The 72,089-nt window shown below is 48.1% G+C and overlaps 2 protein-coding genes, 1 long non-coding RNA gene and 3 other non-coding genes across 6 annotated transcripts in view; 5 read left to right on the plus strand and 1 right to left on the minus strand.

Moving 5' to 3' along the window:
- Positions 1 to 8,295: 8,295 nt before the first annotated feature.
- On the minus strand, positions 8,296 to 12,462 carry LOC135372834 (uncharacterized). Its single transcript, XM_064606292.1, has one exon. It carries the CDS (start codon positions 12,460 to 12,462, stop codon positions 8,296 to 8,298), a length of 4,167 nt encoding a protein of 1,388 aa, XP_064462362.1.
- A 5,354-nt stretch (positions 12,463 to 17,816) lies between these two features.
- Positions 17,817 to 17,999, plus strand: LOC135372944 (U2 spliceosomal RNA). Its single transcript, XR_010416183.1, has one exon. It is a non-coding gene; the product is annotated as a U2 spliceosomal RNA (small nuclear RNA).
- A 3,908-nt stretch (positions 18,000 to 21,907) lies between these two features.
- Positions 21,908 to 23,814, plus strand: LOC135372835 (uncharacterized). Its single transcript, XM_064606293.1, has 2 exons — positions 21,908 to 22,687; positions 23,491 to 23,814. The coding sequence occupies exons 1-2, from the start codon at positions 21,908 to 21,910 to the stop codon at positions 23,812 to 23,814; spliced, it is 1,104 nt and encodes a 367-aa protein (XP_064462363.1).
- A 500-nt stretch (positions 23,815 to 24,314) lies between these two features.
- LOC135372900 (U2 spliceosomal RNA) lies at positions 24,315 to 24,504 on the plus strand. The gene has a single exon (XR_010416162.1). It is a non-coding gene; the product is annotated as a U2 spliceosomal RNA (small nuclear RNA).
- Positions 24,505 to 33,014: 8,510 nt separating this feature from the next.
- LOC135372922 (U2 spliceosomal RNA) lies at positions 33,015 to 33,197 on the plus strand. Its single transcript, XR_010416175.1, has one exon. It is a non-coding gene; the product is annotated as a U2 spliceosomal RNA (small nuclear RNA).
- A 30,436-nt stretch (positions 33,198 to 63,633) lies between these two features.
- LOC135372747 (uncharacterized) overlaps positions 63,634 to 72,089 on the plus strand; it is a 10,159-nt gene continuing 1,703 nt past the window's right edge. Inside the window, exons 1-2 of the long non-coding RNA XR_010416104.1 lie at positions 63,634 to 63,651; positions 66,193 to 66,295. This is a non-coding gene — a long non-coding RNA (uncharacterized LOC135372747). The remainder of the gene's footprint in view (positions 63,652 to 66,192; positions 66,296 to 72,089) is intronic.

Raw genomic sequence — 72,089 nt, forward strand, 5'->3', positions numbered from 1 at the left:
AGGCATTACAAGCACGCATCGACACTGTAGAGTGCATCGCAGGAAGCATTGGACAAAAACTGAATCCATCAAAATGCAGGACCCTGCACATGTCAGAAAAACATCCCGTCGGCCTAAGGCACTCACTCTTCACAGTGCGAGGGACCCCCATCCCTCCCATACAGGATGGGGAAACCTTCAACTACCTGGGACGCCCTGTGGGTTTCAACGTGATGCCGGATGGATCGACAATAACCGAAGCGATTGAACTCGGCCGAAAGCTCCTCGAATCGCTCCTGGCACCATGGCAACGCTTGGACGCCGTGAAGACGTTCCTCTACTCCGGCCTTAATTTCGCAATGCGGATGGGATGTATCAACAAAACGGAATGGAAACGCCTTGACGATGCCATGCGCCCACTGATAAACAGGACACTCCATGTTCCCAAGTCCGCCTCTACCGACTACATCCACGGAAGCTCCCAAGGAGGCGCCTGTGGTATCCCTGACGCGGCCGAGCTGAGCAACTTATGTCGCATCGACACGGCATGCAAACTTGTGACATCCCCGGATCCTGCAGTCGCGAACCTGGCAGCTTCCGCTCTCTCCACTGCGGCATTAAGACACGCTCAGACTGGCGCCACAGCACCTGACCTCGCCGCCTACCTCTCCGGGGCCGGAGGCGTCTTCGACGGGCCTTCACGCGGTGTAAGAAACACCTGGACGGAAGCAAGGAAAGCGTCGAAGAGGACATCGGTCATGTTGGAGTTCAGAAACGAAGGGCCCCACTTGACAAAAGGCGAAGTAACCATCGGCCCAGCGCAGCGGAACAAGGTAATATCTACCCTGCGTCGCCAGGTAACAGCCACACGAGACAACCAGCTCCGGTCCCTTCCAAGCCAAGGCAAAGTGCTTGAATGTGTCGCCCTCGACCGATCAAGCTCTCACTCCATCAGGACAGGCATGTTCACGCGCTTTGCTGACTGGCGCTTCATCCACCGGGCCCGCCTCAACCTGCTCCCACTGAATGGCGCACGACCCTGCGACAACGGAGATTAGCGATGCAGGAGGTGCGGCGGCGAACAAGAAACACTGTTACACGTCGCCAACCACTGCATGCGCTACTCCCCAGCCTACACCGCTCGCCACAACGAGATCGTGCGTCGGGTGGAAGAGGCAGCCAAGGCGAAGTACACCGTGATCTCGGAAAACCAGGCGGTTGGCAACACCGGACTGCGACCAGACCTCGTGGCCTTTTGGACCAGACCTGGACCAGTGGACCAGACCTTTTGGCTAAGATCAAAGTGTAGTATCGTTCGATCACAGCACGCACCAGGATACCGGAGGACAGTCTACGAGTCTGGAAACGACAAGGACCTGAAGATGGCCGCTCGGCGTCCCATCAACAGGGACTTCAGCTTCGACTTGGAAGTAGAGAGACGTTAAAATGTCTCAGGTTCTACATGGGGTGCTCAAGGCAGTAGGTAAAGACGCCAGGGGATCAACCCCTTCGGGCAAGGACGGTTTACCGTTACAACGACTACGAAGAGCGCTGCGGGAGTGCTGTTCAAGTCTGGAGTGCTGGAGGTAGCTGGCAGAGAATACCCGCTTGTGCCTCTTGCAGCATTACGACGCTAGTTACCGTGCGTTTCCTCCCTGTGGAAGTGCCGAACGAGGACCTTACCGAGGTGATGAAGACGTACGGGAAGGTAATATCGGTGAAGAGGGAGTGCTTTCGAGAAGCTCCTACGGTCGAGAAAGGTAGCAGGAGAGTCGTCATCGAAATGAAGACTGACATCCAGTGGCGTATCTAGAGCTACCTGCGCCCATGGCAACATGGTTAACATGATGTCCCTGGGGATGCGTTTTCGTGTGGTCCGCACTAGGTTTCACCCTACAACCTCTCTAATGGCGGGTGCTTTAGATCATTTATGAATGTGCCAGGTTGAGTGCCCGACCTGGAACATTCACACCCGACCACATAATGGCGCCCCTGTTCACCTGGCGCCCATGGCACCTGTCCACACCTGCCACACCCTAGATACGCCACTGCTGACATCCCAAACTACGTCGAGGTGGATGGATTCAAGATTATGTGTATTTATGCCGGGATGAAAAAGGCATGCAGGCGGTGTGGCATGGAGGGCCATTTTTCATTCCATTGCAAGACGCCACTGTGCAAGAGATGCGGAGACTTTGGCCACCTTGCCAAAAGCTGCTCCGTGCCCTGTAAGAAGTGCGGGGAGGACCACGATACCACCACGTGTACGGTCTTCACGTACGCCAGCGTCGCGACGCCAACAGTGGACAACGCATGTACCGGGGATGTCCAACTCGACGAGCTTGAGGAGGATGCAGGGAAGGATCCTGAAATCGCGTCTGCGTCTGCGACTCAGGGAACGGAGGAACCCCCCCCCCCCTGCAGGGATCCGAAGAAGGATCGGTGACGGAGACGGTCGTCCAGGAGGAAGAAAAGGCCTCAAGCAACGACGTGGAGAGGCAACCACAAGATGCTCCTGACGCAGAACAGCAAATACAAGGTGTTTCGGAACTTGTCGAAGAACCAGACAGTGAAATGGATTTTACATCAGCTTCCGGTGGGATAAAAAAAGGACCTCCGTCAGCCAAGAGTTGTGAGGGAGACCTGCCGTCGGCTTACGAACCCCAACCGGCGCATCATCTACGGCGTCAGCTCAGCGACCTCCCTCAACGAGGCAGAGGTATTGTGAAGAAAAAGCTAAAAGGACTTGATTAATGGATATAGGATCTTTTGGAATTAACACACGGACAGTACTTGGTGTCTTTCTTTTGTTCACATTCACTGTCGCTACTCTAAACTGTAAGGGCTTGGGATCTGAGCGAAAACAGCTTTGCTTGAAAGAGTTAGCACAAAAGTTGAGCCTAGACAATGTTTGTTTGCAGGAGACACATTTTACAAATATGGCGGATGTTCGAAAGTTCAAAAGATGCACGCGTTGGGTAGCGGTGCACAGCTTTGGCTCGTACGGAGCACGCGGTGTTACCATTTGTTCGTCGTAGGCTTTCTGTGAAGCGATTAAGAAATATTCCAGGTATGATGAGGGTAGAGTAGTTATTGCTGATATTGAAGTTTGGGGAAAGTGTGTAGAATAGTGTGTGTGTACGCACCAGTTGATAACGGGCCAAGAAATGAATTTTTCCGCACCTTGGACGTGTTTGTTTTAGGGGCAAGTAATGTTTTAATTGCTGGAGACTTCAATTGCGTTTTAAATGAACAATTTGATGTACTTGGAGGTAGCATCCCTTCTCAGGCATGGAAAGGGAAACAACTTAGGCGTTTTGTTAGTGCTTGTGACTTATCTGATGTTTGGAACACGGTTCGTGGGAATGGTGATGGATTTTCATTCCATGCTCAAGGGCGAAGTGTAAGACTTGGTCGTTTTTACGTGTCGAACGCTTTGTGTGATAGAGTGCAGGACTGTGAGGTTTTTCAAGTGGGAACTAAATATTTGTTTGTATCTGATCATTGCATGGTTGTAACCACATTTAAAAACGAAACTGTGTTCGGCAGACTACCGAGTAGGTGACGTCTTAACGTAAACTTACTAAATGACAAAGAAGTCGTGGAGGAAGTGCGTCAGTACTTAACCAGTAAATGTGAAGAAACTTCCATTTCTTTTAGTTGGTGGGAGGGTATGAAAGAGGAAGTGAAAGAAATATTCCAAAAATGGGGTCGCAAAAGAGCGGCTGAGTGACGACACGCCATCTACTCTATCAGGTGGGGTTTAAGGTATCTGCGAGGCACCTGGCTAGTTTCGGTGGCACATCAGGAGGCTTATAAGGAATTCCAGGCAGACTTAAGTGCGTTGCTAGTTGGAGCAACTTGGGGACCGTCAGACAAAGGCATAAATGGTCAGACTGTTATAACCCCACGCCAATTGAACATGGCGCGCTTGCGCGCAAAGCAGCAAGGAATCGGAGCGTTAACGGATGTGGATGGGGTTGAAAAGGTATCCCAAAACGAAATAGAAAACATCTGTGTTCGCCTTTATGAGGATCTTTTCGCCCACAGAGATGTGGATGAGGAAGCGTGGGACAGTTTAGCGGTCGGGATTCCGAAGTTAGATAAAGGTAACAAACTTTTAGATAAGAACGTAGCCACCGCGGAATTGAAAGAAGCTCTCTCCTGCTTGCAGCCAGGGAAAAGTACGGGGGCCGACGGTCTGCCAGTTTAATTTTATCGATGTTTTTGGTCTTTTCTTGCAAAACCACTGGCTGAGGTGGTTAAGCTCAGATTACAAGATGGGATGCTTCCTCCATCAATGCGTTTTGGGGTTTTAATGTTGTTGTGTAAAGATGAGACAAAGAGTACAGACTTGAAGGCCTGGCGACCAATTACTTTAATGAATACAGACTATTAATAATAGCAAAAGTACTACAGTTGAGATTGGCAAAGGTAATGCCCGTTCTGGTTTCGCCTGTTCAGGCTTGTTCAGTTGCAGAGAGGGGGATCCAAGCTCATGTCAGTGCTCTGACGGACTTGTGGGCTGTTGCTAAGCTTAAAGAGATGGCGATGTTACTGGTCGCCTTTGATCAAGAGAAGGCTTTTGATTTGGTTAGTCACCGGTACCTGTTCAAGCTTTTGAAAGCGTTTCAGTTTCCTGATTTGTTTGTGAGCTACGTGGCCCTGTTGTACAGTGGGGCCAAGAGCGTCATTGAAGTGAATGGCAGACTGTCCCGTCCGTTTGAGATGCTGTCCGGAGTGCGGCAGGGATGCCCTCTTTCTCCGCTACTTTACGTGCTGGCAATAGAGCCCTTGCTACGTTCGTTGGCGTCAAATCCGAGTATAGCTCGGATGCCTCTCCCAAGGATTGGCATGAAACCTACGCTTTTTGCGTATGCAGACAACGTGACGCTATGCACGACCAAAGAGCGTGCAGTTAAAGAAGCACTCCAGGTGATGGACGTGTACAACAGGGCTTCTGGGGCAAGGCTTAATAGAGCCAGGTCCTGTATTCTGCCTGTAGGGGGCAGACTTGCGGTGGCGGAGCTGGAGGAGATCCCTGTTGTGTCGAGAGCAAAAGTACTCGGCGTACACTTCACAGTTGACGGCCCATCAGGAGAATCCTGGAAAAAGATCGGGCAGGTGCTGGAGCAAATTCGGGAGGAATATAAAGGAGTGCAATTGAGTTATTCTGAAAAGCAACAGCTGATCTCGAGACGTATGTTGTCTCAGATCTGGTACTTGGGAACGTGTTTTCCGCCGGCCAAGAAAACTGAAAAGGTTTTAACAAGAACAGTGATGTCCTTGTTTTGGGAGGGCAAGCCTGAACGGGTAAAGAGAGTGGTAGTTCAGGGGCCTCCAGAGTACGTGGGGTTTAACATATTCAATATTGGTCTTAAGTGCAGGGCTTTAGCCATTGCACAGGATGGAAAAATGGATGGATGCACATATTGCCAGGGCTTTATTGCTTTACTGTTTGGGCACACTTGGGCGTATTTTTATTGGGAACCTTGATCACACTGTGCCTAGGGCTGAAACGCCAACAAAGTTTTACTCGGATGTCGCTAGACATGCTCGCGTGATACAGGAATGTGTTCCAGAAGGAAGTTTGTTATATATGCGTACAAGAGAGCTGTACCAGGTACTTTTCAAAAGGTGTTTGATTCAGGATATGCTGGTGTGTGAACGAGAACATCGCAGACTTGTGGTGTCGATGGGGATAGGTAAGACGTTGCGTGGGAGTTGTCCCACAATGGTGTTACCTGTCAACACTCGAATGTACAGATATCATTTTGTGTCATCTAGACAATGCAGTGTGTGTGTGGGGGGGGGGGGGTTAGAGAATCACAGACATCTGTTCTATGAGTGTGTGTTGGCGGCAGCCTTGTGGCGCAAGGTAGCGGCACTGTTTCGGGTACCCAGAATAGAATACGACACCGTTTTGTATTCGGATCCACTTCCAGTTGTGCCTGGCAAAGTACCGGCATTTGTGCTTCTAATGGGAGAGGTCAAATTTGATTTGGGCATCACGAAACCGGCGAGTGTATGGGGGAACCCTCGAGTCACTCCGTAGGTCAGTCTTCTACATCAGGTTGAATCTCCAGAAAAAGTTGCAGGCGGAGCTGGATGCTTTGGAAGTGCACCACTTCAAGAGGCGTTGGAAGAACCACTGGCCTCTGTTTTTAAGGGTACAAGGGAAAATTAAGGTTAACTTTTAAAGAAAGCCCTCCTGTTGGTGGCACAAATGCATTGTTTGTTTGTTTGCAACTTGTTTGTCTGGTTAGTTGAGCATGCAGAGAGGGCATGGGGGCGGCATCTGATGTAACTGCATTACAGTGTGAATTGCATCAGCATAGACACAGGGCATTAGTGTCTGTAAATAAATTGAGGAGTGCAACTGGGTGAGGATGAAATGTGTGAGTAATGTAATTATGTCATTATGTTGTATGTATGGTGTATGGTATCGTATTGTAATGTAATTATGTTGTATCTATGGTGCATGGTATCATATGCCAGGTGTTGTATTACTGTATGTAATTATGTTGTACGTATGGTGTATTCTATTGTATGCCAGAGCTTTTTATCACTGTATGTATTGTATGTATGTATGGTGCCAATTACTGGCATATATTTTTTCCCAATAAATCGCCTATCTCTCTCTCTCTCTCTCTCTCTACCTTGCAATTTCCAATCAATCATTTTTATGTCACGGGCCGTGATGCATTAGTACTAACACCCTAGTGTTCCGTACCCATATACGACGATGCCCAAACTGGCAAACTGGCGACGTGCGATGCGCGGACGTAGAAGGCGAGACTGCGATAGAAGCGCAAAGGGGAGACGTGCAGTCTATATCTCCTCTCGGTCTTTTGGCGGATGCAAGAGAGAAAGAAACACGAGTTCCGTCCACTAACATGCGCATTTCATGCAGTCCGACTATCATTCTAGTGACTCTTACACGCACCACATCATGTTGAATTTGGCGACGTGACACCCGCGGAGGCAGGTGCAGCGACAGTGTTATGGTCAGATGGATATCTACTAACCGGATTTCGTTTCGATCAGAGTGACATTCGATGAGCAAGAGAAAAGGACTCGAACCAGACGTTCTTCTTCTTCTTCTTCGTCTTTCTCGAGTTACAACACTAAAAAACAAAGCAACGCTCTTGAAAGGTCCAAACAACCTCGTCGTCTTTCAGTACATGAAAATCTAAATCAAGCACGGTTCGCGCTGCAGGTCTCATTCCGCAACATCCTCCCCCCCGGAATGAGCGTCACTAGCACATTGGAGATGATCCTCGAATGGGTACAGCTGCTGTGCAGGTCGTCTTGTGATGTTGCCTGATGGCAGCTTGACGGAACATGGCCTGTTCTCTCCATCTCTTCCTCTATGAAACTTCACAATCCGTGCTGTTTTCCAAACTTGCCTCGGTGTTCGTTCTTCATGAACGAGTACAAGATCGCCTTCCTTCATGGAATGAGAAGGCGTGGTACGTGATACATGGGCCGATCGCAACTCCCAGAGATAGTCCTTGTGCCAACGTTTCCAAAAGTGGTCAGCTATCTTTTGCTGGTGCACCCAAAATCGCGAAAGCGCTTCTGTAGTTGATCTGGTTGGGTCTGGTCGTTTCGAAGATGGCAAGGCAATCAAGCGTTTTCCAACTAGGAGGTGCGCTGGCGTCAGAGCAGTAGGCTCGTTGGGTGAGGAATGCAAGTACGTGATGGGCCGTGAGTTTACTGCTGCTTCGGCTTCGGCTAGCACCGTTTCCATTTCTTCGATCGTCAACGACTGCTTTCCGATGACTCTTCGTAGAGCATGTTTAAGGGTCCGAACGAGTCTCTCCCAAAACCCGCCCCACCACGGTGCTCTTTCCGGCATGAACCTCCAGCTGATCATATAGTTGTGGCCATATAATTCTGCACGCCGTTTTGCCGTATTAGACTCCCTAACTTCTGGATATCTTTCGCGGCCCTCTTAAATGTCAAGGCGTTATCTGAGTACATCACCGAGGGTATTCCACGACGGGACACAAATTTCCTGAATGCAAGAAGAAATGCGTTGGCTCCGAGGTTGCTGATTAGTTCGAAATGTACCGCCCTGGTAACGGCACAAGTAAACAATGAGATATAAGATCTCTTTGATCCGTCATCGGTTTTTACAAAAATTGGGCCGACAAAATCTACTCCTGCCACTTCAAACGGAAGAATGGGGGTTACTCGCTCTGCAGGTAACGGAGCAGCAGGTGCTCTGGCTGGATGAAGTCGGAAGCGTTTGCACGTTGGGCAGCGGAAGATCACAGTCTTTACAAATTGTCTAGCATGGGGAATCCACCATTACTCCCTAAGGTCGTTCATGGTGTCCTGGAGTCCTCCGTGTAGTGTGCGGTGGTGTGAAGCAGACGCTATAAGGTGTGCCATGCGGTGCTCCTTCGAAATGATGATGGGATGTTTGACTTGTTCTACTTCATCCGCATAGTGAAGCCGACCCTTAAGCCGGAGAACACCAGTTGCATCCAGAAACGGCTGCAAATTTGCGATCTTCGAGTTCTTGGGAAATTCCAGCTTCTCCCTCAGTGCATAAACCTCATCTGGATACGTTGCGGCCTGCGAAGTACGTACCCAGTACGTTTCCGCATGAAGTAGTTCGTCTGCAGACAAGGGACCCGTGAGCCGTTCTTCATGATGCCGGCAATTTGTAATGAATCGAAGAATCCAGGCAGTCGTTCGCAAAACACGGGAATACTTGCCGAACGCATCCAAATCAAGAAGTGGCGACCATTGTTGCAACGCCACTTGCAGTAATGCCTGACATTGTAGGCGTTCCTCATCCGTTCGTGGATCCTGTTCGACGAAATCGTTCGGCCAGCACCCGCAGTCTCCGGCTAGCCACTTAGGCCCATGCCACCAGCTTTGACTGCTAATCAGTTTTAACGCAGTAATGCCTCTTGTCAAGTGGTCGGCTGGGTTTTCGATCCCAGGGCAGTGTGCCCAATGCGATATTTCGGTGAGACGTTGGATTTCTTTTACTCGATTGCTGACGAACACTTTCCATTCGGTTGGCCGGCGTCGTATCCACCACAATGCGATCATGGAGTCAGTCCACATAAAATAGTCGAACTGTAATTTATACAGTATCCTTTGCAGGTAAGTGAGCATTCTCGCTCCGATAAGCATTCCCATAAGCTCTAATCTTGGAAGAGAGAGCTGCTTGATAGGTGCTAGACGAGTTTTTGAGAGTATTAAATGCGTTGAAATCTCGCCCTTTGTGTTTGCGGTTCTCAGGTAAGCCACTGCCCCGTAACCAAGAGGACTGGCATCACAAAATATATGCATTTGAAACGCAGATGCATTCGCTGGAACGACGCAACGGGGAATCTCTAGTGCCGATAATGTAGATAGTTCATTACACCATTCGATCCATTTCTGCTGAGCATCACATGGGATATCTTCGTCCCATCCAACCTTTTTCTTCCATAGGTCTTGAAACATGGATCGGGCCCTGAACGTAAATGGATTGAGGAATCCCAAAGGGTCAAACAGTCTTGCGGTGCCTTGGAGTATGTTCCTTTTGGTTACTGGTGAAGTTGCCACAAACGTTTTCACGGCTTCTAAATTAGGCATCAAGCTGTCAGTTTCAGTATTCCAAGGAATTCCAAGTACCTTCTGATGTATCGACTCGTCAGTCTCACCCTTTTTGAACACAGACTTTAACCGGGGTTCATTCGATGCCCATTTCCTGAGGCGCATTCCATCCTGTTCAATGACTGCCAAAGCCTGACGATGCATCCTCGTGGCTTCTTCAACGTTGTCAGCTCCTGTTACCAAGTCGTCCACGTAAAATGAGGATAACAAGTCGCTTGCGGTGTCCCTTAGATCGTCAGTGATGTGACGAAAGTGGTGATGCAGCGTTGCAGCCAGGAGGAAAGGACTCGCGGTCGTTCCGAAGGGAACCCGACTCATCCTGAGAACGCAGAGCTCGTTAGACGTCATCTCACGAAAGGGCACGTCGCGGTACCAAAGATATCGTAGCGCATCACGATCTCTCTCGTGGACCATGATCTGGAGGAAAGCTGGATCAATATCCGCTATCATAGCGATCTGATGCATCCTAAACCTGATTAGAATATCCTGCATGTCCGCTTGAAGCTTTGGTCCAGTTTCCAGGTGGTCATTTAAAGATGTACTTCCAGGACCATGCGACGACGCGTCGAACATTACACGCAACTTGGTTGTTGTAGATGCTTCGCGGAAAACTTCTCTGTGTGGCATGTAGAAAACCCGAGTGTTCTGTTCTTGGTTGGATACGGGAACTTCTTCTGCGTATCCACTGAGAAGATATCCTTTGTCGTACTCTTCGATCAAATGTCCGTCTTTGTTCAGTCGGAACACAAGTTTCTTCAGCCTAGTTTTAGCTATCTCGAAGTTGTCGTTCAACGGCGAATCTGTCTGTTTCCACGGGAGCTGAACCTCGTACCTGCCATCCCTCATCTTCAGTGTTTTCTCGAACTCTTCGAGAACGGCATGACCTTCGGCCGACGGATATTCATCTTCGTGGACGATTCCAACTCCTTCCAGGCTGCAAAATCGTTCTAAAAGCTGGTCACAGCGCAGGTCCTCAGAAAGTGTACTCACACGAAGCACAGATACATAGTTGCAGGCCTGCCTTGCGATCAGCGAACGTTCGGTAGTCGGACCCTGAAACGTCCATCCTAGTTTGGAGTTGATGGCAACGATTTCATCGTTTGGCCCGTAACGTTGAATCTCTCCTTTCAGCAATTTCCACATTTGATCCGACCCAATAAGGACCGAAATTCCCTTCACTTGCGGTATGCCTGGGAACGATACGACATCAGCAACATGTTCTCCAGCTTCCTGAAGTAGAATCAAGTGACGGTCATCTGCTGAAGCTGATGGAAGATCATGACACAGAACTCGCATTTCGATTGCTTCCATAGTTATTACCTCCTCGGCATACTGGCTTCGTATCTGGAGCTCCACTATTCGTCGCCTCTCTGGTTTCCTCCCCATATCACTGGAAAATGTGCTTATTGAGAGTTCCTCCTCTCTCAGGACGGGCAAGTTCAAGCTGCGAACAAGATCCTCTCGCACAAAGGTACTTTGACTACCGCTGTCAAATAATCCTCGAATGTATGCGCACTTCTTGTCGACGACCACCCAAGCCCGGAAAGTCTGTAGCAAAACCGTTGAACGTGAAGTGGCTGAGGACGTGGCGATCACTGCGCTGCGGGTTTGCGTTTTAGGGCTAGTTGACTGGGCTGGGTTGTACTCCGGGTCACACATGGAGGTTACGTGTCTACCTTTGCATTTATCGCATTTGACACGTCTCACACACTGGTTCGTCATATGTCCCACCCAGGTGCATCGGAAACATCTTCGCTGAGATTTGAGCTTCTCTTTTCGGGCACTCAGATCCATATCAGAAGAGCATCGTTCAGTCGTGTGCGCCGAAGAGCCGCAAAAGATGCACTTGGCCGGCTCAGAACCCGTTTGGAGTACTAGCCCACTGGGACGGCTCATCTGACTCCCTCTTCGTTTCACAACTCCTCCATCCTGGCTAAATATTACCGCCTTTTCTCTGCTTTCAACTTCGTTCTGGAGAAAATCGAGGAGATCCTCTAACTGCTTTTCGGAGTTTTCGAGCTGTGCTGGTTGTTGCTGTTTCCTACGATGGTAGTCCAAAACCATGTCCTGTGGCAACGCGTTCAGGAGAATGTCGTTCATCATCGCTGCGTAACTTCCAGCAGTTATTCCGAGAGATTTTAATCCCCGCATACTAGACTGGGTCTGATCATACATCTTCCTCAGTCCACCAGTATCGTGCGAAGAGCGAATATGGGAAAGTTGACGCAGACGGGAGAAATACTCGTGTTCTATCTTCTGTCTATCACCAAAACGTTTTTTCAGCAACTCCAATGCATCATCATAGCAAGCTTCCGTGGCCTGGAGTCCCTCAATCGCAGCAGACGCCCGTCCAACGAGAAGAGATCTCAGGTACTGGAATTTCTCGATCTTGGAAAGGGTAGCGTTTTCATGTATGCTGCTTAAGTATTGCTCCCAGAAGCTTGGCCACAGCGTGGGCTCGCCATTGAACTTTTGGAGCTGGAGCTTTGGTAACTTAATTCCAGATCTCGTTGACTCCCTCAAGGACTGAGTGTTCCTCTCAGTTTGCGATGTCATGGTCTGCAAAGCCGGAGCTTCAACTTGTCGAAGTTTGTAGTTCAATTTTGAGACTACTGTGCTTACTTCCTCTTGGTATCCAAAGCAGCTGTCATACTCCTGTTGAAGATCTTCGATTGGAATGAGCGTCTCCAACTGGGTGTCGACGTCTTTCAAGTCGGTACTGCAAATGGTGAGGCGATCTAGTAGAACGGTGAGCTCCTCAGCGCTGGCGGTCTCAGATGAAAGAAGAGCTTTGCTTTCGTTGATGATTCGTGTGGTCCTCCCTCGCAGTACAGTCCTTTTCGCTTTCAAGCGATCCATCCTCCTCGATCGTCCGGAATTACCTTCCCGGGTTTCGGCACCAATATGTTATGGTCAGATGGATAGCTACTAACCGGATTTCGTTTCGATCAGAGTGACATTCGATGAGCAAGAGAAAAGGACTCGAACCAGACGTTCTTCTTCTTCTTCTTCGTCTTTCTCGAGTTACAACACTAAAAAACAAAGCAACACTCTTGAAAGGTCCAAACAACCTCGTCGTCTTTCAGTACATGAAAATCTAAATCAAGCACGGTTCGCGCTGCAGGTCTCATTCCGCAACAACCGTGACCAGAGCGAAAGATGGACGTGCAATATTTATCGCTTCTCGGCCTTTTGGCTAAGATCAAAGTGTAGCTGTCGCAAGCCGTGTCTCGGAATGCGCGGCCCGTAAAACGGTCGTCGGGGCAGCATCGCTTGCGGTGTTGTTTCCGGGAAGATTTTTTTCTAAAGAGCTGTCGCAGTTGTCAAAGTCAGCTAAGTCCTACAGTTGGCGATACAAGTCAGCTAAGAGATACCCCGGTCCGTGCTGTTGCAGGTGTCCGTACAACATGTGGTAGGGACTTTGTTCCAGATCACAGTTCCCTGTTCAGACGCCAGGGAAACGCTTCTTTCAAGTGGTGTCATCGTCATTGCTGTAGTACCCTGCACTCTGGAACCGTTAGGATCGCAAGTTACAAAGGTGACATGTATGTATTTGCCGACTTTTGTGCCGGATGAGTATTTGATGAGAGCGCTTGGCCCGCATGGTAAAGTTAAGAAAATCGAATGGGGTTTTTCCAAAGACCGCCCCACAGTATGCAACGGAAACCGCATTGTGGAAATCGAGATGGACGTGAGACATCCGGTACCCAACTTCCTTCGGGTGCTTGGCTACAGGGTCACATGTGACTACTATGGTATTAGGAGAGTGTGTAGCCGCTGCAAACGGGAAGGCCACATGCGTGCGGCATGCACGGTCCCCCTCTGTTCTCGCTGCTCGACACATGGACATGAGATTTCTGAGTACACGTCCCTTTGCAGACGATGAGGGGGAAAACATGCTACAGCTGATTGCTTTCGGAAGAAACGGCTTATGTCCGACGTACTTCGGCAGACGACCACGAAGACAGCTGCTTCGAGAGACGAAACCGACACTCCACCACCGAACCCAGAGACCGTCATGGAGGTGACTGATGAATCCTTTCCCAGGCTGCCGTCTGAAGACCATCAGGTGGTTTCCGTCAGCGCAGAAGTTGCGAGTTCTGCAGACTGGTCAGCCCCAGATCAGTTTTCGTCCCACCCGGCTTTAGAAGTATCAGAGCCAGAGAAAACAGTGGAAGAACGAAGAGAACACGACATATCTGACTCGGATGAAACGTCGCCTTCGGAGTCATTCACTACCGAAGAAACCGTCAGCTCAAACAAACACGGTGGAAAAAGCATGCCTGATTCTTCAAGTTCTGAGGGTGAGCTCCTGCTTGCTGCAACACAACGAAGACACCTTCCAATATTACCTGTGCCTATTGCATCGGATAACTTGGCGTCAGCGGTGGTAAAGAAGACCCAACCTCCTGTGCAGCATAAAAAACGCCAGTACACGTCGTCATCGGATTCCCACCAAGATCCTGCAGTGATTCATACGACAAAAAAGGTAGCTGTAGCTGCGGATGGGAGGGTTGGTGACGACTCCTGTAGTGGTGCGACGGTCGAACCTGAGGACATGCTGAACGATTAGGTATGTGTTTGTGCTCAATGGGGGGTATTTCTCTATTCCCCTATTCATGCACCTTCGAATAGGAACTTTGAATGTTCAAGGGCTTGGAAACGTAGATAAGCAAATGGAAGTAATGCATTTCGCGCAAGCGGCCCCATTGGATGTTTTATTACTACAAGAGACTAATTTCGCAACGGTTCGGCAAGTAGACGATTTTAAACGACGTTTTCGAGTGAACTGTTTTTTCAGCCTTGCATAGAGTCGGTGCACAGGTATTGCGACAGTAATTTTAACCAGAGGTCTTCAATCACACGCCTTTGCGGTACCTGACAACGAGGGCCGCGTTGTCGCCTTGGACATCAAGTGTCAGGGAAGGAAGCTCCGAATAGTAAATGTTTATGCTCCCGCCCGTTCATCAGCTACCAATGCCTTTTTTGAAGATTTAGATGTTTACATGTTAGATCATGAAGACTTTATTTTGGCTGGGGATTTTAACTGTGTTTTGGACAGTGCGTTGGATGTAGCAGGTCCGGGTCAGAACCGACCAGTATGGAATAGTCGAGAATTGGCTCGTCTTGTGGGCCATTTTAACTTGCATGATATTTGGCGCAGAATTAAAGGTAGCGGAAACGTAAGCACGTGGCCACGCGGCGCTCGTGGCTCTCGTCTGGACAGAATGTACGCGACAACAGACATCGTAAACGGTGCTCGAGACTGCGAAGTTTTTGCAACTTCGATTACTGGATTATATGTTTCGGACCATCGAGCCGTGGTGGCTTCCTTTAACATTTTCGGTGCACACTCTATTGGAGTTAGACCTTGGAGGCTTTCACATGGACTTTTATGTGAACAAGATATAGTCGCAGTAGTTAACAATTGTCTGGACAATCGTCTAAGAGGAACTATGACATCCCTTCAGAGCTGGTTAGGAATTAAGGATGATCTGCGTAACCTTTTCACTGATCTTGGGAAAAACAAAGCGAAGCAACGTACTAAAGAACTCCAAGACATTGCAAAGAAAATTCGCATCGTTCGGAGAGGGAACAAGAACTGCGAAATGACACAGACGGCGTTGAAACAGCTGAAGTTTCAATACATGGAGTTATTACGGACATCGACGATGACGGCGAAGCTGGAACATGCAGAATCGCAGTGCGTAGGCGGTGCGGAAGTGATGCGCTTCCTGAGACGGTCACGGGTGCGAACCAGTCAAAACGAAGCTAGCGACCTCGAAGATATATCCGAAGAAAATCAACAAAACTTCTATCGGTATGCTACTGAACACTTCGCATCAGTGTCTGCTGCTGTAATCCCCGATGATGTGGAGGCTTTGCTGCCGAAGCTTTCACAGGAGGACAAGGAAATGCTTGAGAACCCCATTACGGCAGATGAACTGGACATTGTCGTCAAAAATTTGCGTTCTCGGTCAGCACCGGATGGCCGGATGGTCTGCCAGGCTCTTTCTATAAGGTGTTCTGGCCGAAGCTGCGAACTTTCCTGCTTGAGTTTTATCGCAACATAGCAAAGTACCGTGACTGGAACGAACATTTTACGGAGAGCTACGTCATACACATTCCAAAAAGTCACTCGTCTGTAACAGACCCATCGTCCTGGAGACCAATATATCTGCTAAACAGCGACTACAAGATCATGATGGCATTACTAACGAACAGGTTGCGTACTGTTCTCCCAACAATAATACATGCATGCATCCCAAGTGTGTGGTGTACAAGAAAGAAGTGTAGATGTCACCTTGTCAGGAATACGCGACTTGCTCGCATACAGTAAAGCTCGGACTGCAAAAGGAGCAGTCGTCTCCATGGACCAAAAACAGGCGTTTGACAGTGTCACGCACGATTATCTCTTTGAACTGCTCGACAAATACGACTTTCCTAAGACTTTCGCGGGCTGTATCAAGACAGCCTACAGGAGACAACACGCCACGCTCCTCTTCGGGGCCAAAGTAGGCGAAACAGTCGCCAAAAAAGGAGGAGTGCGACAGGGTTGTCCCTTTTCGCCCCTCCTCTTTGTTATCGCCATAGACCCGTGCATAAGAATGGTCGACAGATGTGCGTCTGTGAGGGGACAACCAGTTCCGGGTCAAGTGACATGGAAAATTGCGGCGTACGCTGATGATTTGACGATTTTCGACGCTGACTCTGTGCTGGCAGCACTCCGCCTGTTTCAAGATTACAGTGCCTTCTCTGGATCTGAATTGAACATTGGAAAGTGCAAGCTGCTTCCTTTGGGCAGTTTTGCTGCGGGTGACGTCCAATACCCACATGTGACACGGTAAAACTGTTAGGAATTATCTTTGATGTGAATGGCCCGAAGATGAAGAACTGGCTGGAAAAGGCAAACGAAATCGAAGAATGCGTCAGAGAAGCTTGTGAGTTCTCTTTCTCCTTGAACCAAAAAGCATACCTTGTGAAAACCGTTTTCCTAACGAGATGTTGGTACTTATCCGGATATGTCTTCCTCCTGAACGGATAGTAAGAAGAGTTCATTCGCTTGTGCTTGGTTTCTTTTGGGACAATTCGACCGAACTAGTGGCGCGCCATCTACTACACTGTGCCCCCAGTGAAGGAGGAAAAGGTTTTGCCCACCTCGACGTATACGCCCGCACTTTGGCATTGAAGACCTTGCTTCAAATGGCTGTATCTAAAGATTCGCCTGGAACGCTTGCAAGATACTGGACGGGGCCCCATGGGAGGTTTGTCCTCGATGACCAGGCCTGGAAAATGTGTTGTAAGGCCGAAACACCCAACCAACACCATGCGAAGCTGGTGCAGCATTTCAAAAGATTGAAGGCTATGGACACAGATGTTGACCTACAAGAGATGACGGTCGCGCAACTGAGTACGGGATTGCTTAAATTGGAGGCAAGTGACGACCGACAGGCTCGCAACTGGACGGGAGTTGCACCATTGTGGCTGCTGGGGAGAACTCAAGACTTGAGATGGAAGGCAGCGTGGGAAGTTTTCCCTACGCGAGATAGGATCGTGCCTTTTGGAATTGCTCGTGTAGACGAGTGCGTACACTGTGGAGAAACGGAAACCGTCCAACATGTTTTCCGAGAATGCCGGATAGCTCGGAGAACGTGGTCGGAAATGCCTAACAGGAGTAAACTTCGACTTCCAGCGGGGTTGACGTGTAGAGACTGGACGACGCCACATAAAACACTATGGATACTCATAACCGCCCTGACTGAACAGTTGTTGTGGAAAGTGCGCTGCCGTGACGTTACACAGAATCGCCGGTGGGCATCTACTAGGTTCATAGTGAACACTGCCATGCAATCCTTCAAAGAGCACATAAATTGCCTTTTTTGGGCTGCAGAACGGAACAGTTTTGTGCAACAGTGGGAGTGCCCCCCACTTGTACAGGTGAGAGATAAGAAGCTGGTGTTCCAGCTGCATGAGTCATGCAACTGCAAGGCGTTCAGGTCGGTTCCTTCCCTGCCATGATGACTTTGATGATAAAATGACTTTTGTGTGTGGATTATTAGCGTACTAGATGTTGTGATGTAGGATGCTCTAGACGCTTTAAACCCATGTTGTTGCACCTGTTGCACTTGATGTTGTAAATATGTGACTAAGGTGATCTTTGGTTTTGGTGTTCCCTTTTGTTTCCTTGGGTTTAACAGTGACATGTACATTGTACCTTTGTCAATAAAATTTTCTGAACAGTATCTGTTCTTATCAGCTTAATATCTGATACGAGCCCTATTTGGACTCACGATATTAATCTTATTTTTGGCCCGAGACAGTGTGTCTGAAGCTCGCCTCGGCACTGTCAAGGGTTGCCCTGGTATTGCACTACCTCCAGGTGTAGCCCACCCGTCTCAAATCAAAAGAAAGAATAATTCGGAAACAGTACCAATAAGCATCAGCCATGATGACCAGAGACAGGCAAAAGAGGGAAGCGTAGAAACAACACCAAGCAAAGCAGGGAACCTACAGCAGACATAGACACATAGACACAGAACACACTGGAGACAACCACTGGGAAATGTCCTGTCTGGCCGACGACACTCACTCACTCAGCCACCAACCCACCCACCCACCCGCTCACTCATTCTCTCTCTCTCTCTCTACCTTGCAATTTCCAATCAATCATTTTTATCTCACGGGCCGTGATGCATTAGTACCAACACCCTAGTGTTCCGTACCCATATACCACGATGCCCAAACTGGCGACGTGCCACGCGCGGACGTAGAAGGCGTGACTGCGACAGAAGCGAAAGGGAGAGACGTGCAGTCTATATCTCTTCTCGGTCTCTTGGCGGATACAAGGGAGAAAGAAACGCGAGTTCCGTCCACTAACATGCGCATTTCACGCAGTCCGACTATCATTCTAGTGCTTCTTACACGCACCACATCATGCTGAATTTGGCGACGTGACACCCGCGGAGGCACGTCCCGCGACCGTGACGAGAGCAAAAGATGGACGTGCAATGTTTATCGCCTCTCGGCCTTTTGGCTAAGGTCAAAGTGATCGCTTTTCAAGTGATCGCAAAGATCGCTTTTCGGCCTTTTGGCTAAGATCAAAGTGTAGTCTTTCGATCGCCAAAAGGTCTGGGAGTGATGACACTAAGTACCCCTCGCGGCGTACCGTCCTTTTCAGGACGTGTGAGTGTCACGCTTAGAGCAAGGCCCATATTTGGGTTTGGTTTATAGCCCGTTGCTTATAGCAACCACTCTCTCAGGTTGTGCTAAGTAGCTGGTTCGCCAGCTACCGCCCTTTTCAGGGCGTCGAGCGCTCGCTCAAGGAGGGTCCCTTGTAGGCGTGGTTCATTGCCCCCTCCTAAAGCAGCCTGACCCGGGGATGGCCACCTTGAGACCATGCCCCCGCTGCCCATGCCTCTGTAGAGGCGCTTCCCGACCACGGTTCGCCGCGAAGCTGATGACTTCAAGCCGTGGACACGAGCTCCCTCTGCCGCCCAAGAGGGCAACGACGACGACGAAGGCCAGCCAACCCAGAGCCCGCCCGCCCCACGGCGTCCGTGCCACGAAGGCCTGCCAGCCAACATGCCTGTCTGCCCGTACCGGCCCAAGAAGCTGCGCACCCCGGACAACCACATGACGGCTCTGAGACACCCGCTCCTCTGCCTGCAACGCCGAGGTACTCCGCAGCCACCCCAAACGGTCTCCCCTGCGAGCCACTACAGCCACAGCCCCGTAGCTTTTTACACTACGGGGAGGGGCAGGTCTCTACATCCTCCGTGAGGACGCCGACCCCTGGGATCACATCCGCGGCATGCGAAGAAGAGCGGAATAGCGAGGATAACGACGCTGACAGACCGCCCACAACACCTGACATCGGACACCGACGGTATGACGGTATTCTTTCCCCTACCCGACTACTTTCGCTGCACCGAAACGGAATGTTCAAGACCCTTCAGAACCTCCCAGAGAACATCCCTGAAGTGACATGTGGAGCTGGAACAGGGGATACGCATAGCATCTTTCGCGTATGCGTGCTCATCGTGCTCAGGAACACTAGGCAAACGGCCAACGCAGCAAATAGCACAGCACGTGTGTCCCCATCTGCCGGCTGCGCCAATCTGTTATGTCTTTATTGACATCTAGCACAACTGTCCTGGACCAATGTCCGAAACCGAATGCCTCGAATGTCAGTCCGCTCCGCGTGAGCTACCCTCCTCTTCCTTCCTCTCGTTCTTCTCCACCTTGCATCGACACACCACCATCAACTCACGGCAGTCAGCAGCCGTCCGAAGCCCTTCGCCTTCAAATGCAGCCGCTGTGGTCTCAGCTTTCCGTTACGAAAGGGGCGAGATAACCACGAAAGCACACACCGACGCCAAGAAGCCCGTGAGCGCCTGACCACTAGTCGAAGATCTTCGAACTGCGCCATACATCCTCCCTGTGAGGAGATCTCTGCCACAGAGACATACCAGACCGCCAATGACGCCAAGGTCCACTGCTCGGTGCCCCCTGGCCACAGCGAGCACGACAGCTATCCCCACTCGGAACAAGGCTCCCCTAACCCACTACACACATTCCCCGATGCGCCATCCGAGGAAGAAGCAGGTGACGCACTGAGCGATCCAATGACACGCAACGCGGAAATCATAGCGGAACTACTCCCACCAAATGCTGCAAGCCAGGACGAGGTCACCATGCCACCCTCCCCCGGTGAACGGATTCAGGACTCACCACAGCCAACACCATCCGCTGCCTCTCAGCCAGGTGGAGGAGACGCGGACAGTGCCAGACAAAAGATAGATGGCGCTGAAGAAACCACCGACCGTCAGTGCAACACTGCAGACAGCCGCTACCCCTTAGCTGAGCACCTCAAAAACATTCAACACCTGACCAGAAAACCGGAAAATGAAGAAACCTGGAGGGAGTTCGAGGAAATTCTCACCCAGGCTGATGAAGCTGTTACACGTCATGTGCGACTCCTCGAAGCCGCAGACCGCACACGTCCTCCAGTCAACCCGGGAAACCCGAAACAAATCCAGGTCTTATACAGTAGGAACCGACGACAGGCCGTTCGCCTCATCACGCAAGGAAGCCCACACCCTGTGATCTTTCGCAGGCGGAAGTGGCAGACTACTTCCAAGAAATATGGAGCGAACAGACTGCTGAGAGAAGCCCGCTGCACGACAGGCCACGTGCACAGGAAGAAGTGTCGCTCCACAAGCTCACAGCCGAGGAGGTGTTGAAAAGGCTTAAAAAGTGCGAGAACACCGCCCTAGGGGACGACAGACTTACGTACAACCATTGGAGGGCGGCGGACACCGACTGCCGGCTCCTAGCAGCAGTCTTCAACACCTGCATGAGATTCTGTCGGGTGCCCCGACAATGGAAGAGATCCCAGGTCGTACTGATACACAAGAAGGGAAGCCGTGAGGACATTTCCAACTGGCGTCCAATATCCCTGATAAGAACAATCGCCAAGTTGTACACCGGCTGTCTCGCATCCCGAGTGCTCCAATGGGCGATGGACAATGAGTTGATATCGAAATGTCAAAAAGGCTTCATGCCATACGACGGTTTGCTCGAGCACAACTTTGTGGTCCAAGAGCGGCTAGAACAGGCGAGAACCACGAAGACGGACCTCTACGCGGGATTCCTAGACTTTTCCGATGCGTTCGGATCAATCCCCCACCACGTGCTGACAGAAGCCGCAGGCGCCGCTGGGGCTGGACAAACATTCTGCGATATCATCGGGGACCTGTACCGAGACAACGAGGCCACAGTTGTATGCCACAATGGAACCACGGACTAGATACCCGTCAAGGCTTGCATTCGACAGGGCTGTCCCAGCAGTGGTCTCCTCTTCAACCTCGTTGTCGACGTGGTCGTCAGGAAGGTCCAGGGGATGAAGGAGGATCACAACATCCTCGCCTACGCTGATGACCTGACCGCCCTCGCCGACACAGCCGAGGCATTTCAAGCATGCATCGACACTGTAGAGTGCATCGCCGGAAGCATTGGACTAAAACTGAATCCGTCAAAATGCAGGACCCTGCACATGCCAGGAAAACATCCCGTCGGCCTACGGCACTCACTCTTCACAGTGCGAGGGACCCCCATCCCTCCCATACAGGATGAGGAAACCTTCAACTACCTGTGACGCCCTGTGGGTTTCAACGTGGTGCCGGATCGATCGACAATAACCGAAGCGATTGAATTCGGCCGAAAGCTCCTCGAATCGCTCCTGGCACCATGGCAACGCTTGGACGCCGTGAAGACGTTCCTCTGCCCCGGCCTTAATTTCGCAATGCGGATGGGGTGTATCAACAAAACGGAATGGAAACGCCTTGACGATGCCATGCGCCCACTGATAAACAGGACACTCCATGTTCCCAAGTCCGCCTCTACAGACTACATCCACGGAAGCTCCCAAGGAGGCGCCTGTGGTATCCCTGACGCGGGCGAGCTGAGCGACTTGTGTCTCATCGACACGGCATACAAACTTGTGACATCCCCGGATCCTGCAGTCGCGAACCTGGCAGCTTCCGCTCTCTCCACTGCGGCATTAAGACGCGCTCAGACTGGCGCCACAGCACCTGACCTCGCCGCCTACCTCTCCGGGGCCGGAGGCGTCTTCGAGGGGCCCTCACGCGGTGTAAGAAACACCTGGACGGAAGCAAGGAAAGCGTCGAAGAGGACATCGGTCATGTTGGAGTTCAGAAACGAAGGGCCCCACTTGACAAAAGGCGAAGTAACCATCGGCCCAGCGCAGCGGAATAAGGTAATATCTACCCTGCGTCGCCAGCTCACAGCCACGCGAGACAACCAGCTCCGGTCCCTTCCAAGCCAAGGCAAAGTGCTTGAATGTGTCGCCCTCGACCGATCAAGCTCTCACTTCATCAGGACAGGCATGTTCACGCGCTTTGCTGACTGGCGCTTCATCCACCGGGCCCGCCTCAACCTGCTCCCACTGAATGGCGCACGACCCTGGGACAACGGAGATAAGCGATGCAGGAGGCGCGGCCAGGCCCCCACAGCTCCCCCTCTTCGCGGCTCTAAAAAAATGTTTGCACGTCATAAACACGTGGTATTACTCCGTCAGGCATCATAGTTGATACTCATTGGCCGAAGGACATTGCGCGCTCCGCTATTGGTTGGCAAAGTTTCAAAAGAGCATTCTTTCGCGGGCTGCCTGTCTGGCGGGCAGTTACGAAAAGAGAAGTGGCAGCGGCGTCTCGCGTCTCGACGATGTCAGTTGACACCACGGTATGATGACATTGTTCAAAGAGAAGTCCCAGATTTGTTCGTGTGTCAAAGTGACTCAGCGCATGTTGTGATGTTTCCCAACACAAGTATCCTACGTACGAACAGTCTCTCGAGTTCAGAACTGGAATGCAGCTCACGCCTGAGGAACACTTGTGAGCGCCGTCGCATTTTCAAATGCAGTCACAACGGAGACAGGATTCGGTGTCCGTGCGACAAGCATTGCCCGCTTCGTTGAAACCTTCGCACTGCAGCCAACGAAAGGAGATGCTAACCGTGAAATCGCGTGCACTCCTGTGATCGTCGCTTACTTCTGGGAGTAGTGTGTGTTTTCGTGTTCGAACTTGGTCAACGAACGCAACGATTTGGACTCTGTACGCACGGTGAATATTTATGTCACATTATTGAATCAGTACGATGTTTCAAATAAATGTGTATTTTGTCAAAAATTTGCCTAGTTGTTCTGGAATACGGAATAACAAGCGTCGGGCATGAAAACCAGTAAAAGTAAAAGCCGATGGTAGCCAGTACTGGCCAGTACCGGGCCGAAAGGCGAGCCAAACTGAGAGACTCCTGATTGGCCGCAAGGTAGGCATCATAGTTCATTTTCATTGGTTGCATGTCCAGTGTTGCCTGAATTATCTCAAACTATGGGCTCTATGGGGAGCTGTGGGCGCCTGGCGCGGCGGCGAACAAGAAACACTGCCACACGTCGCCAACGACTGCATGCGCTACTCCCCAGCCTACACTGCTCGCCACAACAAGATCGTGCGTCGGGTGAAAGAGGCAGCCCAGGCGAAGTACACCGTGATCTCGGAAAACCAGGCGGTTGGCAAGACCGGACTGCGACCAGACCTCGTCGTTGCAAGAGTAGAGGAGGCTATCATATACGACGTCACCATGGTGTTTGATAACCGACAAGAGGCCTTCACGAAAGCAAGACAAGAATAGGAGAAGTACCAGGTGGTGAAGGAACATCTGAGGCAACGATTCCAGAGAGTCAGGGTGGAAGCTATCATCCTCGGGAGCTTGGGAAGCTGGGACCCGAAAAACGACCGCGCCCTCGCCCCCATCTGCTCGAAGACATATCTTCGCCTTATGAAGAAACTGTGCGTGAGCGATACAATCGCAGCAACAAGGGTCATTTACTTCACACATGTCACCGGAAATACCCCTCAGTAGAACACCTTTGTAAACGTATGTTTTGTCCTGTGTATATATACCTACCGTTTTTTTTTTTTCATTTTTCCCCCTTTTTAAATAATTAAATAAATAAATAAATGCCCCGCACCTCCACCAAATATGTAGAGCGGAAGAGCGCAGGTAGGCGTGACCGTAGGAATAGGTTTATTCAGACAGCCGCGCGGGAGTGGCGCGAGTCATCGTCGTCATCTGACGTGTCGTTATCTTCACTACAATATGTATGTACCATTTCATTACCCTCCCCAAGTATACTTATAATGTCAGAACTGCAGCGAATAAACAAATTATGTTCTTATCAGCTTAATATCTGATACGAGCCCTATTTGGACTCACGATATTAATCCTATTTTTGGCCCGAGACAGTGTATCTGAAGCTAGCCTCGGCACTGTCAAGGGTTGCCCTGGTATTGCACTACCTCCAGGTGTAGCCCACCCGTCTCAAATCAAGAGAAAGAAAAATTCGGAAAGAGCACCAATAAGCGTCAGCCATGATGACCAGAGACAGGCAAAAGAGGGAAACGTGGAAACAACACCAAGCAAAGCAGGGAACCTACAGCAGACATAGACACAGAACACACTGGAGACAACCACTGGGAAATGTCCTGTCTTGCCACTAGGGTACACATTCATTCATTCATTCTATCTATCTATGAATCTATCTATCTATCTATCTATCTATCTATCTATCTGTCTATCTGTCTGTCTGTCTGTCTGTCTGTCTATCGCTCTATCTCTCTATCTACCTATCTCTCTCTATCTCTCTACCTACCTTGCAATTTCCAATCAATCATTTTTATCTCACGGGCCGTGATGCATTAGTACTAACACCCTAGTGTTCCGTACCCATATACCACGATGCTCAAACTGGCGACGTGCCATGCGCGGACGTAGAAGGCGAGACTGCGACAGAACCGAAAGGAACAGACGTGTAGTCTATATCTCTTCTCGGTCTTTTGGCAGATACAAGGGAGAAAGCAACACGAGTTCCGTCCACTAACATGCGCATTTCATTCAGTCCGACTATCATTCTAGTGCTTCTTACACGCACCACATCATGTTGAATTTGGCGACGTGACACCCGCGGAGGCAGGTGCCGCGACCGTGACCAGAGCGAAAGATGGACGTGCAATATTTATCGCTTCTCGGCCTTTTGGCTAAGATCAAAGTGTAGCGACCCATCACCCTCATGAGGACCAGTAACAAGCTGTACGCGGGATGTCCGGCCACTCGTCTCAAGAAATGGATTATGGATGAAGGAGTCCTGAGTCGCTGCCAAAAAGGCTTTCTGCCCTATGACGGCGTGTTCGAACACAACTACGCGCTCCAAACCCGACTTTATGCCGCCCGCACCAGCAGGAAAGACCTGTGCGTCGCCCTACTCGATGTCAGCGCATGCATTCGGGTCCGTCCCTCACAAGGCCATCATCGATGCGGTCCAGACAGCAGAGCAGGAAGCGTTTTCACCGGTATAGTTCCCTGACCTATATGAAGGGAACACCACCACCGTCATGACAGGAGGAAGCTCCACCGAGGCGATTTTCGTGCAAGCCGGAATTCGCCAGGGATGCCCCCTCAGCGGCCTCCTTTTCAATCTTGTCACGGATGTCATTATAAGGCAGGTCCAGGCAAACGACGTGCAGCACAACATCCTTGCCCACGTCGACGACCTGGCCCCAATGGCAGGAGACCCGGCCCCACTGCGAAGGCGTATCAGCACAGTCACCTCCATGGCACAGGCACTCGGGCTTAAAATGAATGCAAACAAGTGCCGCAGCATCCACCTCTCCGGGCGACAACCAGTGGGCCTCCGCGAAACAACATTCACCGTCAACGGCGAGGTGATAGAATCCCTGAATGAGTTTGACAGCATTAAGTACCTCGGACGACCGAGCGGATACAACATACTGCACGACGATAAAGACCTTCATCAGATGATGGAAAATGCCACCAGGATCATGACGTCTCAACTTGCCCCCTGACAACGACTCGATGCTATCCGTACATTCGTCTTCCCAGGGCTCAATTTCACGATGCGGTGCCCATCTCTGGGCAAGACAGACTGGGAGAAGCTCGACCACCATTTGCGACCACTACTGAAGAGGAGGCTCTACATCCCGCAGTCGGCGTCAACAGACTACCTGCACGGAAGCAGAAAGGCTGGAGCGTGTGGCATACCTCTAGCAGCAGAGCTTAGTGACCTTTGTCGTGCCGACAACGCCTTCAAGCTGTTGACTTCACCGGATGCCGAAGTAGCGAAGCTCGCCTACGACGAACTACACACCACTGTGACCAGACGACTGGGACACGTAGCTGCGATACTCAACATGGCGACAGCAGACGACATTGACATTAGGGCCCCGCGACATAAGAACCGCTGTCGGTTGCTTCGCTTTAGTGTGACGCTGTTGACTTCGGTATGAGGACACCTGCGTGGGTTCCTGAAGCATTCACGCCATGAATTAGGGGTATTTACCGCACGTTCTGAGAAAGGGTAGCGCTGTTATCGTCCGCAGCTACTTCTCAAACGCACAGAAACAGGTTTCGACCTTCACATACAACGATCTGATGTGTGTTTTATGTATGGTTCCGTTCCTGTTGCACTGAAGAAAACACCAGGTCGCAAAATTGGCACTGGAACTTTCCTGAGTCCGCTATGACGCTGCCGAGACGAGCAGCAGCAAAAGCAGACGACCGTAGATTTCAATGCAGACGACAGCTCTGACGTCACTACTTTTACCTACTCCCGTCTGATAGGGAGTAGAGCGAGTCGACCTCGGGTAGCTACTCTCGAGTAGGCAACCCGCTTTTGGAACGGGGGTCGCGACGTCATCGAGTAGGTTTTGGAACGCGGAGAGTAGCTACTCCCTACTCTCGGGTCGACCCGGGTGAGTTCTGGAACGCAGCCATCATGACGATAGAAGATGAAAAATACAAAAGGTGGAAGCTTCTGGTTGGAATCCTGGAACTGCGGTGGCGGTACTGTCGTGGCACGGAAATGTCCGCGGCGTCGGAGTCGAATGTGAGCAGAACGGCTTGAACAAAACACGTAATCAGAGCGGGATGAAGCGATTCTGATAGTACACGTATCGCAAAGCGCGCAAAAGTCTCCTGTTTCATTCACCTTGAAAGAAGTCTTAGCTTGGGCGAAAAGACGGGAAATTCGTGACAGAGTTCTGTCGTGTTGTCCCTTCCTTCCACAGCTCAGAGTTTATGCAAGTTCCACCCAGGCACCAGCTAGCCTGCGCCTATGGTACATATTTTATCTGAAACCTGTTCACACGAACGTACCGACAAACCATCTTACAACTGTGAAGGTAAAGGAAGAAAAGTAATATTCCATTTAAAATCCCATTTCGGACACTCGTACACAAACGTAACAATAATAATAATGCTGGTCAGTAATAGCCCTTGCTCCTAATATAGTTCTGAACGTTTCACATAGAGCTCTGTCTTTACAAGGACCACGTGGCTACAAGGCAGTGAAACAAAAACATTGCAGGGCAGCTGTTAGTGAACATATGCTAAATAGATAATGCCAAAGCGACGTACATGAAGACGAAATAGAAAGGAGCACCAGCGAGACTCACTTTGTCCTAACAAATGTATCCGGCTCACATGTCTTTGGGCGTTCGCCTGGTCCTCAGAAACCATGTCGCACAATCCGCATCGGAAGAGTGTTGCCATTTCGGTGCCCAGTTGTGTATTGACACGGCCGCTCGAACCTCGCTCCCTACGGGGATCGAGCGGCCGTGGTATTGATAACCCGTCGTGGAGGTCGAGGCTTTTCCACAACAAACCTTCAGCTGGTGTCAATACCACGCTTTCGCGGAAAAGAGCACACGACAAAAGCATGACGTCATTACTCGAGCGAACCTTCCCTGACCGGCCTTCCGAGGAGAGTTGAATCGAGTTAACTCTCTCGTTACTCTACCTTGTTTTGAAACGCAGGTAGTGACGTCATCGAGTTACTCGACCCGGTTTTGGAACGGCGCTTCGGGTAGAGAGCTACTCCCGAGTTGACTCGAGTAGGTTTTGGAACGCACCCTGAGAGCGATTGCGCTCAAAAAGTCATCGCGCGCTATGGTCCGGTGCTCCGAAAAGCATGATATTCGGCTATTTTTTCCGATGGGATAGCTCGTGAATATCACTGAGAATTATCATGAATTTGAGTGAATTCGGCACGCTCTTCATATTGGTGTGGTAAAAAAGTGACCTTTACTTGGCAAATTTCCGAGTTCAGTTCGCAAATATTTACGTAATTAAACTTGGAGTACATGACATTCACATTAGGAGGTGGCAAAAACCTAATAAGAACAAATGCTGTTGATTGCATGATTCTAGGTGGCGTAGTTTTTTTATTATAATTCAATGACACGTTTTCTGGGACACCCTGTATATCTCTTCTCGGTCTTTTGGCGGATACAAGGGAGAAAGAAACACGACTTCCGTCCACTAACATGCGCATTTCATGCAGTCCGACTATCATTCTAGTGCTTCTTACACGCACCACATCATGTTGCATTTGGCGACGTGACACCAGCGGAGGCAGGTGCGACTAGAGCGAAAGATGGACGTGGAATATTTATCGCCTCTCGGCCTTTTGGCTAAGATCAAAGTGTCTTGATCGCCAAAGGCCTGAGAGTGGTGGCACCAAGTACGCCTTGTTGTGTACCGTCCTTTTCAGGACGATCAGGGTGCCAAGCCTAGGTCGAGGCCCTATTGCGGGTTTGGTTTATAGCCCCTCGTACCAAAGCAGCCACCCTCTCAAGTGGTGCTAAGTAGGTGGCCTGCTACCTACCGCCCTTTTCAGGGCGTTGAGTACCAGCCGCAGGATGGGCCCCCCTTGGGGCTTGGTTCATTGCCCCCTCCTTAGGCAGCCTGACGCGGAGCTGGTCATCCTCTGGCCCTGCCCAGATTCGACCCTCCCGGACCCTACCCTGACTCGCCTGCCGGTGGACCGCGGATCCTCCTGCTATAGACGCTGTATCTACGAGCACCATGAACGCACCCCTCTGCACTTCTCCATCCAGGGGAACCTCCCGCAGCTCTACAGATCCCGATGGCACAGCAAACCCCACGACCATCACCCCCACCGACGGGGCACATCTGCGTGCATCATTGCTGTCGGCCCCCGGCGACCGCCTGTGACTGGCCTCATAGACCCCTGCAGCCCTTTACACCACCTGCAGCCCCACGACCCTTTACACCGTGGGGAAGGTTCCACGGCTATGCCCTCCGTGAGGGCCTTGGACCTTGGGACTCTATCAGCAGGGGACGCCCCGCCGTCCCTGATGGACGAGCGACAGCCCCAAAGAGAAGGGAACATGCTTACGGTCTTCTTTCCAATACCAGACTATTTCAAGTGCACGGAAACTGACTGCTAGCATAGATTCCGGTGAGCCACGTGGACGTCACAACGTGCATCCCTCACCAGGCACATGGAAGCAGAACACAACATCCGAGTGCACACCATCAACTACGAATGCGCGCTATGCAATATGACATTGGGCTCCCGCCCATCCAGCCATCGCTGCTCAATACAGCGGACTGGAGCAAGCCAGATCACCAACTTCCGGCCTTCCATTTGATGCCAATACACTCGCTCTCACCAACTTCAAGCACAGGTGCGCGTGGTGCAACAAGACATTCCCAACGGCAAAGGGCAAGAACAACCACGAAGCAACCCATCGCAGGCAGGACGCAAGGGAACGACTAACCGGCGCAACACGACAATTGCCAGAGCCAGAAGTGTCACCACCTACCGCACCGCAACCAGCTGACTCTAGCTCGTTCCTTCTGGATCCCTCAGTGCCAGTCTCCACGTAATCGCAGGCCCATAGATCGCCAGGAGTCAAGTGCAAATCTGCGACTGACAATTGTTCCCCCTCGGACAGCGTCGACACTTCCCCTGCCCCTCCTGATGGCCGAGAGAGAGAGGAACTTGACTGTGGGACGGCCCAAGTAACGATCTGCGTGAACACTAATGTCTCTCTGCCTCACCTGGAAGACACACGAGAGGAACAGCACACTCCGCGCAAGGAACCGCCAATAGAGGTCACACTTCCAATGAGCTGCTATCCGAACCTACTTTCTTGGATGCTGTCCAGTACGAGACAGAGAACGTAACCGGTGTCCTCACCTACAGCTCTGAATACTCACCCCGGCGCAGTTGCACTGAGGAATGCGGTGAGACTCAAGCAGAAGGAGCCACCCCTGCCGCGAGCTCATCAGCTCAGGTGAACTCGCGAGAAGCTCGGTACCCGTTGTCGGATCACCTGCACAGGGTCAACGAGCTGTCCCAGATGCCTGCAGACGAAAGCACCTGGAATTCCTTTGAGGAGACTCTCAAAAAGGCAACAGAAGCAGTCGTCCATCATGTACGGCTACCGGAAGCAAGCGCAAGACAACGTCGCACAATCAATCCAGAAAACCCTAAGTAAATCCAGGCCCTGTACCGCAGGAACCGGGGCAGGCTGTGCGGCTTATTACACAAGGAAGGCCCACACCTTGCGATGTACCAGTGAGCAAAGTAGAAAATAACTTCAAAGAGACGTGGAGACAGAAGGAAGCATATATCTATATCCTCCACCAGAGACCGAGGGCACAAGATGAAGTCCCTCTGCATAAATTCACGCCAGAAGAGGTCCTCAAGCGTCTTCGCAAGTGTGAGAACACAGCACCTTGCGAAGACCGACTCACCTACCATCACTGGAAGACGGCAGATCCTGACTGCCGATTCCTTGCGGCCGTATTTAACACATGCATTAGGTTCTGCAGGATTCCTCAAGACTGGAAACACGGCCGCGTCATCCCTATACAGAAAAAAAGAAGCCGCTCCGACGTGACCAACTGGCGCCCCATATCCCTAATCCGAACAATCGCCAAGCTTTTCACCGGATGCCTCGCTTCCCGTGTACTACATTGGGCCCTGGATAATGATGTCATTTCCCCCTGCCAGAAAGGATTCCTTCCATACGATGGAGTCCTGGAACATAATTTCATCCTTCAGGAACGGCTGGATATGGCAAGGACAGCAAATGGAGATCACTACGCGGCTTTCCTGGGCTTTTCTAACGCCTTCGGGTCTGTCCCACATCACGTACTAACAGAGGCAGCACGCCACGCTGGCGCCGGTGAAGGATTCTGTGCCATCATCGGCAGCCTGTACAGCAACAACTCAGCCACGATTGCCTGCTCTGATGGAACAACGGAACCTATCCCAGTGCAACGGAATGCCCCATCAGTGGCATCCTCTTCAACTTGGTGGTAGATGTCATCATCAGACATTTTCAAGGAATCAGTCAGGACCACAACATCCTGGCGGACGACGCGGACGACCTGACACCCCTTGCCACGACACCGGAGGACCTCCAAACAAGGATCGACATGATCAACAGTATGGCCTCGACTCTGGGACTCATGCTAAATCCGACCAAGTGCCGCACTCTACACATGACTGGGAGGACACCTGTGGGATTGAGGCCCACACACTTCACGGTGAACGGCACGCCAATCCATCCCATTCATGAAGGTGAAGCCTTCAGATACCTTAGACGCCCCGTGGGCTTCAACCTCCTGCTGGATAAAGCAACGATTTCCGAAGCAATAGAGCTTGGCCAGAAGCTCCTGGAATCCATGCTGGCTCCGCGGCAGCGCATAGACGCCCCAAAGACCTTCCTCTACCCTGGCCTAAACTTTACAATGCGGATGGGATTCATCACAAAACAGAATGGAAACGCCTCGATGAATCTCTCCGGCCACTCATTAAGAAAACCCTTAACCTGCCAAAATGCGCAGCAACTGAATACATCTACCCAAGCCCTCAAGCTGGAGCCTGCGGCAATGCACACGCTGCGGAACTTAGCGACGTGTGCCGCATCGACACGGCGTTCAAACTTCTGACATCACCGGACACCGCTGTTTCAGGACTGGCATCTGAGGCCCTGTACACCGCCGCCACGAAACGGGCCCAGGTGAAAGATACCGCGCCAGACCTGGCGGCCTATCTGTCTGGAGATGGCGGCGCCTTTGACGGACCCTCTACAGGTGTGCGAAGCATCTGGACGGAGGCGAGGAAAGCTTCTCGGCGGCTCTCCGTGACATGGAATTTCCTGAGCGAGGGACCCGAACTCACAAGAGACGACATTACCATCTCCCCAGGACAAAGAAACAAGGTCGTCTCAACGCTTCACCGTGGGCTAACGTCCGCACGGGACACGCAACTCCAGTCACTACCCAACCAGGGAAAGGTGCTCGAGTGTGTCGCACTCGACCGCTCATCCACCGCGAACGGCTGAACCTACTCCCACTGAACGGAGCACGCCAATTTGACAGTGGAGACAAGTGCTGCAGGAGGTGTGGCTCAGAACAAGAAACCCTACCACACGTGGCCAATCACTGCATGCGCTACTCTGCAGCCTACACCGCCCGTCACAACAAGATTGTCCGACGCGTGAAAGACGCAGCACAGTCACGCTATACCGTGATCTCCGAAAACCAAGTGGTTGGCAATACTGGACTATGCCCAGACCTTGTTATTGCAAGGGGAGAAGAGGCAATCGTCTATGATGCTACTATAGTATTCGACAACCGACGGGAGGCCTTCAACAATGCCAGACAGGAAAAAGAACGAAAGTACCAGAGCGTACGCGACCACCTCCGACAAAGGTTCCAGCGAGTCACAATAGAAGCCGTCATCATCAGAAGTCTTGACAGCTGAGATCCGAAAAATGACAAGGCCCTCGCACCTATCTGCTCCAAGACATATCTCCGCTTGATGAAGAAGCTGTGCGTCAGTGAAGTTATCGCGGCCACCAGGGACATCTACTTCACGCATGTAACGGGCTCCTCACCAGAGCAAAGCAGCTTGTAAATAGTCCACACCTCTTCAACCCTCTTTTTTTTTATATATATAACAGCCCCTATTATTCTTGATGTACATTACAAAAATAATGTCAAAGTGCATGCAATAAACGGATTCTGTTCTTATCAGCTTAATATCAGATACGAGCCCTATTTGGACTCACGATATTAATCATATTTTTAGCCCGAGACAGTGTGTCTGAAGCTCGCCTCGGCACTGTCAAGGGTTGCCCTGGTATTGCACTACCTCCAGGTGTAGCCCACCCGGCTCAAATCAAAAGAAAGGAAAATTCAGAAACAGCCCCAATAAGCATCAGCTATGATGACCAGCGACAGGCAAAACAGGGAAGCGTAGAAACAACACCAAGCAAAGCAGGGAACCTACAGCAGACATAGATACAGAACACACTGGAGACAACCACTGGAAAACGTCCTTTCTGGCCACTAGGGTACACATTCATTCATTCATTCATTCATTCTTTCTTTCTTTCTATCCCTCTCTCTCTCTCTCTACCTACCTACCCACCTGTCTAATCAATCAATCATATATATATATATATATATATATATATATATATATGTATATATATATAAATATATATATGCGACGAAGGAACGGAGCGATCACTGAATCGGGGAACGAATATATGTTAATTGCGCGAGCTGCACCCCCTCTTTTATACTAGTTTACGTCTACGTAGTTTACTAACGTGGACGATGTCGGTTAGCCGCCTAGTAGAGGACGCACATTCCCCCAGGGCGTCAGTCGTGACGTTGCCCACCTGCGTGAGGCCGACAACAGCAAGCCCTTTCACCACCCACCACCACCATCGGTTAGCCGCCCAAGAGGTAAGATGGAGCGGTCGATTTCATAATTAACAGGGGAAATCTGGCGAAGTATGATGTAGGGCTTTCCATGGCAGGAGCGAGCTTCCCACGGTTGGGGTGCCACGGGGTCTCATAGAGTACGGCGTCTCCCGGGGAGAAATCAGCAGGAAGAAATTTTCGGTCGTAGATTACTTTGTTTTTCTGATGGTAGGCAAGAGAATTGCGCACCGCTTGCCTACGGGCTTCGGCGAGGGACGGGATGTTGTCAGAGATGTGCAGATCGTACGAAGGGATGCCGTGCATTAAATATGATGGAGAAAAACGGGTGACTTCGTGCGGGGTGCGGTTGTATTCGGCGACTACTTGCATAAGGAGCTGGTGCCAAGGGATCCTGGGTTGTTCCTGAATTTTGCACTTGAGTCGGTTGACGATAGTTTGATTCGTGCGCTCATTGAGGCCATTGCACTGGGGGGCCGTGATGCATTAGCACTAACACCCTAGTGTTCCGTACCCATATAGTACCACTTTGCCCAAACTGGCGACGTGCCACGCGCGGACGTAGAAGGCGAGACTGCGACAGATGCGAAAGGGAGACGTGCAGTCTATATCTCCTCTCGGTCTTTTGGCGGTTACTTTTGGCGACAAGAAAGCACGAGTTACGGCCACTAACATGCGCATTTCATGCAGTCAGATTATCATCCTATAGTGCTTCTTACACGCACCACTTCATGTCGAATTTCGCGACCTAACCCGCGCGGAGGTAGGTACCGCGACTGCGAGAGAAACGAAAGGTGGACGTGCTATATTTATCGCTTCTCGGCCCCTTGGCTAAAATCAAAGTGCAGTACCAAGGGCCCGTTAGGGTTTGCCGAATAGCCCCTTGGGAAAAGCTCGATCTGCCAAGGGCCTAAGATTGGTCGGCGCTGAGTACACTCTGCCGTGTACCGCCCTTCTCAGGGCGAGCAGAGCACCACGCCGAGGAGGAGACCCTACTCAGGTCTTGGATTATTGCCTCTTGTCCAGAGCAGCCACATCTCATCAGAAAGGCGGTAGTAAGTAGGTGCCTCCTCCTCCGCCCTTCTAAGGGCGCTGAGTACCAGCCTAGGGAGGTTTCCCCCTTTTGGAAATTACCGCGTCATCCCCATCCGCCCTTGGCTAAGATCCAAGTGCCTAGAGAGGCTTGGGTATGCCACAGAGCAGCCTGCTGGACACGGTTGCTGCGAACGCTGAAGCCATGGACGACAACGTAGATGCCAGGACATTGTTATCACGTCCTGGTGAGGAGCAGGCGTCGCCTAACAGCACACTTTCCCGAGCGTCTTAAAGAATACCACCCTGCTTCATCCCCGCGGCCAAGGCATCATCTCGCCGCAACTGGACCAGAGCAACCGACCAGCGCGGGTTACGCCCAAACAGTCCTATATACAACCTGCGGCCCCGTAGCCCTTTACACTGCGGGGAGGGACCGGTTTCTATATCCTCTGTGAAGACACCGACCCCTGGGACGACATGCGCTGCATACCCGGAAGAGCGCAACGAAGACAACGGCGCTGGAAGCCCACCTGCGGCCGTCGGACATCGGCAGCCTGAACGGAGCGACAGCGACATGACCATATTCCTCTCCCTCCTTGACCACTTTCGCTGCACCGAAATAGAGTGTTCGAGAGCCTTCAGAATCGAAGCGTGGACCTCCCAGAGAGCATCTCTGAAGCGACACTTGGAACAAGAACACGACATACGAATATCATCCTTTACGTATGCGTGTTCAACGTGCTCGGCGTCACTTGGCAAGCGGCCAACGCAGCAAATCGCGCAGCACGTATGCCCACATCTCCAAGCAGCCAACAGCCGCCAGAGGTCCTTCGCCTTGTGGGGCGCTGGTTGCCTGGACTCTGTAGCCGCGGTGGGGGCGCTGGTAGCCCTGTGGATATAGCCCATTGGGGGCACTACAGCTTTTTCCAGCGTTATTAATCCTCTTGTCGTACATTTTAATCCTTATGTCATGGCATTTAATCCTTTTGCCATCGGAATTAATCCTCCTTTCATTATTTTCAATCCTCATTTCACATAATTTAATCCGTATCTCATGCAATTTAATCCAAGCGACTATGTGTAGGCTACATGACTTTTTTTGTGTCTATTTTGGGACAATTCCTATGTGTACGCATATTGCACATGGTTTTCACTAATATTGTGGGTTTCTGCACCATAATGGGATACTGCGGGACTGTCAATCTCGATTACGGTGTTGTGGGACTATAACCATGTCTACGAGTATTACCCATCGTTTTCATTAAAAACGTGGATTTGTGCATTGTAATGGGATACTCTTGGACACTGTATATGGATTACGATATTGTGGGACTATTTCCATGTGTACGGATATTACCCATGCTTTTCATTAGCTATTCGGGTTTCTGCACTGTAATGGGAAAATGTGACACTGTCGATCGTCATTACAATATCCTGGGACTATAAGCAAGTCTACGGTTATTCCCAGTGCTTTCCTTTAGAAACGCGTTTTTGCACTGTAATGGGATACTGTTTGACCGTCAACCTTAATTACGATATTGTGGGACAATTTCCATGTCTATGGGTATTACCCATGCTTGTCATTCAAATGCAGGTTCCTGGAGTATAACGGACAGTGTGGGAATGTCTCTCTGGTTTAGAATATTGTGGAACTATTCGCATATGTGCGGTTATTACCCACGCTTTTCGTTAAATATATGGGTTTCTGCGCTGTCGTGGGACACTGTGGGACTATTCAAATGTGTGCGGGTATTACCCATGCTTTTTGTTAAATATGTGGGATTCTGCACTGTATTGGGATACTGTGGGACCATTCCCATGTGTGCGGGTATTACCCATGATTTCTGTTAAATATGTGGTATTCTGCTCTGTGATGGGATACTGTGGGACTATTCCCATTTGGGCGGGTATTACCCATGCTTTTTGTTAAATATGTGGGATTCTGCACTGTGATGGGATACTGTGGGACTATTCCCATGTGTGCGGGTAGTGCCCATGCTTTTTGTTAAATATGTGGGATTCTGCACTGTAATGGGATACTGTGGGACAATTCCCATGTGTGCGGGTATTACCCATGCTTTCTGTTAAATATGTGGGATTCTGCACTGTAATGGGATACTGTGGGACAATTCCCATGTGTGCGGGTATTACCCATGCTTTCTGTTAAATATGTGGGATTCTGCACTGTAATGGGATATTGTGGGACTATTCCCATGTGTGCGGGTATTACCCATGTTTTTGTTAAATACGTGGGATTCCGCACTGTAATGGTATACTGTGGGACTATTCCCATGTATGCGGGTATTACCCATGCTTTTTGTTAAATATGTGGGATTCTGCATTGTGATGGGATATTGTGGGACTGTTCCCATGTGCGTGGGTGTTACCCATGCTTTTCATCAAATATGTGCGTTTCTACACCGTAATGGGATACTGTGGGACTGGCAATATTGATTACGATATCCTGGGACTATAAGCATGTCTATGGGTATTCCCCTTGCTTTTCATTAAAAACGCAGGTTTTTGCACTTATGGGATACTGTGGGACTGTCAATCTAGGTAGCGGTATTGTGGGACCATTCCCATGTCTACGGATTAAAAATGTGGGTTTCTGCACTGTAATGTGATAATCTGGGACTGTCAATCCTGATTACGATACTGTGGGGCTATTCCCACGTCTACGGGTATTCCCCGTGCTTTTAATTACAACCCAGGCAGCACAGCGCGACGAACCAACGTTGGTGCGCCGGCGGCGACCGACCCGACCGGGTTGGCTCCCGACCATGGTCCGGTATACGGTTTGCAACACGGGGATGTTAATGGTCCGTTATCGGCAGCCTGTATCGTACCCCAACGATTTCCCGAGGTGCAGCCAATGCACACTTACTGGTACCTCCTACCCCCCAAACAAGAGTTAATTTGCACGATTTTTAAAAACAAAATCAATATGTCATCGTAGAAAACTCTTTATTGCATCATAGTCACAAGATACATGGGTTCTTTAATGCATCACTTCACCAGCAATGAAAAAAATGAGTGTTGCATTGAAAGTATGTAACCACCAGTGAGCATATGTACTATTTACTAAAAAAATATTCACTTAACACAGGTTATATGGAACAGAGATAGAAGTTGGAACTCGTTGCCAGTTAAGTTAGACTGTTGAAAGATGGAAGTCACTGAAAAAGTTAGCCAGAACGTAATTGTAGGCCGGTTCCACGTTAGCTCAGACAGGGAGGTCCCATATGGACCTCCTGAATTTCATGATTTTTTATATATATTGAAAAAAAAAGATGATCAACATTGGTAAAATTAATCATTCGAATATTTTCCGTGCAAGAAATCGAGAAATCCAGCCCTGAATTATGAGATTGTTGCAATTTTGCCGTGTTTGCATGTGTATACATCCTGAGTTTTAAAAGATATCGTAGTGCAATTTTGTTGTGCTTTAGTATACCTACCTGCCAGCACTCCGAACGCAAATTTAGGCGCACTGTATCGTATAAAAAGCGGCGAACATGCTCTGTCGCGTAGTTTTGTTCAAACTTCGACGGTTCTTGCTCTGGCTGTAGATATCTCCGACACGTTCGTACGCAGTGGTGCCGCGTTTTAACGCGCTAATCAGCAGCATACGCCTTTGGAGAAGAAGCTTTTTCGTTAAATGAAAGGCCTAACATCGGGCCGTACCCTGGCAAAATATATACGAAATCAAGTGGGACCTTTTTGAGAAATACACGCGCAAAATCCATGTTTATTTTGAAATATGCCTAAACATTTGCCTATTTCAGCACATGCCGCTAGGAAGTATATGCAGGATAGACATATCAGATGAAAGAGCATTAAAAGCTCAGTGAGCATTAAAAGCTCAGTGAGCAGATACCATGTACTGCGATCAGGGACATCTATAGTCAGAGATACAACGCGTCGAAATTAGGACAAAGAGGGCATGTTCGCCATTTTTTATAGCACACTGCGTCGCACCTGCGCGCTAAAATTTGCTCTCTGACAGCTGGCCTGTAGGCATAATAAAGCAGCATCAAAAAAAGTTCACAACAGTATCCCTTAACACTCGGGAGGTATACGCGTGCATACACGGCAAAACTGAAACAATCGAATTCAGGGCTGGATTTTCTCGATTTTTTTGCACGAAAGCTATTCGGCAAAAATGTTGATCCTAATATACGATGAGCTTATAAATATGAAAAATACTGAAGACCCATGAGGTCGATGGGACCTCCCTGCCTGAACTCACGTGAAATCGGCCCGTAACTAAGTTTCAAACGCAGTTACACGTAATGAAACGTAATGAAAATTGACGTGAAGTTCCTAAGCTACTTTAGAAATGTAACAGGTTACCTTCAAGTTATTTTCTACTCAATATATATACTTTTCAGCTCTTGACCTGTCTATATGGTTAATTCAGACCTTGCTGTCACAATGGGCGATTCAAGACGTTTCAAAATAGTATTGATACACAGAAATGATACCAATATCTGCTACGACAAAAGAAGCCTACATTTATAGGGTTCGGGAGGGATTTGATGATTTTGATCTCGTAATAAGGCACATGAATAAGGAGCACAAAGCAAGTTTATACTCTACGAGTTGTCCCCTACTTATATATCGTAGAACCGTGCCAAGTTTTAATCGTGCTACTCAATGCCCTCTATCATTATCAATACACTGCTTATCGTTAAGATGCGCGATACCTGAGCTTCCTAATGCTCGGCTAAAACATAATTTGTAACACTAACCGTGTAACAACGGGAGTTAGTCGCGCCGTGCACGTGCATCTCAAGTCATGCGGGGAGGTCTCAGCCTGCGATGTTTGTAGACCAGAATCGAACAAAAGGAACTTTGAACTTTCTTCAAGTTACTTTGACGAACTTAACCCCCCACCCCCGAAACAAAAGAAAAAGGGAAAGGAACGAGCTCCTCAAGAAGGTACTGGAGCTCAAAAGCAAAGAACTATGCAAAAAGTTACTCAAAATAGCTAAGCCGAGTGGCCTAGTTACAGTATCGAGTTACGCCCAACAATATGGAACTCGTGAACAACTTGAGAATCCGTACTACATATGTCATGATCGTTCTATACCTTTTTTAAGAAAATAGAAGAAATATTTGCGCACCTTTGCTAATACGAGGGCAACCTACACACAATTTGGGAACCACAATCTAAGAAAAAAGGTGTGAGAAGGTGGTAAGTTCCTTGGTTACCTCCTAAGCAAACATAGCGTCTGATAAGGGGTGCAAAAAGGTGGTAAAAGAAATTATCATCCATCCAAATTACAACAAAAAGGTGTACGCCCCCCCCCCCCTCGCTCACCGAATCAGAAGCGGTAACCCTATTATTCGTGGCAGAGAAATATTAGGAAAAATTATATCAGGAGAAAAATTTAGGAGAAATATTAATGTATCAAGAAGATGCCTTTTCTTATGGCTTTCTTGCTACAAAGGCCTCTTATTATGGATACCTGAAGTCCTTTTAAAAGAAAAACAACACAGCATACCAGATTGTATTCCTTTCAAGGAAGCATCACAGCGCGATAGGTTCATAGTGTTCTAACCGAAGTGCGGGGTGGATTCTGAAAGTGGAAGATAGCTTGAGGTCAGGGTTACACTGAGAAAAGTACACCACACCACAAGATGTACTACACGTTATTGACAGGCCAAATAGCTAAACTTACAGTTTTCAGCATGACATGACAAGATCCGCTAGAAATATCTTGACCATCATCACTGGCTCTGAGGCAGAGATCTGGTGGAAGGCACCTCGGTGATACCTTCATCAATCATTGATTTTTTTAAGCACGCTCTGGTAGTGGTCCAGCATGATATTCTGAATGAAAGATCAGGATAGCTTTCATTCACTCACAGTTTCAAACAAATTGACACATCATGCGTCGATCACATTACGCAAACGGATTAAAGCGGAATAATTTATTCATTCCGGAGGTTCCTTTTTTTTCTTTTCTTTTTATTTAGAATGACTACAAAAACGAACCTCCAGCTGAAATCCTCCAGCATTCCAGTTTTGTACGCACGCAGGAGATGGAAAGCACAGCTGCAGCACGCAGTCGTCCTGAGAAATGGTTAAATTTCGTTTGATGTCAAATGCACAATACATACGATTTCACACTTTACTGAACCATATTTTCACCAAAACGGAGTTCATTATCCTAAAAGCAACGCATAAACCACAATGGATCACTGAAATCGAAACTATGCGATGCTGTGCTGCTAAGTTTCGAGAGAAACCTTCTAGAACTGTGTCACTCATGTTGAAAAGCATGTATGAGTAACGTTTATCAATGCGAGGAATACCACAAAAAGAAATAGCACTTACCACTCGATGAATCGCTTTAAATGTTGGAATTCCTCGAAAGTTTCGGGAGCACGGCCGGATACATTCGTTTCTCGCAGCGCGAGCGACGGGGACTCCGACAGTGCGAACACGGCTGGATGATCGAGGAACATCATTGGCCAGATTCGAAACTGTCGGTTACGTGATTGCATCACTCGGCGCCTGACAGTCTGGGAAGAGAAATACGTTGCTGCGCCCCGGTCATGTGACTGATTATCGTGAAGTGATCAGATCAGCATCGGGGAGCGATCCTATATTTTGGTCACATGACCAAGGTCAGTCCAGACCGGGAAATGATCAGAGCAGCACCGGGGAGCGATCCTATATTATTGTTTACATGACCAAAAGGAGACCAGAGCGGGAAATGATCAGGGCACCGTCGGGGGACTACCTTATCTTCTCTTGCGCTCTACCTCCTCAGTTCCCACACCGCTGGGAAGCAGTCGGGCACTATCGCCCGTTCAGGAGCCGAAGCCCCCATTGCGTTCCCATTCTTTTCCCGAGGGTTTGTGCTACCAGGGAAACGCGGGTTTTTGCGCTGTGATAGGACTCTGTGGGTCTGTCAATTTGGATCACAATATTGTGGGACTATTTCTATGTCTACGGGTATTACTCACGCTTTTAACTCAAAACGAGGGTTTCTGCACTGTAATGGGATACTATGGGACTGTCTATCTGGATTACAGTGCAGAAATTCGCATAATTAATGAAAAGCATGGGTAATACCCTCACGCATGGGAGTAGTCTCACAATATCCTAAACCAGATAGACAGTCCCACAGTATCCCTTTATACTGCAGAAACCCGCATTTTGAATGAAAAGCATGGGTAATACCCATAGACGCTGAAATAGTCCAACGAAATCATATTCCAGATTGACAGACCCACAGTATCCCATTACAGTGCAAATAACCACGTTTTAATTGAAAGCAGGGGGAATACCCATAGACATGCATATAGTCCCAGCATATCGTAATGAAGATCGACAGTCCCACAGTATCCCATTAAGGTGCAGAAACCCGCATATCTAATAAAAAGCATGGGTAATACCCGCACACATGTGAATAATCCCACAATATCGTAAGCAAGGTTGACGGTCCCACTGTAACTTATTACGGTACAGAAACCCTTATTTTTAATCAAAACCATGGGTAAAATACGTAGACATGGGAATAGTCCCACGATACCGCAATCTAGGTTGACCGTCCCACAGTATCTCATTATGGTGAGGAAACCCGCATTATTAATGAAAAGCATGTGCAATACCCGTAGAGATGGGAGTTGTTTCAAAATACCGTGATCAAGATTGACAGCCCCGCAGTATCCCATTAGTGCAAAAACACGCGTTCTTAATGAAAAGCAGGGGAATACCCATAGACACACTTATAGTCCCAGGATATCGTAATCAAGATTGCCAGTCCCACAGTATCCCATTACTGTGCAGAATCCCACATATTTAACGAAAAGCATGGGTAGTACCCGCACATATGGGAATAGTCTCACAGTGTCCCATTGCAGTGCAGAATCCCACATATTTAACAAAAAGCATTGGTAATACCCGCACACATGGGAATAGTTCCACAGTATCCAATTACAGTGCAGAATCCCACATATTTAACAAAAAGCATGGGTAATACCCGCACACATGGGAATAGTCCCACAGTATCCCATCACAGTGCAGAATCCCACATATTTAACAAAAAGCATGGGTAATACCCGCACACATGGGAATAGTCCCAGAGTATCCCATCACAGTGCAGAATCCCACATATTTAACGAAAAGCATGGGTAGTACCCGCACACATGGGAATAGTCTCACAGTTTCCCATTGCAGTGCAGAATCCCGCATATTTAACAAAAAGCATGTGTAATACCCAGACACATGGGAATAGTCCCACATTATCCCATTACAGTGCAGAATCCCACATATTTCACAAAAAGCATGGGTAATACCCGCACACATGGGAATAGTCCCACAGTATCCCATCACAGTGCAGACTCCCACATATTTAACAAAAAAACATGGGTAATACCCTGTACTTGGGAATAGTCCCACAGTATCCAATGGCAGTGCAGAAACCCACATATTTAACAAAAAGCATGGGTAATACCCGGTACTTGGGAATAGTCCCACAGTATCCCGTGACAGTGCAGAGTCTCACATATTTAACGAACAGCGTGGGTAATACCCACACACATGGGAATAGTCCCACAGTATCCAATTACAGTGCAGAAACCCACATATTTAACGAAAAGCCTGGGTAATACCCGCACACATGGGAATAGTTCCAGAATATCCTAAACCAGAGAGACATTCCCACACTGTCCCATTATACTATAGGAACCTGCATTTGAATGGAAAGCATGGGTAATACCCATAGTCATGGAAATTGTCCCACAATATCGTAATTAAGATTGACGGTCAAACAGTATCCCATTAGAGTGCAAAAAACGCGTTTCGAATGGAAAGCACTGGGAATAACCGTAGACTTGCTTATAGTCCCAGGGTATCGTAATGAAGATCGACAGTCTCACATTATCCCATTACAGTTCAGAACCCCGCATATCTAATGAAAAGCATGCGTAATATCCTTACACATGGGAATAGTCCCACAATATCGTAATCCATATACAGAGTCCCGCAGTATCCCATTACGATGCAGAAACCCACGTTTTTAATGAAAACGATGGGCAATACTCGTAGACATGGTTATAGTCCCACAACACCATAATCCAGATTGACAGTCCCGCAGTATCCCATTATGGTGCAGAAACCCACAATATTAGTGAAAAGCATGTGCAATATGCGTACACCTGGGAATTGTCCCAAAATACACAAAAAGTCATGTAGCCCGCACATAGTCACTTGGGATTAAAGCGCGGGCGCATCAGGGAAGCGGGGAGTTGCTGCCACGCAGCCCTGCGGAGATAACCTGATCCACTGCGCTGGCGTTGTTGTCTAGGATGTCGGCAAATAAACAAGGTTGGTTGTGAGTAAACCCGTTTTGTGGCTTTTCCCATGCGCGGTTGATGCGAGCGAGTCTGGGGCTCCGAAGGTGGTAAACATGTCGCGGCAGGCATGGTTCCCAAAGTGGCGTCCAACGTTGGGGCCTTCCCCGTTTTCTGCTGATGCGAGTATGAGTGCCTGTCTGAAATTTTGTGATTTAGCTCTTTTCTTTTTTTTTGAAGCTGGAAGGAGCTTCGGGCTCTTGCTTCCGTAGCGGTGTGCTAATTTTGCACGGTGGACTAGAGTCACCGCTGGTCTTATTCTCCGTTGCTTTTTTGTTTTCAGTCTTTTCGAGACGGAAGCAGCCTTATGCTGTTGTCTCGGGGGGATGGGGGACAGTTGGCTCATCCTGCTTGGTGCAGCGGAGTTGCCCCGTGTATTCGTTTATTTTCTCTAAATTCTAGGGTGGTCGCTGGCCTCGATGCTCGTGTTGGCGGAATGAGCGGATTATGCCCGTGTTCCGGAGCCCTCTCGTTCGGTCGCGCGTATGGGGCCCAAAGTGGGTTTAGTATTGTGCCTGCCTCCCGTCCGTTGACGCTCGAACGGAATCCCCCGTCTGTCGGTTCCCGCGGACAGGTTTCCAGACCCCGCAGGGCCATTTCTGTGCTCTTGGTATAAGGTGCAGCGCCCTTGTCCGCACGATCGGTCACGCTGCAGAACCCGCAGGCCGCAGCCGACATAAATTTAACCCGATGGCGGTGTAACCACGCCTGAGACACTCGCCGAGTTTCACGGCCAGCACCAGAAGGCGACACTGTGGAACTGGAGTAAGCGCCACCACCTTGATGGACTTCTTAGATGTTTCATTCATTATTGTTGTGAGTATTTTCTGTACTGTTGGCGCAGTATGATAGCACGAAGAAACATATTTCCTGGATGAAATAAAGCATCAGTGGTTTTTGTTGAGCGTATGTCACATGATATCGGCCGAAACCTTTGCAGACCTTGGACCTTGCCACCGCGCGGAGCGATGCGCGTTGTATGAACCGGCGAAAGTAAACGGACGGATTGCAAGCAGGTGGCCGTTTTTCATGCGTCGTCATCGCGTTCCCTTCGAAAGGGAAGAAAAATGCCTTCCTGACCGGGGAGGCACGTCAATTGCTGCGCTAAATGGTGCAACAATTCTGGGAGACAGCGCGGAATAACATTTTCGCGAATTCCTGTGGATGAAAGGTACGTACCTACAGTTACGGAACAACTGCCTGCATGCCAAACTTTTTGTTATTTGAGACGTGAATGTTACTTAATTGTTATTCCACATCGAGCTTTGATACGTAAAGTGATGAGAGGGGAAAAGAATAATTGTAAATGAACTTATAGTAACATATGAATGGACGACAGGCGCACAAGCGTTCGGCTGTAGTCGTCCTTTTCTGGGTCCATGCATTTATCTATTCACGTTCTCCTTCTCTCAACGCTCTCGTTAGTAGCTTGGACAAAATTCGTACCTAAGCACAATGTCACTGCGTGCGCTTCAAATTGTGAAGCTGTACAGTGCCTGAACTGAACGCAATCTGATATCGTATGAAATGCAGGGATTCATGTTCGCGTTGCTTCCTTTTTCTACAAAAATTGTGAGCTCCAGAGCCTGTTCTTTGCATAAAAGCTTCCCAAGGAATCTTTAATCTTTCTACTTCAGGTGCTCTCTCCCTGCTAGAAATAGTAGGCTCGATCTCATTCATTTCTTCCCAAAATTTTAATGATATTCAATGAGAAATCAAACTGACAATTCGTTCAGCGTGTGAAAACCGACTCTTTCTCGTTGACTGAATTGGAAGTTAAGCAGGGAAGCTGCCTTCGCGTAACCCGGCTCCGCCGTGCTGTGTGGCGAAGACCACATCAACGAAGCAAGGAACCAATTCAACGAATTGGTTTAGTGGGCGTCAATGAGAAATGTTGATTTCCGATTGATTTAATGAGATCCGACGTGTTGTGTATTACAGACTGCACCAATAGAAGGAATGAGGAACTGACCTAATATGTATATTGCATTATCTTTCAAAATTATATTACTTGAAGGTTACCCTCGTACGACGCGGCTGGCATAGGAACGTCGGCATTTGTCAGCTGGTGGTCAAAACGGAATCTCAGCGAAGCTGGATGGCCTTAATTTTCACGCAAGAAAGGCAAGCTGGACGGGCATTAGCAATCTCGTACAAAACACAGAAGAGCGTCATCTTTTTTTTTCTTCGTCGGCAGTGTTCGGACATTGGGATACATCTCTATGAACTTACTCGTTGCGGGTTTATGTTGTGCGTGTTGACGTTGGACAGAATGCACAACATGTAAGCGGTTATTAAGGTTTATGTTCTTGGTGTTTACTATGTCTTGCTAGCGATTTTCAACCGCTTGGTGAATATTCGCTCTTATAAAAAACATCACAAATAACTTTCTCCGTTGTATCTGCCACTTGCAATATTTTCACATCTACTGTATTTTGATATGTGTAACAATAAATGTTCACGAAGGAACGGTATTTTGTGTAATTCATTTTTACAGCGACAACATGCTTTCTGATGCAACAGAATAGTCAATGCACATTGAGAAAGTGCATCGGCAATGAGAATTTCAATGTGACTTTAATGGGAAAACTCTTGCTGCTGTACATTTGGCCAATGGGAAAGTAGGCTGGCCTCCAATGGGTACGACCGAGCGCGGTTCCACTTCGTTCACACTGACATTTACAATGATTTGTCATTCAAACCCACTAAATTCTTGTTGTTTTCAATATGGTATTTGTCCAAAATTGTCGGTTCGGAATGAGAAATGTTGGTCACTTTCAATGAGAATTGTGAATGTGATATCCACTTAAGCCGAATGAGATTTCTGGTCTAGTTTGAATTGGACTATTTCCAGCAGGGCTGATTTCACTAATGTCACTTCTGAGTGATGACAGTAACTGTATTATAATTTCTGACAAGCAAAACTAAGAAAAATATAGTGAGGGCTGGAATGCATGGGCACATATATGAGCACCATTTTCACATTCCACATGGAAAAGTGAAAGGGAAACATTGTAATCTTACTACAGGTTTGAAACATGGCTGAGATAAGCTAACAGGCCAGACTTACTGGGAAGGGCTAGGAGGCAGGTGAATGCCAGCTACAGCCTTTGCTCAGCACATTTCAAGCCTAGTGACTATGCCGATCCAGCTTGTACGCGGTTGAAAAAATCTGCGGTGCCAAGTGTTCCCGAAGACAATGCAAGAGTGCATTTCTTGGTTAGCAGTGGTACGTAAGACTTAATTCCTATCTTACAGAGGAATCCATACAGGTGTTTATTAGTTTTCCGAATAATTACAGACTGCTTGTGTCGGTTCTGTGAGCAGCTTAGCTGTCGAGCTTAGTGTCATCATACTTTCCACTCATTTAACTTCTATGTCATGCTTACAGACGCACAGCAAACCCAGCCACCAGGGTACATCTGTGACCACAACTATGCAAGACTCCTTGAAGACGGCATTCAAAATATCGTCGGTAAGAAGAGCTGCAAGAGGCAAACTAATAATATGCAAAGCCCTGATAACATCATTTGATACATGTGCAGAACCCGAAGAAAGTCACCAGATTCAGCCAACGACTGGTGAGGCAATAGAAACTGACGGTAAGCAATTCAAAACCAAGTTCAAAACCAAAGAAGAGAAGAATAAGGAAAATATCTATTGGATGTAATATTGTGGGTGGATCTGACTTTGTTGCAGTTATAGGTGACATGGAGCTGTCATGACACCACGGATGCGTCACCACCACGTATATCATCACCGCCACCTGTGGGCAGAAGGTGCTATTGGTAAGCATGCCACACTATATTTGTCACATACAACTTGTCACTGCATTTTGCTACGTAAATTTAGACCCATAAATGTAAAAGTTTCCGACAATAAAATTTGATAATGCTTTTAATCACAACATCACATATAGCAACAAAACATAGCATAAAGAAAAAAGTTCTCACTTTAATTAGCACAATGTGAAATTCTTATGCGTAACACCATGTATTACGACGTCTGAAACAGCTGTGCACATTCCTCTTGTCCATTGTCTTTCCAGCTGTAGACTCCTATGCTGAAGAAATCCCTTCAGTGCCTTCAGTGCCACTTGAAGCAGCAGTTGAGCTTGAATCAATCACGGCTTCATTTATGACATGTACTGTTGAGGGGAGACCGGTTTACTTAAACAAAAGAAATTGCACAAAAAATGTAGAATTTCGTATTAAATGCCCTCTGTAATGGTAACTCTGAGGGCATTTAAAATAAAATAATACAACATTGTCATTTATAAGCTCTGTTTTCTAAGGAACGCACACACGTGTTGAAGAGATTTTTTTTGTATGTACAGTGCCAACAGTAAGACGAGCAAAGACTCAAAGGAGCTCACAAACACAGTCCCCTGACCCACGCCTTCAGCGTCGCCTTGCCAAATTACAAGAGAAGGTCACGAAGTACAGGAAGGCTCTCAACAGGTTGAAATCTCAGCAGGGGAGGAAGGAACTCACAAAAGAGGATGCCTTGCGAACCCTCAAGAAGTTTATTCCTTCTGAATTATACCTGTTGCTCAGCACTCAGATACATCTCCTGTCCGTGAAGAAAAAGGGGGAAAGATGGACCAAAGAAATGAAAGAGTTCGCTCTGCAGCTGTACTTCCACAGCCCGAAGGCATACAGATTTGTGCCCTTCATCTTGAGACTGCCCACCGTTTGGTCACTCCGGAGATGGCTCTCTGACATCAATATAAAACCTGGCCTCATGCCTGGCATCATGCAGATCATAAAAAATTGCACAGAAACCTGGAGCAGGCAAGAACGAGCATGCTGCTTAATGTTGGACGAGATGTCAATTGCACGTCTTCTTCAATATGATGTCAAGAATGACGTTGTGCTTGGCTTCCATGATGACGGCATGAAAAGGAGTCCACGAATAGCAAACACAGCGTTGGTGTTCCTTCTCTCTGGGATATCGAAGGTGTGGGTTCAGCCAATAGCGCACATGGTGTCACAGAATGCAACGCCTGCCAGTACTATAAAGCCTCTCCTCTGCAGCATTATTAAGAATCTGCAAGAAATCGATATATTTGTCAAGGTCGTGGTGTGTGACCAAGGGGCCAACAACGTTTCATTGGCGGCAATGCTTGGAGTGTCAGCAGAAAGGCCGTACTTCCACCTGAACGGGCAAGACATTTCTTTTTCTTTTGACACACCACACCTCTTGAAAGGCGTTCGGAACAACTTGCGTGCACACCAGCTACAGATTGGACCCGACATCGTAGACTGGGCTTACATCGTGTCACTTTATGAAAGCACACACCACTTACGTCCCCGTCTAGCTCCTAAACTGACAGCAAAGCACATTTACAAGCATCCGGTTGCCGATATGAACGTCAGCAGGGCAGCACAAGTACTGAGTGCCACAGTATCTCTTGCCGTTCTTGTCCTGATTTCACTAAATGAGTTGCCTCCAGGTGCAACAACAACATCCAAATTCCTTGAAAAGATGCACATGCTATTCGACTGTCTCAACAGCTCCACAATCAAAAAAGAAGGCAAGAAGCTGCGCTATGCAATGGCTGCAGATTCTGAGCAAATTGCCTTTCTCAAAGAATGCCTCCAATGGATATCAGCCTGGAAATCTAACGGACCAAAGCAGCCGCACACTATTGAAGGACTGAAGATTACTATCCGTATCATCCTTCTGCTGTGGCAGGACCTCCATGAAAACTTTGGCTTTCAACATCTATGCACAAGAAGAATCCAACAAGATCAACTAGAAAATTTTTGTGGACTTATCCGGCAGCAACACGGTTGCAATGAAAACCGAAACACATTTCAGTTTGTCGCTGGTCTCAAGCATCTATGGATTTCAAAATTAATGAGACTGTCAAAACAAGGTAACTGTGAAGATGAAAATTCTTCACTCCTATGTGAACTGGCACGAAGCAGTGCATCTTTGGGTCCCTTGCGCACAACCCTCCCCGCAGCTTCAGATCCTACTTCCGACCAGAGTGAACCGAAAGGTGCCGCCCGGATTGCACACGAGAGTCGCAGCATTGTTGAAGAGAACGTCCTCTACTACCTGAGAGGCTCCATTGTGAAGGACTTCATATCAACAAAATGCAGGACTGTGTGTGTGAACGTTTAACTAATCAATTAATCTTGTGAGCAAGTAATTTTCCAACTAGTCTGATTACAATTTTGGTAATCAAATACTGAGTAATCGATTACTTTCTTAACCTTCTGTGAGCAATGGCAACCCTTTTCAGCAAACCAATCTGTTGTTCTGTTCCACAACGAGTGCGACTGAAGCAATGACGTAGAGGTCACTGTGACGGCCGTCTCTAGTCCACACGTGTTCCATGCACACCACAGTAATATATAACCCCTTAGAACGCGACCTACTGGAGCAACAGTAACATAAGTGACTGTACTTATAAATTGTGCGGGCTGGATAGTAACAAAACGAAGCAGATGTTTCGATGTTGTTTTAAATGCGTGTATGTGTTTTATATGTTGCTTTCAAATGTATTTGTGAATTTCATGGTTGTGCACTGCAGGCAAAGTAACGGGAAAAGTAACGCATTACATTTTTAATCGATAATGTAGTACATTTTTTATCAAGTAATTTGTAACGGGAAAGAAATACTTTTTGTGCAGTAATAACAGTAATTGTAATCAATTACTTTTTTTAAGTAAAGTGTACAACTCTGCTTATGACGATATCTGCCCTTCCCTACTTGCGTAACACGTAGCCTTGCTCTTTCGTTCAAGGGACCTGATATGCAAGATAAATGTGATCACTGATCAGTTTTTGTTGTTCAATACTCAGTAGTTCAGTGTTTTCTACTACTGGCTACAGAAGCGGGTGTAATCACTTAGCACCACTAACATTGAGAAATGAATTGTTCACGAGCAACTGTAGCGATATATTGCATACATACACCTTCAGTGTGGACCTGAACTGAATGTGATTTGTTTTTGTTGCCGTTCTGCTTTCGCTTATGCTGTGCATTTTATTTTTTATCCATAGTGGAGGCCTTGTAGTTTGTTTGTACGCATAAACTTTGCGAGTCTATTCGGGTCATAAATGGGTTTGTTGATGTCTACAGTATTCTATGCTTGTTCCCAACATGTTCTATTTATTGTCTACGCGAAACATTTTTTATGCGATTTGTAACTTATCGCCGTTTTGTAGTTGACACCTTGACAACAGCCAGGGAGTGAAACTGGAACGAAACTGAAACCCGTTTGGAACCCAATTTTTTTCAAGTACTGTAACGGCAGTTCACCGTCGGAAATTAGCCCAAACCGTAACCTGTTCCGATTCATATAAATCATTTCAAGTGTGAAGGCGAACAACTTTGAATGCGATATATTTGCATAGGTATACAACTCAACAAGTGTTGTAGTATGTGCTTCTACTAAAGCTTTTCGTTTATTACTTGTGTAGAACCATACTATATTATGCGCTTGAACCAAAATATCGGATGACATACGCATCGTATGACATGTACTGCGTACATCGAGTTATGAACTGTATTATTGGGATCCTATAAGACAGCAAGCGTTCCATGTTGTTTCCGCAAATATTAAAACGGAGATTAGCGTAACCGTAATGGAACCAATATTCGTTTCGGTTTCACTCCATGTATATATGCACTCACGTTTGTTATTTATGCAGATATATTCTTTTATTTCATGTTGCGAATAAAATACATTGTCACTTCATTGGAATGAAATGTGGATACACACAACTTGCATGTCAAAGTAAGTACAACGCATACTTAACAGAAAGTGCGTGAGGAAACAGGAAGCAGCAAAACCGACGGCGGATACGTATGTGCAATAGCGTCCGACGCAAGCCTCAGCCTCAACGAGCTACGCATCCCTCTATCCACATGCAGCGAGACTGCGCATGCGCAGTAAGAGTCCATCATCCGCAAGGGGCGCTGTAACGCAGGAAATACTGGCTCCATTGCAGCCAAGGGAAGTGTCACCCGCCTGGTGTAACCATGCATGGCACGCTAGGGACAGCGCGTCTTGATGCTCTAGACATGATCTTGCACGCTGTTGTTTCCTGATATACCGCCCTCTTGGATTACGCGGATATCAGGCTGATAAGGTGACGTTGCGCTCTACCCGGCGGAACGGTATCTCCGACGAACTTAAGACCGCCCGCAACCTGGAGTACGCTTATCTCTTAGGATTTGCAAGAGATAGCCCAGATGTGTTACGATTTGATGTGACGCCCTGGTACGCTTGGGTAGGAGCCGGCTTTCAACTGGTTTAAGGCAATGTCTCGGTTCCCGGATGTCGCCGTTTCCCCGAGTATCCGACAGCATTGTTTTGCGCAAAGGTTAGTCATTGCAGTGAGGGTCCTGCGCGGCTCAACCTGCCAGTACGGATAGTCGGAGTTGCAGCTCGTACGTTTACGTCAATGCCTGGTTTCGGTCACCAGAACCTGGTGCTCCCGACCCAGTGTGCTTTGCTTGAACTTCCGCTACGCGGCCCTTCACCTGTATGTAAGGCGAGCGCTGATCCAGCACTCGTGGGGGTATGGAGGAAGTTACCCTCTCACTACTGGCCATTTTATTTCCTTCCAGGCACTGAACGTGGTCGTCCCAGTCGACGGAGGTACAGGTCGCCCAGGCCCCGGTCACGGTCTCCGATCCCGCCCACGCCTGCAGGCCCTCGACCGCGGGGGTCAGCTGCGACGTGGACCGTCGTCCACAATAGATATCCGGTGTCCTGGGCCAGCCACTCAAGGTGGACTTCCTAACACCGCCCCTTCCGGACTTCGGACCCAGCCACCGTTCGACCCCCGTTCCGAGGTCTAACCATGTCGGCGGGCACCCGGCCTTGTTACACCCGCCGGTCCCTCTTCTGTCGCTTTCGGCCGAGGAGCAGCGCCTCTTCTGCCCAACGTGCGGAGTCCCCGAACTCCGCCGAACCACCCACCGGCAGGGACGCCTGCATCGTTCTCGTGCGGCACAGACGCCTGGCAACTTCACTCCGGAGGCTGCCGTGAGTGTCCTTCGTCGTCTCCGCCCAGAGGCGCTGCTCGAACTTCTCTGCGCCGTGGACTCGCTGCCGTTCCGCCTGCGAGCCCCATGGACCCCGCAGACGACCTGCTGATGCAGTTTCCCTCGGATGAGGACGTTTGAACTTTCGTCGAGGACTTGCGGAGGGGGAGATGTAGGGGCGCTGGTAGCCTGGACTCTGTAGCCGCGGTGGGGGCGCTGGTAGCCCTGTGGATATAGCCCCTTGGGGGCACTAGTTGTTTGTTGGTTCGTGGGGATTAAAGCGCCTGCGCAGCAGAGAAGCGGGAAGTTCCTGCCACACAGCCCTGAGGAGATAACCTGATCCACTGCGCTGGCGGAGTTGTCCGGGATGTCGGCAAATAAACAAGGTTGGTTGTGAGTAAACCAGTTTTGTGGCTTTTCCCACGCGCGGTTGATGCGAGCGAGTCTGAGGCTCCGAAAGTGGTAAACATGTCGCGGCAGGCATGGGTCCCACAGCCTTCAAATGGAGTGGCTGGGGTCTCAGCTTCCCATCACGAAAGGGGCTAGGCAACCACGAAACCATGCACCGACGACGAGAAGCATGTGAGCGTCTCGCGACGGATCGAAGACCCTCGAGCCGCGCCACGCGGCCTCCTTGTGATGGAGCCGCAACCACGGAACTGTGCCGGACCTCCGGTGACTCACGCTGCTTGGAGCCCTCCTCCCAAAGCGAACGCGAACACGACAGCTTCCCTCACTCGGAGTCACGTAGGCCCCGACTTCCAAATGACGAGCCCATTGCACGAGATGCCGTTGCGTGTGCGTCTCACGGCTTCTTACCCTCAACATGCACTACCTCCGAGGCGCCGTCGAACGAAGCAGCGAGGAACGCACCGAGTGATGCAATGATGCCCTCCCACACCTCTAACCTGGCCAACATGTCGGAAACATCCCCCTCAAACACGGATCCGCAGACTTCCCGGGAACATCGTCTCGAGCATCATCACCATGACCTCCCCGCTGAGTGCACCTCCGCAAAAGCAGCCGATGAGATACCGGTACCAGATAATGCAGAAGAGCGGCCAACCATGGGTAAGACACCGACACCGACAGCGAGCAGCACAATACACATCAACAATCAGAGCTCGAGCAGGATGCCGGGTACACGCCTTACTTCACGAGCACTGCAGGCGAGGCAGACACGCAGTCACAGGAGGAAAATGTACCAACAGTGAGTGGAGAGGAGGAACCACTGATACGCAACAATGACACATTCGTGCTTGCCGAGCATCTAAGCGCCCTCCGCGGCATCAACCATGACCCAGTTGATGACACGACGTAGAAGCGCTTTGAAGACATCCTGGAGAATGCAACGAAAGCTGTATCCGAGTTCGTCAGGCTTCCGGCTCCCAGAAGCGGCACGCACCGCCATATCAACGTAGACAACCCGATAGATATACAAGCCCGCTACAGACGAAACCGCCGAAGACGAAACAGACGAAACCGCATTTCATCGGCAACGGCACACCATCACTATGCGACGTCGGAATAACTGAAATCATCCGACATTTCCAGACCGTGTGGGACCACCGGGTACGCAATAGCCCGGGAATAGAAAGGCCCAGGGCACTAGAAGAGGTGAACCTGAGCCCTTTTACACCGTAGGAGGCAGAGAGTGGTCTCAAGAAATGCGAAAATACCGCTCCCGGCAAAAACAGGCTCACCTAGAGGCACTGGCGTTCCGCTGACCCCCACTGCCGATTCCTCGCAGCAACCTTCAACCTGTGGCTGAAGTACCGGAGACTGCCAACCTTCTGGAAGACATCACGGACAATTCTAATACACAAGAAAGGGGACCACGCAGACCCGACAAATTGGCGACCAATATCTCTAGGCAGGACTATTGGGAAGCTATACACTGGCTGTCTGGCGTCACGGCTAAGAGCATGGACACTGGAGAACGACGTGCTCTCACAGTGCCAAAAGGGGTTCCTCCCCTACGATGGTGTCCTGAAGCACAATTTTGTCCTCCAGGAACGGCTCGACCAGGCTCGAACAACAAGGAAGCAACTCTGCCTGGCCTTCTTGGATTTTGCCAATGCTTTCGGGTCCGTTTCCCACGGAAGCCTGATCGAAGCAAGCGCCACAGGAGCTGGGAATACGTTCTCCCAGATAGTGAAAGACCTCTACACTAACAACGAGGCGTCAGTGATCTGCAGCGAAGGCACAACACCGCTCATACCCGTGATTGCTGGAATACGACAGGGATGCCCGCTGAGTGGCATACTGTTCAATCTGGTGATTGATCCGTTGGTACGTCAAGTGCAAGGCCAGGGCAGCGAGCACCGCATACTAGCATATGCTGACGACATAACGCTAATGGCGGGTTCACCCGAAGAGTTTCAATATCAACTGAACCTTATCAGCCGCCTGGCGTGCAAAATGGGCCTCTCCCTCGACCCCACCAAATGTACAACGATGCACCTGTTACGAGTGCAACCAGTCGAATTGAGGCCCACACAGTTCTTCATCTAAGGGACGCCAGTACAACCAATAGGAGAATACGTATCTTTCAAGTATCTCGGCAGACCCGTCAGCTTCAACCCAATACCCGACAACAGCGCCATTGACGACGCAGTGGTATTGAGCCGCAAGGTCATGACTTCGGCGCTAGCAGCCTGGGAATGAATGGATGCTGTCGAGACGTTCCTGTACCCTGGACTTAATTTCGCCATGCGCATGGGATCGAACTCCAAGAGCGACTGGAAGCGCCTTGACACTGCACTCCGCCCCCTTATCAGGCAGATACTTTACCTCCCAGCATCTTCGACATTGGACTACATATACGGGAGCTCAAGGAAGGGAGCGTGCGTAATCCCGCTCGCTGCCGACGTTAGCGACGCAGGTCGAATTGACACCGCCTTTAAGTTACTGACATCACGAGACCCAATGACAAGGACACTTGCCGAAAAGGCCGTAGACGCCACAGAGGAAAAACGCCTACGACTACTGCAACCGCCCACCCCTCGACCTCCTTGGAAGTTACCTCTCTGGCGAAAATGAAGCGGAATTCAGGACTCCAAGCAGCGGCCTACGTTCCATCTGGACCGAGGCAAGGAAGGCCTCCTCCCGGCTCGGTGTCAGGTGGAGCTTCAACGAGGACGGCCCACAGCTCGAGAAGGACAACACCACTATCCCACCCCATGGCCGGACCAAAATAATAAGGCCAACCAGGGAAATGTTACGGAGTGTGTGGCCCTCGATCGCTCCAGTTCCCACTTCATGCGTACCGGATTCTCCGCACGATTCGCTGACTGGCGGTTTATACATCGAGCCCGGCTAAACCTCCTCCCTCTCGATGGAGCACGAACATGCCTCTACAGGCTTGTTTTAGTTATTGTGTATATTTTGGAGCGCCCCTTCGCGGATTTGTAGCGGCAGCTTTCTTCGTTTTCATTTTGGAACCGCGACTGTTGTGCTGATGCATGGAGCGCAGCCGACGTGGCTCCCGTCCCGCTTATGAAGACTGTCTTTTTACCGTACCGTGAGTTATGTATGGTTTAGCCTTCTGATTAAATTTGTGCAACTAAGGAACGCCCTCATTGAGATAAGAAAACTTGGTATATTTGTTGATCTAAGTAAAGCATTTGACGTTGTCAACTATACTATTTTACTAAAGAAGATTGAGTAGTATGGAGTAAGAGGCAAGCCATTAAAATTGCTTTCAAGTTATTTATCTCATCGACTTCAGTATACTGTGGTGAACGGGTCAAGTTCTAACGTTATTAGAAACTCCCACGGCGTACCACAGGGCCCTGTATTGGGACCTTTTCTTTTTCATTAATGATTTGACTAACTCATTGAAAGGAAAAAGCATATTATATGCCGTATGTTATATATTTTATAATATATATCTTGAAAAGTTGGAGTGGGATCGGACGGCTACGTAATTACAGTTGAAATAAATGGGAGACAGAAGACGAAAGTAGGGGAAGTAAAAAAAAGGGGGTTTATTAAAACTTAAAAATTATAAAAGTTAGGGATGATGTCTACGTTACGGCGGAAGCTCCGCCTTCTTCGGGACGCTTCATTTAGCTCTCATTTATCTTATCATTTAGCTCTGTCGTCCCGAAGAAGGCGGAGCTTCCGCCGTAACGTACACATCATCCCTAACTTTTATAATTTTTAAGTTTTAATAAACCCTTTTTTTGTCACTTCCCCTACTTTCGTCTTCTGTCTCCCATTTATTTCAACTATTATAATATGTATATAGATATATTATAATAGTTGAAATATATATATATATATTATACCGTATAAGTATATTATATATATTATATGATTCAGTTTTAAACCCTATTTACCTTCTACAAAAGAAAGCCCTTAGAGTTATATTGGGCATTCCTGTTAGAGAATCTGTTACATTTGCTTTTACGCTGTTTCGCATCAAACCACTTTTTGATTTAGTGAGATTTTGCATTTTATGCTCGTGTACAAGTTGGTACACGGATATATTGATGTCGAAAATATTAAAGTTGTAAGAATGTGGCTTACTCTCATCGTTCAGACAATTTGCAACTACGTCTTCCAAAATTACGGACAAACTATAGACTACATAGCATCAGATACAGCGGTGCCAAGCAGTGGAACTCTATTCCTTTTGAAATAAGAGCTTTGCCCTCTTATAGACTTTTTAGCAAGGTGGTGATGAACTATTGTGGATAAATTCTATGTCCATGGGGGGTGTTGCTTTTTTGCGCACTGCATGTTTCTATTCATGCTGTTTGTATATATATATGTATATCCCCACAAGTACAATATTGTGTGATTTTATTTGATTTGTTAAGACCACCATAGAGCCCTGGCCTCGTGGTCTTGTATTTTTTTGTACACTCAACTGAGACACAATAAATGTATCAGTATCAGTATCGATACGAGTTACAAAAAGGGACAATATGTACCGTCCCTTCTTTTCGCTCATCAAATCCGAAATTCTCCTCACAAGCACCAAAGAAAAATCTGCCTTGTCAACCTCGACTCAACCCCCCACAAACTAAAATACATTAACATATCTGGTAACACATCCAGCCTCAACCCTCCCAACCGAACTAATATTCGTTTGTGGATCGTAAAAGTTTGCAGGGAAATGGGTATGGGTCTAAAGTAGAATTTTTACAAGTTTGTGCTGTTTGTAAAACGAACTCGTTTCGGGAGTAATAAAGTTGGAGTGGTCTTGTACCAGGAAGCTTTGTTCATCAAAAGGGCAGAAGATAAATGTATCAGTTCAGCCTGTGTGTGCCAATCAGATAGGATTAAATAATTCTCCTGTCGAGAGAATGCAGGTGGGAGGGAGGAGGTAGTGGTAATGTTTTTTTTATATATAGATATCGTGTTGTTGCTTAGCGCGTGTAATATTCCTGTCATACGGTAAACCGAATGATATTCCCAGCGAATGACAATCGCAGCGAATGTCATTCGTTTGTCTTACATCGAGCAACACGAAGAAACAGAATGTAATTCGCAAATGATGTGAGTGTCGGTAATTAAGACACCAGGGCCAAATATATGAAGCATTATACAGGTACATTAGTTATAGTTTTATTTCTGTCGCTCGAAACTAGCGGAACATTAGATTATTTCAACGAATCATTGCCTTTTCAAAGACATCTAATTGGCTAATTCCCATAAGCAAAGACAACTAAGAGGCCTATCTGCACCACACTTGGCAACGTGGCGAATGGGAACCAGGGTACTTCTCTGAAAAACAGTGTTTAGCTTCCTTCGCGTCAAAAGTTATCAAATTCGTGATAAAATATTGAAGTACAACTTTTCATTCGCCTTTCATTTCTTTCAACTGTTTGTCGTTGTTGCTTTTGCTACCTCTCTACTGCGAGGGTACGCTGTCGGTGCGAGAGGGAAAAGCGAATGAGTTCCCCGAACTCATTCGCTGGGCGAATATCATTCGCATGTATTGCCATTTGATTTCTTCGTGTGACGCGAAATGAATGTCATTCAGTGCGAACATCATTCGCTGAGAATGACATTCAATTTGCCGTGTGACAGGAGTATAAGGAAGCTGTAAGGAAGCTGAAGGTTTTTGCCAATTGTGTCCTAGGGAGCTCGGTGGTTGTTTGTAAGTGAGGGTATGGCCTTGCTGCTTGCAAACGTTGCGTACTTTGCAGCAAAAGCACGCACCAATGTAGTACTGCTGGTCCGACTTGGAAGGATCAAGCCAGCTTTGTGTCACTTGTCGTGTTCCCCCAAGCATAACAGCGTGCATGTAGTCAACGCTGAAGCCCTGAACAATGTCGAAGTTATTTAGGCGCATCACTGGGGAGGGCCCTTTGATGCCGTTGACAACATAGTCACACTCCAGGGACAAGTTCATATCACGTCTCACTTGCTGTGACGTCCTCTCCTCGCTTGGCTCAGTACTGTCGTAGCGCATAGTACCTGTTAGTCATTCAGAATATTTACATGAACAGCATTGCAGCGTATGGACATGTAGTGAACTAAAAGCTAAGCATCAAGGCAACTGAACAATAAGTATTCATAATACTAACCAGAATCATGATTGCCCCTTGTGAAGCACCAGGGGCAGCCAAAATAGCCGTGGAAGGACACGTAGGTCTGCACTGCAGCACTCGCAGGAGAGTCTACAGAAGAGCACGTCGCATACACGTGTGACACATGTGTTTGTCCATTGCAGCTCCAGGTAACGGAGAGGCCCTCAAGTTGTTTCACAAATTTTGATAGAAACAATGGCATGTTTGAGTGTTGCTGCCCAAACCAAAGTCCTGCGACAATACACTTCTTGAATCTCAGCTGTGGCGGCAGTTCATTAAGAGTGAACTGAATGGGCCAAATTGATGTTTTGGAGGAGTTAAAGACTGGACAGCCATCAGTGTTAAATGTGATGGTGAGGTCATTCCATTTGAGTCGTCCACTCTGTCGCAGTTGTCTTGCATGTGCAGCATTTGTGATGTCTGTCACATTGTGTGCATCACTCTGCTCAGATTCTTCTTTGATGCTCATGAAGGTATCATGTAATGCCTGAGCGTTTAACTTAATCAAGTGCAGCATCCGGCACTTCGTGTCGAGCATGGAAAAGAAGCTGCCATCATTTCTTGCTTTTGTCACTGTCTGGACCAGACCACAGCCTGGACTTTGGCAGGTTGTGCTCTGACAAACGTGCACCAATTCACCACCACAGGACTTACAGTAATAGAAAGTCTTCGTCATGGCAGAATTTTTAGCTGCCCACAGCTTCCTGAATAAATACTTTGTTCTTGGAAGCACAGCTGCTGTTGGGCCAAAAAGAACATTGACAGTTCCAAGAAGATCACCTAGTGCCATCCAAGAAAGGCCATGTGATAATACAAAAGTCATCAACATAGTGACTGCCTCTGCATCAGTTGTTGGCGAATTTGGCAAATCCAAGCCCAGAAATTCACTGTGGCAGCCTGACAGCAGGACAGCGTCCTCGTCCGCCAGCCTTCCGTTTGGCATGGGGAGACTGTCACGTTCATCTTCAGTGTCAGAAATATGTATTCAGAATCGTGAGTTTCGTGCTCATACTCTGTCTCTGCACTTGCTTGTTCTGTGTCCTGCTCCACAAGCGACGAAACTGCACCTTCCATAGTGTTTTGTTGCTCTTGTAGGTCCCCCGTTGGCTGGGCTATTCCATCCAGTGAGTCTGCAGCTTGCTGCGTGTCATGGACATCGGGTGACGCTGCTTGCGTAGCGCTCCTGGTCGTACTCGCACCCTCTGTGGTGGATGAGTAAGACGACGATGATACTTGATGAATTTCGCTGTGTACTCTCCTGTTTTGTGTAGTGGTGGCTGAAGTTCTCCAATGTTGATTGGCAGCGCCACGTTTACGTCGCAAACGTGTTGTGTATGGTACTTTACACACTGCACCTTTATCCAAGAAGGTCTTGAGGCGCTGTCCGGCGTACGGCATAATTAGCTTAACGACCAGACGCTGTCTTCGAAGAAGCGGGACACAAAACTTTGCCAAATTGTCATTACCGGCTAAGTGGAAACACCAGAGTTATGCGACGCAAATACTCAACGATTGCAAGGATGTAGCAGGGCCACGACAATAACGGAAGGCTGGTCAAGTGAAACGTAATCGGAAGTGTCAAATCGAAACTGCACGGAATATTAAAAATTATGCTCCGACTGTGATGAAATAAAATTCAGAGCTATAAATAACAAACATATAGTTTGAGAAAGAAATATGCACAATGATAGAGTTACATGACACATTGTCTGAAACCGATGACTCGCGAAGTTACCTAAAACGTTTGCTTTACGGTGTAGTCAAACTTCAAAGGCTATGTACCATGCGGTACACTACCGAATATTGATCCGAAATCGAATCACTGTGCCTGCACTACAGTACCCTGTACTCGTTGTTGGTTTTGAATGTATTTGATTTCAGATTACCGTCTCACCGAGAGAGATGCAACATAATGGCTTGGCGAAAGGACACTAAATGAACTCGCAGGTGCGATTACTAAGATTATGCGTAACAAATTGTAATCATAAAAATAATTACCAGCACCCGTAATAACGACATACGCCTTTGTAATTAGTTAAGTCGAGTAAGTCTACTCGAAGTGAGGATAAACGAAACACAAGGTTCCAAAACAGATATGTGAGGCATTACTACGCACAAGATAATCTAAACAGAGATTACAACGCACACAACAAAGAATGTAACATTATAACTGATTATGTAGAAATATAAATGTATTAACTGTTGGATGCAAATACTTGCCGGTATACCGAAACTAACAGAACACGTCTGGTCAGCAAACAGCGCCAAGCTACACTGTGCCATGTGTTAAGCTTGTGTTGCTGCTTTGTTTGGCAGTTCCAAGTTAGCGCTTCTTTCTGCTAGTTATTTGCGTCCACCGTTGTTGTGTTTTGCGCTGTAAGGTCTCTTCGTCAGTCTATTTGTACGAGGCCTTCCAACAGAACAAAATGCGGGCCCTCGTTAAGTACACAGAGGACAATATGACAGCAATTCTGCCAGCTTGTCTCATCGACCAGTTCGAGCCAAAGGACGTTACTGACTTCGATAATTCTGTGCGCTCTGCATACTGGATTGCCATTGATGGACAAGAGGAGGGCTACTACGACGCCGTAATAGTCATGCTTCACAGTAAGTTTGATGTTTAATCTTATTTGTACGTAGCACTTCAAAACCAAACTGACCGCCGTAGCACATAAGTAAACTAGTTATCGCGTCATGGGCTAAAATGTGACTGGTCTTTTAGAGCACACGCTCTGTAGATTACTTGCTGGGAAAATGGTCATGGCGTGCAACCAGTCGCTGCGGCGACCTAACGATAGATCACTTTCCATCAGTGCAACTTTGATCTCATTTGTCTCGCGACGTAAACCCCCAATTATTATCATTAAAAAACTGCAACTTTGCCAGTGCTTAAAGGGCATACAGTATCAATAAGATAGGTAATCCTCAAGCTAATGAAAGACTGCCAGACTATGAAAAACATGTGGTTTGAAGCCTACGCAATTTTAACTAGCGTTTTCCTTTTGAAGGTACAAAAAAGACAAGAAAAAGGATTCCACGGATAATAGACTCCAAAAAGACTGCTGCAACGGCGGGATTAAAAATGACATCAGGACATTCATAGTTGCTCCAGGAATGGCATTAACAGCACCATAGCTTATGGCTTAGTATTATAGCTACTGATAGCCAGTAGAGCAATACCAGTATTTGTATTGGTTCAAGGCTTAGATCCCCATATGACGCTCCTTTTTGTAGCTGTTACCACCGAGTACGTTTACACGGTCTACCTCAAATAGGATTTCTATTTCCAGCATGACGGAGGGAACAGTACTTTGGCTCTGCACATTTCAAAATTACAGTAATACGATCATGTTTCTTTCACTTGAAAATGGGTTATGGTATTCATAAGTCATGATAATTCCTCATGGAGAGCATGTACTGTTCAGTCAAGTTTGTTTATTATGTACATGGCAGGACAGCAAAGCAAAAAGTTGCCAAAAGGCAGCTTGACAACGCTGTGTCGAGTTGATGCGTCAAGCTCTGTTCATTGCATAACTTCCGGTCATGCAATTTTTAATGGGAATTTTCAGACACATTGGTTAAAACACTCTGTGTATGTAGAATCATTCAATAAGAATGCTGTTGTGTATTAGAGAATCTACTGATACAATTTGTTTTTTTTTTTGTTTTTCCAGAAAGCTCAACAGAAAACAAAAGGTTCCAAGGAATCCAAAAAAGTGCGTGATGCTATATGGAAGAGACTGTTAAACACAATTAGTGAAGGAGCCGAGTCCTCCTCAGAAGATGAAGACGAACCACTATTCCCAAAAAAGCTTCTCAAGGTGGAGCAGAAAAAAGTGCGACGAATGGAAAAGCGATGCAAGGAGCTGCAGCGTAAACTCTCGCAAGAACAGGAATATTGTAGAGGGTTTCAAGATGCCCTTCTCAAGAAATTCGGTTAGTGAACTGGAAACACCTACCAAGTGCTTTTTCTTCACCCACATAGACGTTTTAATAGCAGTTTTTGCAGGTGGGTTATGTGGAATGTAGCAAATTTTGCATAAAGTAACATTGGCACCCTGTCAACTAATTAGCTGAAAGGTATTTGTTAGCTTGTACAAAAGCATCACTTAACGGGACTGTTGCATCTGTCACGGTCGATTCCAGAACCACAGTGCCATTTTACTCCTTGTTAATCATTGTAATAATGCCGAAAATCCGACGTGGCTTAGCGCATTTCTTCACCTACTCGCTTGCTTCCTAGCCAATTTTTTAGTGGACTTGTTTCTGTGCACATTGATGTAACACATGGCAAAAACAGACGACGAATGTCGAGAGCATTCCGGAATTCCTTCTCTGTAAACATCACTTGGACAAGGCCAATCAGGGAGCGGCAGGGAGACCATGAGTTCCGACCGCCAGGTGGGACTGATGGCGTCTATAGGTCGCGGAGAAGTCAGATGAGCTCATGGAATGCTGTTTCTGGTTAGCGCCGTATGTGTTTGCACAGCCAAACCACATGTTTGTACGGAGCATAACCGTGGTTAACACCACGTAACCGTGTTCCGTGTCTCACGGAGCATGGTCACGTTGGTTGGCGCTCACACTGGTAAGCGAAAGCAGGTGTATTTGCCGAGGTCCCTTCACTTAGCATATCGTGGCGCGAACACGAAGCAGACTGCTTCGGAGACAATCACTTGAGCTGTCTCTTATTTGTGTGCCTGGCTTACGTCGTTCTGGCTTAGCTGCGGAGGGAGTGCAAACCATAAAATTCGTTTATTTAATACGTAAGCTGTTTTTGGAAGAGAAACGTGCCACATCGAACATTACCTTAATGATCTCACACACACCTTCTCGGATGCAATTTTAAGGGCTCCTACCTTTGTATATAACAAAATAGCAGCCTGTTGTAGGTCAATGCAACTTTTCAACTCCTTATAATATTCTCAAAATCTTTGCAGAAATGCAAAGCATGCAATGCAGTCATCCATCTATGAGAGTACCTCTCAGCATTGTTGTTTAATTAAGACGTTCACACCACTAGCATTCAAATCCGATCCTATGTCTTTCATGCCAGGTTCAGATGCAGCAGAGAAGGAACGCCAGCCAAGCTGTCAGGTGTTACCTGTGATGGAGCATGATACAGACCCAACACAACAGTCACAACAACAGACAACAGACCTATCACACGTAGCATGCAGCGGAGCACAGTATAGATGCAACACAACAGACAACAGACCTAACACAACGGACCTGACACAAGAGACACGAGCGGCTGAAGTTGTACTAGAATCCCAGTCAGAGGTAACAGGTGACATGGGGCCTCTCAATGCCCCTTGTACTGAAGTACAATTGTTCCGTAACAAGGATGGCAAGGTGAGGTTACGTGCTGTGTTTTAGGCATATAAGAAAGTTATTTTGTTAATAGAAAAGAGGCATAAAATTACATAATCTGCATGACATATTTTTGTAATGCTGTATGATTAGAGACATCTTATCGTGTGGGTACTTGGCAATATGCATACATTATTTAATTCAGTATTGCTTTGTATTATAGATCAATGAACCAGTTTTTGCTATAACATACATTGATGCTATGAGAAGCTGGTTAGCACTAACAGTACCGTACTTACTTGAATCTAACACCTACTCTAACGCCTACCGAAATGCGGAATAACTCTATTCCTTGTGTCCCCAAATGTAACGTGCATTATCCTTGAGGGCGCAAAAATACATCAAGTGGTAACTCAGATCACAGCAAGAGAGGTACCTATTTGTTAAATGCAGTCAAAGTCGGAGTCACCACTCAATTTCCCCTTAAACGCGGCCTCGTAATGGGCTCACCGTTGCTTCATCGAACTGATTGTAAAAGAGGGGCAGAGGAGCAGGTCTCGATTGCTATCTTCGCAATGAACAGGGAACGTAGGTCTCTATCTTCGGGAGAACACGTGGTCTTGCCTTTCACCATGCGACTAATGTAGAAAGCTGGGAATGCTGATTGATATCTTCGAGAAGACAATAGGAAGTGTGCTTTGAGTTTTCGCACACGCTTTGCTTTCACGCCATCCGTTGCAGTTGTCCCCGGTTCTAACACTTACAGCCTATGTTTTGCAAAAAAAGTTGGAATAAAAGTGTGTGTTAGGTTCGAATAAATAGGGTACATTGAGTTTTTCTGTTAAGTGAAAATCCTCTGGTAATTTGACATGCATTTGTCACAACGTTTTTTTAAATGTTATTCCTCTGTCCACTAAAATGCTCTGTGATAGCATAAAAGGTTAAATACACGGGTGATGAAATCAGTATCCGAGAATAAAGCATGCAAAAAGAACTATGTCTAACCTGCTGCCCTGTTAAGAATATTTGTTTACTCTCCTTTGTTGTTGATGCACCTTGGGAACAACGTGTACATCGAGGAGGACAAGCTGTCACTTGTCAGGGAAGCGAAGTCCGACTCCCTGTTCTGCATGGAAATTTTGCGGACTATTTGGTCTCTTACAGCTCACGGGGAGGAGCATCACTGGCGAAGCAACGCGGAGCTATAAAAAGGAGGCAAGGCCTGCCAAAAAGGCACTCACACCAAAGAAGCTGGTAGCAGTGCAGAGTAAGCTTGGCTTTATATGGTTTCATTATTGTCATACCATTGCGTAGCCAGACCTGCGGGGGAGGGGGGGGGGGGGCTTGGCGCAAAATCCCAAGCAGTGAGGCATCTCACGAGATTTGGAGTTACACAAAAATCGCAAGTATGCCGCTTTGGTGGACGCCGGTAACTGCAACTAACGATGCCCCCCCCCCCCCTGGTCGGGCTGTGGCTATACTACTGCTTCCATGTGATCAACTTGTACAACCACATACAGTGTAGATGGGTAGAAATCCAGCGAACCGGTAGAATGTAGGAAGGGAGTTGCCTCAGGACAGAAGCCGCCGATATTTCGAACAGAGACTGTTCTCCTTCTGGGCACCGTCCTCATCATTGGCATGGTATTTAAAGGGTTAGGTGTGACGTGTTTAAAGGTTCATGCGAATTGTGGGTCAACAGCCCGGAGGGAAGAAAGGTTCCGTACGGGTTTTTACGGCCGGAGTGAATGGCTGCTTTGTTAGAGTGTGGAGGGGATTATGTGACCGTAGTGATCTAGGCTACAGACCGGTTACAGAAAAATGGAAGGTTCACGAACACGTGGACGAAACGGGACAACAGGCAAGAATTGGCAAGCATAGCGAAAGATAAGGAGGTTAGTGGTTACGTGGGGAAAATTCCAGAACCAGCAAAGGCTTTTTTTTTTTTTTTTTTTTAATACTTGTAATGCAAAGTTGTGGCATGCAATAAAGAAAATAGAAAGCAGTGGCCATGCAGAACACAACAGCTGATAATGGAGGTAGAAGGGAAAAGCATATTTTATTTGTGAAGTGTTTCTAGGGTGCCTTGTGATTTGTTGATACCGGACGGGTGAAGAGCGTTGAACTTGTATATGAGATAAGACTCCCTATCACGTCTGTCACGTGTGGATCTAAACCCGGTTTCTAGAATATATAGTTTAATGTTGTCAAAATTGTGACCAGGAACGTTAAAGTGTTCGGCGACTGCTTTGGGGAGTTTGTTGGACGTGTCGGTTCTGTGTCCGGTAAGGCGGTTGTTCATTTGTTGGCCGGTTTCACCAATGTATTGCATAGAGCAGTCGCCGCATTCAATGCAGTATATGACATTGGAGCTTGTGCATGTGAATGCGTGGTTAACGGGGTGGGTGTAATTGCTCGCAGTGCTTTTGATGGAGTTAGCGTGTTGAACGTGCTTGCATGTTTTGCAGCGCGGGAGGTTGCAGGGTCGTGTTCCCGTGTACGGGGTGCTTGTTTTGCTGATTTTGGCATTGACCAAGGAGTCTGCCAGGTTTTTTGCACGTCGGTATGTCACCTGTATAGGATTTGTGAATATATTGCTAAGTCGGTCACTGCTTTGGAGGAGGGGCTCGTGCTTCTGTAGAATGGCTTTGATGTTTGGAAGTGCGTTGGAATATCTTGTGATGAAGCTTATTTGGCACGCGTCAGGATTTTTTCGGTTTTCCAGAACCTCGTCTCGATCGAGTGTAAGTGCCTTGCGACGGAATTCGGTTAGGAGGGAGTCTGGATAGTCCCTTTGGGCAAGTGTAGTGCAGAGTTCGTCAAGCTTCTCAGCGTAATCTGTGTCGTTTGAACAAATTCTGCGTAGTCTTACACTCTGCCCATTAGGAATTCCAACCTTACAGTGACGCGGGTGGTGACTCTTGAAGTGAAGGTATTGTTGTTTGTCAGTTGGCTTTTTGTACAGGGTTGTGATGAGGTTGCCGTTGTCTAGTGATATTGTGGTGTCGAGGAAGTTAATTAAGTGAGTTGACTGTTGTGATGTGAACTTTATGTTGCTATGCGCGGTGTTCAGTAGATCTATGAACTTTTGAAATTCATGTTCCCCGTGTTCCCATATTATCAGTATATCATCGATGTATCGAAGGTACACCGTGGGTTTCAATGAGAGGGCGCTGAGAACTTTGTTTTCTAAGAACCCCATGAAGATATTTGCGTATGTGGGTGCAACAGGTGTGCCCATACTTGTACCGTGTACTTGTAGGTAGTGTTCGCCATTGAACTCGAAGTAGTTCAGTTTAAGGACCAAGTCCATTAGAGCGAGTATGGTTTCCGTGTCTTTTCTGGTGTTTGTTGTAGAAAGGGTATTGCAGAGGGCTGTGATTCCGTCGTTGTGTGGGATGTTGGTATACAGTGATGTCACATCCAGCGTGGCTAGTATTGTGTCCCTACCAAATGTACGAGTGTTGTTTATATCTCTGATTATTCTGAGGAGGTGGGGTGTATCTTGTACATGCGATGGCAGTGTTGTCGGAATATGGTTTAAATAGTGGTCCAGGAATTTCGAGAGTCTTTCTGTTGGTGTGTTGTTATTAGATACAATTGGCCTGCCGGGGATGTCAGCCGTATAGAGCTCGTTGGCGTGTACCTTGTGGATTTTGGGCAGTAAATAGAAACGACCTGCGCCTGTGTTTGATGGGGTGAGATATCTGAGGTCATCACGTGTGATGAGCTTTCGTTCGTGGAGGTCCTGTATGGTATGGGTTATTAGCGCCGTGTACTCCTTTGTTGGGTCATGGTCCAGTTTGAGGTAGTGTTGTGTATTGTTGAGTTGCCTATGAGCTTCAGAAATATATTTATCTGTGGGCCAGATGACGATACTCCCACCCTTATCTGCGGGCTTGATAATGATATCATCTCTGTCAGCTAGCGCTTTGATGATGTCACGCTGTGTTTTAGTGAGGTTGTGACCACGCGAGCTTTGGGATATACCGCGAAGGATGTCGTTGCTTACTTGTTTAATGTACAGGTCTAATGCGGGTTCTCGGCCGTGATTTGGTGTCCAGGTTGATGGTAGTCGGAGGTCGTTGTTGTTTTCTTGTGTTGTATGAGCGAAGAATTCTCTAAGGCGTAGCCGTCTCGCAAAGTCTGATATGTCTTTGTGGATTTCGTATTCGTTAACAGAATTGAGTGTAGGGCAGAATGTTAACCCCCTAGAGAGGACTTGTAGTTCGTCGCTGGTTAGTGAGCGTGATATATCTATTACGGTGCTTGCGTCAGCGTTTTCTCGGGGTGACTCAGCGATGTTGCGGAGAGTTGTGGGTGTGGTGCTGGAAATTATTTGTTCGGCTGCTGCATGTGTCGTGTTAGTGGGTCCGGTATCCGTGTCGTTGTTGGAATTAGGTTTTCCGAGTTTTGAGTGTTCCTTGTTAGCTAGCTCGCGGTTGAGTAGTTCGAGATCGTAGCGAGTTGCGCGTGGCACTGTTTCTTTAATATTTCTAGAAACGTACGGGCTGTGTTGTTAAGGGCTGATGCCCACTCTAGCTCAAGGTTAAGGTGTCAGTTTTCCTAATGCAGGAACTGTTTTAGGGGTGAGGCCTTTAGGTACTGTGTTGTGAGCCAGGTGGTGGGTGTAGATCCGTAGATGATGTAGGTATCGGCTACGTTTCTCCATGAGTTTTCGCATTCGTAGAAAGTTCGTTGACTGCATGGTCAACGCATGCAGTCAACCACCATGCAGTCAACGAACTTTCTACGAATGCGAAAACTCATGGAGAAACGTAGCCGATACCTACATCATCTACGGATCTACACCCACCACCTGGCTCACAACACAGTACCTAAAGGCCTCACCCCTAAAACAGTTCCTGCATTAGGAAAACTGACACCTGAACTAGAGCTAGAGTGGGCATCAGCCCTTAACAACACAGCCCGTACGTTTCTAGAAATATTAAAGAAACAGTGCCACGCGCAACTCGCTACGATCCAGGCCCATATGAACAATATCAGTCTCACCGACGCGGAGGTAAACACTCTCGAACTACACATTCAACAACTCAACCGCGAGCTAGCTAACAAGGAACACTCAAAACTCGGAAAACCTAATTCCAACAACGACACGGATACCGGACCCACTAACACGACACATGCAGCAGCCGAACAAATAATTTCCAGCACCACACCCACAACTCTCCGCAACATCGCTGAGTCACCCCGAGAAAACGCTGACGCAAGCACCGTAATAGATATATCACGCTCACTAACCAGCGACGAACTACAAGTCCTCTCTAGGGGGTTAACATTCTGCCCTACACTCAATTCTGTTAACGAATACGAAATCCACAAAGACATATCAGACTTTGCGAGACGGCTACGCCTTAGAGAATTCTTCGCTCATACAACACAAGAAAACAACAACGACCTCCGACTACCATCAACCTGGACACCAAATCACGGCCGAGAACCCGCATTAGACCTGTACATTAAACAAGTAAGCAACGACATCCTTCGCGGTATATCCCAAAGCTCGCGTGGTCACAACCTCACTAAAACACAGCGTGACATCATCAAAGCGCTAGCTGACAGAGATGATATCATTATCAAGCCCGCAGATAAGGGTGGGAGTATCGTCATCTGGCCCACAGATAAATATATTTCTGAAGCTCATAGGCAACTCAACAATACACAACACTACCTCAAACTGGACCATGACCCAACAAAGGAGTACACGGCGCTAATAACCCATACCATACAGGACCTCCACGAACGAAAGCTCATCACACGTGATGACCTCAGATATCTCACCCCATCAAACACAGGCGCAGGTCGTTTCTATTTACTGCCCAAAATCCACAAGGTACACGCCAACGAGCTCTATACGGCTGACATCCCCGGCAGGCCAATTGTATCTAATAACAACACACCAACAGAAAGACTCTCGAAATTCCTGGACCACTATTTAAACCATATTCCGACAACACTGCCATCGCATGTACAAGATACACCCCACCTCCTCAGAATAATCAGAGATATAAACAACACTCGTACATTTGGTAGGGACACAATACTAGCCACGCTGGATGTGACATCACTGTATACCAACATCCCACACAACGACGGAATCACAGCCCTCTGCAATACCCTTTCTACAACAAACACCAGAAAAGACACGGAAACCATACTCGCTCTAATGGACTTGGTCCTTAAACTGAACTACTTCGAGTTCAATGGCGAACACTACCTACAAGTACACGGTACAAGTATGGGCACACCTGTTGCACCCACATACGCAAATATCTTCATGGGGTTCTTAGAAAACAAAGTTCTCAGCGCCCTCTCATTGAAACCCACGGTGTACCTTCGATACATCGATGATATACTGATAATATGGGAACACGGGGAACATGAATTTCAAAATTTCATAGATCTACTGAACACCGCGCATAGCAACATAAAGTTCACATCACAACAGTCAACTCACTTAATTAACTTCCTCGACACCACAATATCACTAGACAACGGCAACCTCATCACAACCCTGTACAAAAAGCCAACTGACAAACAACAATACCTTCACTTCAAGAGTCACCACCCGCGTCACTGTAAGGTTGGAATTCCTAATGGGCAGAGTGTAAGACTACGCAGAATTTGTTCAAACGACACAGATTACGCTGAGAAGCTTGACGAACTCTGCACTACACTTGCCCAAAGGGACTATCCAGACTCCCTCCTAACCGAATTCCGTCGCAAGGCACTTACACTCGATCGAGACGAGGTTCTGGAAAACCGAAAAAATCCTGACGCGTGCCAAATAAGCTTCATCACAAGATATTCCAACGCACTTCCAAACATCAAAGCCATTCTACAGAAGCACGAGCCCCTCCTCCAAAGCAGTGACCGACTTAGCAATATATTCACAAATCCTATACAGGTGACATACCGACGTGCAAAAAACCTGGCAGACTCCTTGGTCAATGCCAAAATCAGCAAAACAAGCACCCCGTACACGGGAACACGACCCTGCAACCTCCCGCGCTGCAAAACATGCAAGCACGTTCAACACG

The sequence above is a fragment of the Ornithodoros turicata genome, unplaced genomic scaffold (assembly GCF_037126465.1).
Source record: "Ornithodoros turicata isolate Travis unplaced genomic scaffold, ASM3712646v1 Chromosome17, whole genome shotgun sequence".
In the NCBI taxonomy this organism is placed as follows: Eukaryota; Metazoa; Arthropoda; class Arachnida; order Ixodida; family Argasidae; genus Ornithodoros; species Ornithodoros turicata.

What these genes read in the sequence shown, in the direction of transcription:
- LOC135372834 (XM_064606292.1), bottom strand. Translation starts at nt 12,462, where the DNA reads ATGGATCGCTTGAAAGCGAAAAGGACTGTACTGCGAGGGAGGACCACA.
- LOC135372835 (XM_064606293.1), top strand. Translation starts at nt 21,908, where the DNA reads ATGCGGATGGGGTGTATCAACAAAACGGAATGGAAACGCCTTGACGAT. An exon ending in TTGCACGTCATAAACACGTG is followed by an intron (nt 22,688 to 23,490) that starts GTATTACTCCGT and finishes TTGCATGTCCAG; the next exon opens with TGTTGCCTGAATTATCTCAA.